The sequence below is a fragment of the Anas platyrhynchos genome, chromosome 2, assembly GCF_047663525.1.
Source record: "Anas platyrhynchos isolate ZD024472 breed Pekin duck chromosome 2, IASCAAS_PekinDuck_T2T, whole genome shotgun sequence".
In the NCBI taxonomy this organism is placed as follows: Eukaryota; Metazoa; Chordata; class Aves; order Anseriformes; family Anatidae; genus Anas; species Anas platyrhynchos.
Window position 1 is genome coordinate 150978102 of NC_092588.1, and position 64334 is coordinate 151042435.

The 64334-nt window shown below is 42.5% G+C and overlaps 1 protein-coding gene and 1 long non-coding RNA gene across 2 annotated transcripts; one reads left to right on the plus strand and one right to left on the minus strand.

The window, feature by feature from the left end:
* Positions 1-29114: 29114 nt before the first annotated feature.
* On the minus strand, positions 29115-49789 carry LOC106019114 (uncharacterized). The gene is made up of 3 exons (XR_011807113.1): positions 48953-49789; positions 35085-35228; positions 29115-33482 (listed from the first exon to the last, which is right to left on the minus strand). It is a non-coding gene; the product is annotated as an uncharacterized lncRNA (long non-coding RNA).
* Positions 48007-59006, plus strand: SHH (sonic hedgehog signaling molecule). Its single transcript, XM_038175308.2, has 3 exons — positions 48007-48712; positions 53316-53577; positions 57025-59006. Exons 1-3 carry the CDS (start codon positions 48404-48406, stop codon positions 57729-57731), a joined length of 1278 nt encoding a protein of 425 aa, XP_038031236.2. The 5' UTR covers positions 48007-48403; the 3' UTR covers positions 57732-59006.
* The last annotated feature ends 5328 nt before the right edge of the window (positions 59007-64334 follow it).

Here is a 64334-nt window from a genome sequence, read left to right on the forward strand (position 1 = left end):
TAGTCTGGTATTAAGGACAGGTGGGAAATTTTTCCTTACAGTCTTGATTCAGATACTGGCTGGGGTCCCTCATCTCTCTGTGTTTGTTAGTTTTGGCAGAAAGAGACAAGTAGCTACGTGTTGTGCTACCTGGTCCTGAAGTGCAAGGTCCAAGAGCAGTGGGCAAAGTTTTCCCATGAAGATGCACATACTTCACAGTCCTGTGTGAAGAGTTAGTATCCTATTGCTAGCATCTACACATTACCTCATGACTCAACATCCCTGTGAATAAGAAAACAGTCTTCATCCTATGCAGTCTGACTGTCTGAAATGCTGCAAATTAGTAGGCAGTTTGGGATTAGAAAATCCAGTGGTTTAATTGTAGCTGAGATAAGCAAGAGCATCCTCCATATCCTTTATCACTACATCTCATCAGCAACACAGTGATTGACAGGGGATTTTGAAGGTACAGATTCAAGAACAGAAGTTCAAGAGAGAAAGGGATATTTAATTTATAACATCATTTCAAAGAGGTATCACTTTCTGGTCCTCGTAAGCCCCAGCCAGTTGTTAAGTAAGATGTCACCATAACCAATCTACACGGACTAAGGCCCAATGTCCATGTGCAGCTGGCACTTTTCCCTGCAAGAGACAGCATCATCAACAGTGCTAGGAAAACACCTGGACTGTGGCTATGCTGTATATTCCCTGTCCTCCTGAAGCCCAGAACAAATAACCAAGACTCCATCAATGTTTTTAGCCAAGCCCAGAATTCCTTTAGACTAGAGGTGAAGTACAGCCTTTGATTCATTCCAAATGAGCTGCTGGAGACTCAAGAAAAGGCTAAGCGGCAAAGTCTCCAGTACCATCATCATCACTGTAGCCTGCTGAATCTGCCACAGCTTGTGGGGTCTCTCCATCAGTAGCACATACAAGAGGACACAGTCCTGCAGTTCACTTTCCTGCAGCCTGATACTGACAGTCCTCATGCCCAGAATGCAGAAGAAACCTAGGAAGGTTTCACTTCACACCCAAACAAAAACAGAAGAGAGAAAACAGCATTCTACACACACACAGAAGCTAATGCTTGGTCCCAGGTAGTCTCTGCAGTACTCCCCTCCCTTGTTCTTTGAAGAATTCTCTTTCTTTTCCTCCTGATCCATACCTCACACCCTCTTTCTTCCAGTTAATTTTTCTTCTGCACCATCATAAAGTGTCTGAGAAACAACGTACTGCTGTCTGGCATGTTTTTAGGAGGCCCCTTTCAACCCTATCTTGTTCTTATCACAAAGACACAGCCTATCTGGCAACAGTCCCTTTTCATGGATATTGCCTTTCCAGAACTGTTTCTCACTAAATGGTGTGGACCTGAAAACACTTTCCGTAGAAGGAAAAGCCTGTTGGGAGATGAAGAAGAACACAATTTGATTATAAAATGTATTTATTTCACAACTGAAAATAAAACAACCTTGGTTGGGCCAACAAACCAGAAATTCCAAACAAGCATGTAATACTTATACTAACAACAACAATAAATAAATAAATAAATAAAATAACACAAAGACCTAACGTCCAGCAAAAATACCTTCAGAGTGAGACAAGGAATCAGAAGTCCTACATGTCTTGCCTAATCCCCACTGGTGCAGTTGTCCATAAAGGATGGTTAGAAATCTAAGGTATTGGGGTATTGGGGAATCTGTAGTCAACAGCCTCTGCTGCCAGAGATCCTGGCTCATATCAGGGATTGGGGAAGCTACTGCATAAATAACGACTAGCTGAGACAAAGCTTGAGAAGAGTATTCATGAACTTCTGAGAGTCTCATCCTTTTCCCGGTGCCTCTCTTCTTCAAGATAACTAAAATGGAGAATGTCCATGATATCATCCTGCATGAGACACGAGCTTGGTGGAACAATGCCCAGTAATAGAGACCACGCTGAGATGTAGCTGGGGTTATTTTCTGGTCTTTCCAAGTTCCTCTGAAGGACTTGCTGAGCACTGTGCTTTTGTTCAGGTGTGAAGATCAGAGGTAGCTTGGGAGTACCCAAGTCTGAGATCTCCCTACTAAAAATGCCAGTTTGCCCCTACCTCTTGCATCCTAAGGCCAAACTTCACATGTGGATGGCCAAGTTAGACCCCAGATGTGAACTGAGTTGCCTGCAGTGTGGATTCTCAAGAGACCAAGAGACCACTGCAACAGCATATGGCTTTTTCTGTACTGCACTTAGATTCCTACTGTTTTCAGCAAGGTCCTTCACTAACACCATTTAGTGAAACTGAGCACAGGTGGATAAGGAAATGTTCATCTTGTATAGATGAATAACTATATATATAGAAAACTATAATAAACTATAATATATATAATATATATATATATATGTAATCTATTATATAACTGTAATAGAGAAAACAAGTGTAGGAATGGATGGACAGGTTTCACAATAGTAGAGATTATCACTGGAATTTCACAGGGATCTGTCCTGGGACCTATGCTATTCAAAATATTCATAAATCACCTGGAGAAGGAGATGAGCAGCAAGTTAACATTTTTATTTTTTTTATTTTTTCGTAAAAAAAAAAATAATCAACAAAAGCAATATAAAACAAAAAGCAAAAAGAACACCAAAAGCAAAAGTAAAAGTGAAAGATGACTGTGACATGCTGCAGAAGGATCTCATATTACTGACTGAGCAGCTGATAAAAACTGTCAGATGAATTTAGTGTTGATACGTGTAGGATAGTACATATGAAAACACCCTTAATATAAGAAAACAATAAAAGATTCAAAATTAGTGATTACTACTCAAGAAAGTGTGTATCAAGAGAGTGTATCAAATAAAGTTATCAAGCCACAGATTTAGAATGAAAAAAAAAAGATTTTTTTTTCACACAATGCATAATTAAACTGCGGAACTCATTGCCACAGGATGTTGTAGAGGCCAGAAGTATAAATGGGCTCAAAAAGCAATTAGAGAAATTCCTGGCTGAAAAATTCATCGAGCGTTACAAAACGCAAAGATGCAGATACAATCTCTGGCTCACAGTGCCCCAAAGGCACAGACTGCTGGGAGGGTGTGCCAGAATAAAGTATTGCTCTATGGCTGCTCTGCTTGCACACTCCTTCCCTAAATACCTGCTACTGGCCATTGTCAGAGACACAACAGTGAGCTGAAGGACTTCTGCAGTCGCCCTCATGGGAATATGCAGTTATGCACGGATATGGGAGTCTGTTTTAGAGTGCACCTCCGATCAAATGGATGTAGTTTGATCCTTAGACCACTCTTTGCAACCGCATGCAGTGCACAATAACCAGATTTCAAAGTTTTCCATTCAACACAGACTAAGAGACAAAATAAATGTGCAAACTGGATCCGTGTAGGTGCTGCAGTATCTATGATTGCTGGAAAATGAAATGAGAGGATTTGACAGCTGTAAAGTGAAAGGGGAAAGCTGTCATACTGAAAAGCAATAGAAGGAGAATATCAGTTTCAGCATACGAGCTGACCGGCATGAAATAAAAGGGTATCAGCAGTCTTGGGCTGCTGGGTGGAGAAGAGGCTATCTGCTAAATAGCTTGTTAGGATTAAGGAGCCATAAACCATGTTAACAAACAAATTTTTGACACAATTGGTCTCTAAGACAGTGTTTGGTGACAGACATCAAACAATTCTGTGGAGTTAGAAATGGCACTAATTATATAATTATTGAAACTTATTTTTCACCAGAATCCATAAGAAATCATTCACACATAAATGGCTGTAGAAATGATGAATTCTTTGATTTTTGGAGGTGAAAGAATGGCTTGCCCCAGTTTGCTACAGTGTTTACTAATTTTATCTGACCAGCCACATAAATTTGCTGGAGAAGCTCAGATAGCAGGAGGCTGGCTGGGCACTGGAATTCCAGCAGAAGCCCGAAGTTAAAGAACTTCCATCCATGCCCAGACACGCGGGGCGGGGAGAGGTCCAGCCAGCAGCACCCAGCTGGCTTCCTCTGAGCCAAGCATGCTGACTGCGTGACAAAGTGCCTCTGCACCCGTGGTCGCACCCCCGGGAGGTGCACAGGCTGGTAAGGAGCTGCCTATATCCATCCCTGTCTGAGCATGGTTCTGGAGGTTTTTCAGACCATCTCCCAAAGCATTATGACACTGGAAATGGTGTGGCATTTCTTCTTCCTGATGCAATCAATCCAAACTGAAAGCATTTGGTTAGTTCCTGGGTTTTAAAGCATCTCCTAGAGATTTTCAGCAACAAGGTATCTTCTTTTTACAGGTCACAAATCCATTACTCCCTTTACATTACTTAACTCTTCCCAAAGTTAGTAGATTTGAAGGCAGAAATACACCCTGAAGTGCTTGCCAATTCCGGTAAAACAGATAGTCTGTGCTCTGCAAATCAATGCATTAAAATCTGGTCAAACCTACAGCCAGACAGGCTGAGAAGAAAAAAAAAAATCCAGCAGAGGTTTGAAATTCTTTCATACATCTTAATAGGGATATTATGTTTAAACCCCTTTGGGGCCATTTAAGTGATGATACTATTAAAACAAGTAGCACAAACACTCCTCATCATTAAAATGTATTTCAAGTGAAAACGGATACAGTGTTAATGTTATCAACACCCTTGCACCAAAATTCACAAAATCAGAACAAAATGCATTGCAGGTTATAGCTCATTGTCTGGGGACAACGTATATGTATTGTTTTGTGTGTGTGTTTTTTTTTTTGTTTTTTTTTTTCCACGAGTTAGTTTTGATTAATGCAAAAACTTCTACACAGATAAGAATCTTGTGTTTACAGAGAAATGGAATATAACAGATTTTTTTTTTTTCCTTTTTCCTCCTGCGTATTTGGATTTCTCCTGCTCACAGACTATGATTTTCAGCTACAGGCTATGACTGATCCCTTGACAACTCTAGTCTCTGCGATAAATTGTTCAAAGTCAGACCTGGGGCTGTGTCAGTTCCTAGAATATCTGGGTTTTATATCTTCTCTAGCCTCATTTTAAATTTAAATGATAACAAATGCAGTCTGACCCCAGATGGAACAGAACATATTTTTACATCAGGTTGGTGTTTCTACTAATACCACTTTGGTAAGTTTCTGAAACCCCACAATCATTTAATCTGAACCCCTACATGCTTTCTAAAAGGAAAACAGACCATGTGCCATCCTGGAAATGATGCTCAATGCCAATTACAGGCTGGCATTGCCTTGCAGGGATGTGGTGGCATGGTCTTCTGGGCACATCTATTCCCACTTTTGTCCCCATTTCATCTGCTTCTTTCTAAGTCTGTTTTAGCAAATGATTTATTTGTTTCTTGTACAAAAGGGGTGGGGGGATGTTTAAATATTTTGTTTTGTTTTGTTTTTGTTTTCTTTTATTTGCAGATGTATCTGTTGAATTTACCTGTGCTTTTGGAAATTTACTGAATAACCTATGTTCTTCCTTGAATTGCACTGTAACAACCCAAAAGAAAAAGATAACCTAAAAAAGATAGGTTATTCCCCTTTCCTTCTCCTATATATATATATATATTTTTTTTTTCCCTTAATTCTCTAAAATACTTTATAACAGACTTGCCCCACACCTCTGTGTTTTGGAAGAGGTGGCTATGGACAGCCTGAGGCTGGAGAGGACAAGCCGTGCACTGAGAGAACAAACCTTACCATGTTGTCTCTCAGGGGTTCCTCTGGTTTTGTGGGCAAAAGGAAAAGGTTTGTGGCTTGGGTTTTTTGGTAGCTGAGCACAGAACAGATGGTCTGAACTCCCATGAGCACTTTTTCTTCCAATACTGGTTGAATTTCCAAACCCTTTGCCCTGTTCTCTAAGTCTAGTTCTCACCTGTCAGTAATCCCTTTCCTGTTTTCAACCAAAGGAAAAACTTGTGCCATGAACAAAGGGGAAGGAGATGCCACATATTAGCAGCCAAGATAAGGTACCAGTATTTAAACAACACCAAATGCTCAGTTCAGACAAAGTGGGATACCTCTGATGAGTCCAGTGCAAATACACGCCTCCACATCAACTGTGGTCACCTACAGCACCCATTTTGGTTAGATTTTTTTTTCCCTCTTTGACCCCTCATCACCTCTTTACTCAGCCTCCCCTTGGAGCATGATGTCTGAGTCAAGCTTTTGAACTCTCTACATGTAAGTAGGTTTCAAAGTAAGCAAACAAGCTCATACATCCCTTGCCTGTGTAGGTGTGTTCACATATTTTTATTTATTAAAAACAAAATAAAAACATAATCTGATACAATTAAAGATGTATTTCAGAGAGTGGTCTGTGCTGAGAAATGCTTGCACCTGGTATTGTAATTTATAATGTTTAAGAAACAAGTTGGCGTTAAAAAGAATCAAATGACAATACAGACGGTAGGATCCAAAAGTCCCTCCCAAGTTACCAAACCCTAGAGAATTGGATAACATCACTCATGCTATGTTTTCTAATATTTTAGAGTAGTGGTTGCTTGCTATATTCAGGCCTTTGATCTCATAACTTTGGCAGCTGACAGTGAGATAATAAGTGTTAAGGACAATCCAGCAAGAATAAAAATCAGAGCATTTTCTAGGGAGGCACTGAGATGTGACGTGATTGGAGAAGCAAAGTGTACGTGAAGGGCAAACTTTGCTCTCAATTGTCTGATGTAAATGCAGAGTTCTGAATATGGCCCCATTGCAGGAGGATCAGTTTGAAATGTTAATTCAGCAAATAAAGCAAAAAATATTTTTCAAGCTTTTTTTATTCCCTGAGCTGATAGGACATTTACTATGCACAGCCCCACACACCTCTTGATGTATCTGCTTGTTAATTGCATAATGCAGTTAATACTGCCAAAGGAGGACAGAAACTGTGTAACAAAGCAACTGAAAAACAGTCCCAGAAGAAAAAGTGTCAGAAACACTACACAGCCACAGCTGGAACAAATGTGAGTGGGCTTGTAGCAGGCCACAGAGAACTGGGTGGTCTCATCCTGAGAGGTTTGGTTGCCCTTTGCAGCACCTGGTGGAACAGGGATGTCCCCAGCTGTGGGGTGGAAAGGTCCCCATGTCATTGCACAGACAATACATGTAGCCTTTGCCTGCATCTGCTCTCAGTGCTTGCATGCAATTCAGAGGGAGAATTTGGATCACAACCTGTTTGTAGGCCTGAGAGGTGCAGAAATGCCAATAGTCAAGGTCACCCATCTGGTGCTGCCTGGACATGTTCCTGTCTCAAATGATGCCACATAGCAGAGAATGTGGATCTGCTGAGAGGGTATCCTTCCTTCTGCCCCTTCAGCTCTAGATCAAGGCAGAGATCATCTCACAAAGCCACTCAGTTCATCTGCTGCTCTTCTGTTGTTCAGGTCCACCAGACTTGTGTAGTGAAAAGAGAGATGCGAATCAGCAGGAAAAGAGCTGCTAAAACCAACTCTGCTCTCCTGCTTCACCGGTTGGTATACTAACTGGAGGCAACTGGCTAAATTAAATGGATAATATTGGACCCTTGATGTGATCTGTGGAGGAATATATTCTTCTGACCTACACCCTTAAACACGGACTCATCTTCTATACATAGTACTTTACAAGTTAAGATGAAATAGAATAGGCTGGAACAAATTCATGCATACATTTTCAGTTGTATTATAAGGAAAACAAACTTTCCTTTTTGTCCCACCAGACAAACATCACTGACATTCAATGACAATATCCAACCAGAGCAAAATGAGCTCCAAACACTGAAGTCCTAAGACCTCATTTTGCCACCTCTGTGGGATTTTCCAATGGTGTGTGATTGAACTTCAGCCTCAAACTTGGCTCTGGACCAAACCCAAGGCCAGCAGAGCCTGAGCTCGTAGTTTTTTGAAAGATCCAGTCCTGCCATATGTTTACCAGCGATATCCTAATTGTCTGTGCAATACTCAGTCTGCTATGGATTTTGCAGCAGCTGTCAATAGTGCTCATTCATCACAGGCCCAAGATAATTGAAGCGCTCCATCTGCTGCAGGGCCACTATTATCAACAGTGATACTTGTGTCAGTAACTTACTGAAGAAGGGCCTGAACTTGCTCCGAGTGAAAAATCAATGGGAGAATTCCTGTTGGCAGCAGTGGAAGCAGCCCTAACCCTTTCAGTACTGCTCAGCACCCATCTCCGCTGGGAGGAGGTGAGTGCAGGCACAGCTCTGCATCACCTGCCAGGATGGATGGTTCTGCTAATGGGTCCCACAAAGCATGCTGGAGCACAGATCCCCACCAAGGCAGAGCAGAAGCAGAAGAATTAGGACTGATCTGAAGAAAAAAGTGATGTCAGCTCACATAGACGAGAGGCAGAATTCAAGTTATGCGCCCAGTGTAAGGCCCCTGACTGTACAAACAGCCAGGCATGTTTACGGGAAAGTGCTAAAGGAATTAATCTGTTACTCAGCAACACTAATCAAGGCTCCTACCCCATGCAGTTCATAAAGTCCTACATCCATGCATACCTTTATGCTCATGTTCACAGTCCATTCCATCTTCTGTCTCCTGTACAAAGGAAAGGAAAAAAAAAAAAGAAAGAAAAAAAAAAAAAAGCAAGGTCTGTGCAGTAAAACTAGTTATTATAATAAAGCATTATTTTTTTCTCAGATAAAACATTTTTTTTTCTCATTTGCAGTTCACTTTCCTCCTATTTTTGTCTACTTAAAAATAAATAAATAAAAATAAACTTTCTTTTTACATTTTCTTCTAGAAAAAGAACAAACTTTTGAAAACCAAGGCAAGTTATGACCTCCTTAACAAAGAGGGGAAAACAGAAGTTGTTGTCCTGCTGTTGCGAGTGCAGATGAGATCAAGCCAGAACTTTAAATCAGAACACCCTTGAACTTTCAAGGTCAGGTTCACGTCTAAACTTTACTGCTAAGGCGAGTCAAAGCCTGTGCTCAGATGGATGTGGATAGCTCCTACTGAGTTCAGTCAGCATTCGTTGATTGTAGCGGTAATATTTTTGTTGCATTTGTTTACTTCAGTGCAGATTCTCAAGGATCTGACTCCATTTTCATTCTTTCTTGTTCCTACACTTTGTAAGAAAGGCTACTTGTTTGAATACATTTGGGTGCTCCTTATGCACTGAACTATGTGAGATTATGAAAACCAGAACTTTAGTGAGAGCAGCCGTCCTTGCAGTGTCACTTTGACAATGAAAAACAAAGAGTGCCGAAGGTTCACAGAAGATAACGCTGCGTGGTCTCAAAATACAAAGCAAAAGCATAATTCCACTTTTATTAGAGGGGGACAGAAAGCACGACACACTTGTACTGGGCAATGATTTAGATGCTTTTTAAAATATTTTGTTGCTTAGTATGTTGTAGATATGAATGATTTTAAGGAGTAGGTAACACCTTTTATTGGAGCAATAGGAATAGCTGGAATGGGCTGTACATGTTTGAATTCCGTCAGTGAGGGACTGATTCCCCCCAATTATCTGACAGCACAAGATGGAGGAAAGTCATGGGACACCTCTGGATTGAGGTGACAGGGAAAACTGCAAAGGGAGTTCCCCATGTTGTTGTCTTTACCTTCTGTGTAAACACAATACACAAGGAGTCAAGATAGCTTTTTTTAAAAATATGTGAATCAAATTGGTAAGGAGGAAAGGAAAAGAAGAGAAGGCAAGGGTGAGGCATGGTTTGAGTGAATGGCCAGAGTCAAAATAGAGATGACCCCAAGAGGCACAGATGTATGCCTACACTAAAGAGAAGCAGTTCATACCAGAAGGAAGAGATGAGTATTTTTTGATAAATTTTGATTTTTAGAGGGAATTAAATATCCTACCTAAAAAGATACATTTCTTTTCAATATTTAATGAGCCTTTACTTTTGTCCATCTACTTTTAGTACATGAAAACAAGCCTATAACACAGGAACACTCTCTCTAATCGTAGTGTAACAGATGTGCAAACCATTAGTATCTGCTACCCATTCCAAGTCATTAAATCTAAAACCCTGCAGGAGGAGTCAAAGGTGCCACCAGGGGACCTGTGTCAGTTATGGTGTTTCTACTTAGCTGATTTCACTAGGAGAGCCATTGCTTTACCTTGAGGCATACCGGAGAGAGAGATCTATATTAACTGTGGACAAAGTCGCTATGAAAATGTGCATGTTGAGTCATAAGATCTTTTTCCTGAGGCCTTCACCACAGTGATGGGGAAATTAATGGTGCCTCACTGACAAGGGAAGGTGTAAATAGAATCCATTGAACTTAAATATTGAGTTAAAACAGAGAAGATCCTTGGCTAAAATGCTTAAGTGTTTGGGGAAAAAGGCAACACCAGGATTTTGATTCATGAGAGGCCTGCTTCAATGGTGAGATAAAAAGCTCAGGTTAGGCACTTCAACAGAGCAACAATGGAAAGCAATACAGAAAGAGGTTAAGGTCCATGTAGGGTCTTCATCCCCAGCATGACAGGTGTGTAGATCCAGGACTTGGGAACTGCCTTGTCATTGCATTCAGTGCTCCTGAAATGACCAGCCCATCTCAAGATAATCAGAATTGCAAGGGGACAGTCCAAGGGCAGGAGAGAAACTTGAACCTTCGAATGAAGTCAATGAAAATATAGGCTGGGGAGATGAGGTGTCTTCTCCAGAAGTCCTCCTGCCCCCTGCCCACTGTGAACACAGGTGGCCCTGGTGGGGGCTGAAACTGGGCCTTGGCAGAATAGAACTGGCTGAACAAGAGCAGAAACCTTATGCATCTTCTAGAAACCCAGGCATCACGATGTGCCTCAGGCACACAGATTCCTCTTCCCTGTTCAAAAGATGCTGATCCTCCTAGGAGAGGATTTGAAGGCCTTATACGCCCCAGATTCACAGCATTTTTGTAGCCTGCATGGCATTCCAGCACCCAGCTGACTTTCTGATGTTGCATGTGGGTGAGCTTTTGCTCACTCTCTTGCCATCTCTCCATGAGCAGCACGAGCCGAAGCAGGGCAAGTGTCACGGGCAATACGCAGAAGCAGTTCCGGAAACTTTATTGCTCAGAAGTGGCACTCGGCCAGCAGAGCAGAAAGAGAAGAGCTCATAGTTGTGTGCTTGCACACACTGACAAAACTGCTACTGATGAATCAGAAAGAGAAATCTGGAGAGGTGACCTTGGGAGGTCATAGAAGACTAGTTTTTGCCAACAAATATGAACATTTGCAATCAGACTGTGGCCTGGTGCCAGTCACTGTTTTATGTGCTATCTCATCAAAACATATGAATTTTCAATAGCTGGTTTGGAGGCCTACTTGCTGCAGCATTATATCTCCCTAACTCCTACAGGTTTTGAATTGTACAGATACAAAAGCAGGGTATTGAGGAAAGCTGGCGCTTGGATTTTCATTGTTCTCAACGAACATTTTCCTGCATTCTGGAAATCGCCGAGTGGTCAAGTGCCGGAAGGTCACTAAGCAACGTGGCAAAACTGATGACAGAAGGGAGGCAAAAAAATCTCTAGAAAATGAAACTCCTCCATTGTCCGGTCTGGAAGGTCAAAAATTGCCATTTTAGATTGCTCGTGCTAATGGAGGCTCACCCACCCTAGGTGTCAGCCCTTCAGAGAGAACTACTGTAAATATCGCCATCTGTGATGTTCCTGGTGAAGGACTCTGCTGATGTAAAGGTTATTACTCATTTATAAACATATGGCTATTATAATCATTCAGTTCTCTATTCATAGTGGGATTTTTGATTTGATGGAGATCAGTTTCAAACCAAAAATATTTTGGTTTCTTTTTTCTACGATTCAGCACTAAGGGGACATTATCAATATGATTTATATTAATAAAACAACATCCCACTGTGGCAAATTCTTAAATCAATAGATGTGATTTGACATCCAAAAAAAATCCCATTGAAAGCAGTCAGTCTGAGTGAGCACCACCCAGTGCAGTCTGAAATCAAATTCTGCAGCAACCGTGAAAAAGAGTGTGAACAAAAAGAAACTGTCCCAGCTAAACAATAAACTAAATAATAAAACTGAATAATAAAAGTTAACAGAGAATGTATGTTTGCCTTTTTGGCATTATTTCCGTTTTGCAAATCTAGTGAGATAAAATACTGAAGTTTACAGTGCTTGAGCTGACAGCACCTTTTTAGCGATGTGAGATGGCTCTGAAAGTGGGTTTTTAAACTATGGATTTTATTGCCTGTGTGTGTGATGTGTGAATATTTGAGCATGTGCGTTTGTGCATATACATGCCTTTCAAGTGAGCCCTTTAGATCTAAGATCCCATTTCCTCCATATAGTCAACAAAGACCATAAAGCAATTTCTGTAGGAGCAAGAGTTCACCTAGAAGACCTGAAAGCTAAAAATTCCCACCAAACCAGTTCAGACACAATGCATAGCTTACCTGTTGTCTGTCTGCTTCCAGAAGCAAAGGGACCGGTTCATCGGACTTATTGTAAATGCCTAGCTCAGGCTGAGATGAATTGCTTCCTAAACTCCATTGACTTTGTTGAGAGTTTTTATTAGGCCCTTGATTAAGAGTTTTGATGACAGTAGAGCCCGTGTTTGTACGATTGTCCCTAATATTATGCAAACTCTGGGGAAAAAAAGTATTTTATCTTTTGCTCTATTGAGATATCTTGCAGTAAACCACACCCCCATCCACAAATAGGCATGGTTGGATTCCACATACAAAACCATCTCTCTCCCTACTTTTCACCAGCACATCAAATAAAGTAAGAATTACCAATACATCATCCTGTTTCCTGAGAAGCATTTTTCCTGGGAGGAGAATCTCATATGCCATATTTTAAATAATGTGGGAAAAAAAAAATTGTTACTGGTATTGCCTTGGATTACTCTAACAAAGTACTCTAACACCCAGCCCTCATTTCATCTCTAATAATGTTTACGTAATGCAGCTGCAAAGCCAAGCAGCATATTAGGTCATCTCAGCTGAATGAAGAGCAAGTTGCACTTTCTAGGTCTTATGCCAGACATAGCAGGCATAGTGCTGCAATGTTTGAATTACAAATGTTAAGACGCAGTAATGAAAAGAAAATATAAAGGTAAGAGCAAGGTTGGCTTTGGTATTTGTTAAATTAGGCTTGGGGAATGAAGATGATGTATCAGCTGAGTATTCAGTATCAGCTGCTGATTTTTTAAAAACTTTTCTTTGTGTTTAAATCAACCTTAAAATCCTTTAATTTCCTAGTAGTTATTTCTATATGCATATTTAAGGTAGAACTGCCATTATAGCCCCTGAAGAGAATCCACTGGAGAATACTCATGTTCATGAGAAACCTTCAAATAAGGAGATATGTTTTTTTGTGAAAGTGGGTGAATATCCCTGTTTTATGGCATATACCACAGAGGATTCTGAACACCGAACCACAATGGTTCTCCATAGTGAGCTGAGGCCAACGTTTGCTCTACTATAGAACTGCCTGCACTTTCTTTTAGCAAATCTAAACATAGTAGTGATGCAATTACACTTCAATTTCTAACAGAATGTGTATACATTCCAAGATCTGGATTTTATATTTTTAATGACAGAAACTAGCATGTTGGAAAACATCACCTGTACATGTTTAAATTTTCCTTCTAATACAAAACTATGAGTTCAGTCTCTGAGCAAATATTATGTTTTCACCTTTGCTACTAGCCTAGCAGATATATATTAATAATGTGTATTTGAATGAAAAGGAATAGAAGCACAGAGTGGATAAATGACTTGACAGAGCCAGAAATAGAATCAAAATTTCCTAAAATCCATTCTACTGCCTCTACCACAAGTCTGTTTCTGGGAAGAGACCAGGAAGTTTACCATACATTGTTTTTTTCCCCAATTTATTCCATTAGGTCACTGCAAAAGGTCTGTGGACATTCTTGCTACAGTTTAAATAGTAGCTTAATTAAGTTTATCTTGAACCTGTTCCCAATAGGCTTGAGATAAACTAAAGCATCTGTGCAATGCAGCTATAAGTTTTACTTTTAAGCCTATTGTTTAACTGTTGTTGGTGTTTCCTCATAGAGCATAGACTTGAGATATGAATCTGAACAGAAGAAATACTCTTCAGATTTTGTGAAATTCAGAAATAGTTGGATTTAGGCAATTTTGTTCAATTAATAGTTTCAAGCTAGTATATATATATAGTTACACTTGCTACAGATCTCCTTCCTTTCAAATTCTTAATTTTAAGTTTCTAGATCCAAATACTCTTCCAAAAGCCCAGAAAATTGTTTATTGCTTAAAAAAATGTTTAGAGTCATTGTTTAAGTTTTTACAAAACATTTCCAGAGGGAGTTTCACCATCCTTCAGTGCTGGTTCAGGGCACCATGACTGAGGGAAATACCTGCAGCACTTATTTTACTTTTCCCCAGAAAAATTCCATAATAAACACTACAAGTGAGTTTGCAGAGTCTGTACTTACAGGCGTAATCTCCTATTGACACATGTATAAACTACAAGGGGAGAAGCACTATCCAGTCACAGCGTAATGCTCTATCAGCCAGATTTCTGGGATTTTTGAGCAGTGTACTCTGTGTATGGCAACTGTGGGCTAGTGTTTGCCTATTCTTCACTGCTTAAAGCCTCTGGTTTTGTCTTGAGGGTCCACGTAAGGTCAACTTCCCACCCCCCAACAGTGGCATAGAAAACTGCACTGAAGGTGGAAGAAAATGCCTCTCCTTACTAAGCAGCCAGTGTTGATAAAACAGCTCTCTGTTAGAATAGCTTTAAGGGCAAACAGTGAGGAGGTTTACCCATTCAAACAAAGTTAAGAGCAAGCAAATTCTCTTAAAGATGTACCTATGTCTGAGATCTTTGTTTTGTTTTCAGTTACTTGATAGAAAATAAAGATAAGAGCAGGCTGCATTGAAAAATCCTCTGTGCTCCTGAAAATGTTTCTTTTGTGCTCAACTGAGAAACATAAGAGAAGGCCACTTTAGCCAAATGGGAATATTATTTTTAAAATTCTATATAAGAATAACCTCTTAAAGCATTTTATTTTTCTTTCTTTCTCTCTTCCTTTCCTTTCCTTTCCTTTCCTTTCCTTTCCTTTCCTTTCCTTTCCTTTCCTTTCCTTTCCTTTCCTTTCCTTTCCTTTCCTTTCCTTTCCTTTCCTTTCCTTTCCTTTCCTTTCCTTTCCTTTCCTTTCCTTTCCTTTCCTTTCCTTTCCTTTCCTTTCCTTTCCTTTCCTTTCCCTTCTTTTTGTTTTGAAACCCTTTTTAACTTCTGGTTTCTCATTCTTTCTGGAAAAGAAGAAGCATGGAGAATGCACATGTTTTGCCCTGTCTAATCGACTTGTTTTTATGTACTCAGGGCTTAAGAGAAAGCGATCAAAGGTGAGGCTGTGTGGTTTGTAAACACCAGGCTGTGGTTATATTGTGGAATTTGCGTATAATTCTGTCACTAACTTCCGCTTGCTCGTCCTCTCGTGGAGCTTCAGATGGCATCTTGACAAAGGCTTCCCTAAAAACTTGTTCATTAGTAAAGTAGGACTGTGGGGTTTTGCTACTGTTGTCTGGCTTGGGGATGGGATTTGAGTGGCTGGTCCAGTTTCAGATTTAGACAAGGGCTGAACTGGAAATTCAAGATGCTGTTAGGACAGGACCACAAACGAGGAAGGAATTCAGCCCGAAATGTGGGGGCAGCCCAGAACTCTCTTTGCCATGCTGACCAGGATCAAACAATGACTCAGAGCTCCCTGAAAGAGATGCAAGCTGGGAGCCTGCACCACACGAAACATACCTCCTCCTCCTTCCAGGGGCACATCCTTTGAAGTAGATGTCCTGAAAGAAATGCATATGTCATCAGGGATGCAGACAAGGGATTCACATGCAGATCCTGCTTAAAGGGACGAAAGAGGAAGAGAAATCTCATTTCTCCTTCAGGTGTAACTTCAGCTGTTTTCACCTTTCATGGTCCTTGGAAGTGGAGGGCTCTTCACAACTGCCCATATTATCACTTCCATAAGCCCTGTCTTTCCTGGAGGCTTTGCTCTCCTCCTGGGACAAAGCCTACCCTAAGCTAACACAGAGACAAGTGGTGCTCGGCAGGACCACACTGAAGACTCTTCATCCTGTTATCTGCTGGCTAAATGCTCAAACAGGTGGAGAGGTGGGATTTTCTGTGGTGTGGAGCTCCCAAGCACTGCCCTGCTCCATGAGAGCAGGATCACATCAGAAAAGGCAGCCCAGACAGAGAACTTCACCTTCTCAAGAGCTATGAGATCATCTGCACAGATAGAGCACTTAAAATGAATTAGTGTATTCCACCACAGCAAAAACTATAAATAGAGTGCTTATAAATAAACCAGTTTTGTCCCTCGCTCAGGCACCAATTCAGCATTCTCTCCTTCTGTGTCTAACACAGACTTCCACTTACATACCACTGATGATTTCCATGGAATACGGTTGCTTGCTTTCAGTTATGCCATGTTTTGCTGAATTTAAGCCATAGTGCTAAGTTAACCAAGGTATGAACCCCTCTTTTCTTCTAAATCAACGGTGTTTGGTAGCCTAAACCTCTCTGTGAATCCAGATCTTACATTTCAGGACCACTTTGAATGCTTTATGAATGAGAAGTTGGTATTTCCTCTTCCCAAAGCTTCTGTTCACCATTTTGAAGTGACTACTGCTCCTTGCATAAGGAAGCTACTGTTTGCATAGGACATCTTGCTTATTCCAACACATAAGCAGCCTCCTTATGTTGTGAAAGGGAAAACACCACAACTGTTACAAATTTTCTGAAACACAGTTTAATTTGAAAGGAAATGTGTGCAGTTATCGTGTGTAAGCAACGCTAAACAGACAGCATTATTATATCAAACACAGTTTGATTCACCAAGCCAAAACCCCTGAACCTTCCAGAGATGTGCATTTCTGGATTGGCTAAAAGAGCTAGATTATATGGTTCAAACACATCTGCTCAATCAAATGTCCTGAGGACAGTGGCGGTATAGTCAAGGGAGTGATCAAAAACTTGATATTACCATGGGCAACTTGATACAAGTTCATGCTGCCAGTTTGCACCAGGATGTGAAATCGCCACTGACCATGATGATGTTTAAGATTTCCATATTGATCTTTCTGAGCCTATAAGCAGGTTTGTTTGTTTGTTCGTTTGTTTGTTTGTTTCTACAGCTGACAAGACTGCAGTGACTCAAGCAGGGAGTGTAGCATAAGTGGACAGCATTTGTACAGTTTCTGTTCTAATATACCAGCTCTGCCAGCGGTGTCTGAGCTCACAGACTAAGCCTAGCTCAAACACTTACACTGACACACAGAAATACCTCAGGTAATAGATTAGCTTAAATGCAGCCTTTCTTTACCTGCAAATTGCAGCATGATTTTGCCCTTGCAGTGTTTGCTAGCTCAAGAAATGTCGTGTGGATATGTGAGATGCCGCTGTGTGCTTGCCACCAGGTCACCAGCCTCTCTGATGAGCCTCACTGCCTCTTTAACCATTTTCTCCTTGGATGATCTTTACATCTGAGTGCAAAGCTTCTTTCCTTGCAGAAGTGGTATATGTTCTTCTTATTACCCTGTATGCATTTCAGTTTATTCAAATTTAGCTGCTAGTTTATTTTCTTTGCTTATTTTTACATGTTTTCTGCACATGCACACAAGTGCTTTGTTTTGTTTTTAAATGCAGCATCTAGTTTCAGTATAAGTTGAAAAACATACCCCATTTACATCAGCAGGCCCAGAGACTGAAGAAAAAACGATACCCAATACCTAGATAAGATACCGGTTTATGAAATTTGAGTCTTTTTACTCGACCTTCAAAGTTAGCTCCTCTACTTGAACCATAGCACTGGGAAAATTCTGTTTCTTTAAGAATTCTGGCATAATTAATGCCATATATTAAGCTTAATGGAGGGGCTGACATTATGTATTACGAAGCCATGCATTTAAAAAAAATTCACTTCCTCTATTGAGATGCTAGAATATGTTGGTCTTTAGGATGAAGAGCAAGATTTTTGTCTCTTAACCTAGCCTCTAAGCACAGAAGACTTTGTGGAGCCCTTTTGTCTTCAGTATGATTTGAAGCAGCCATTAGGCCCAGCTGTGCACCCCACCATGGGAAACTGAGTACATCTCTTGTGATCGATGCTGAAGGTGGTTCCTATCCCTGATTAAAAACTGAGGCACGGCTGTGGTGTTCACATCTATGAGTCTTGTGAGATATATCCAGTCTGCAGCAGTGGTATAAAGTATTTCATGCACTTGGAGTCCTTGTTGATAGTGTCCCAGGATCTTGTTCTGTGCTCATATTCTTTCTGATAACACATAGTCTTCTAATTTCTCCTCAAAAGTTTGTTTTTTTTTTTTTTGTGTGTTAACTTCGGGGGGGGGGGAGGGGGGGGTTGTGATTTTGTTTGTTTATTTTTGTTTGTTTGTTTTTAAAGAAAAACAGTAAGAGTATTGAAAATAGTAAAACATTTCACTTGGTCTTAGTCAATATTAAAAATCTAATGCTTTAAAACAAATTTATATTTTCATCCAGCTGCTGTGTCTGGAGCTGCTAAAAGAATCTACCTGGACCTTAAGAACAATAAATACGCTCATCTTGAAAGAAGAGAGATTAAAATAAAGGGCCCACAGAAATTCATCCAACAGAAATATTTCTAAGGCACTGAACAAACCCTGCAGTGGCTGAGTCCTCAAATATTCTGTATTAAGTACTGTCTCTGGAGAGGTGCTTAAAAATTCATAATACGGTGTATCTATTGATGTATTTAACGGAACTCTGGAGTAAGAAAGTAGAACTCTCCAGCACTGTCAAGATAACACTGCCAAATTTTTCTTTGGATCTGTACACCTCCAGATGAAAACCTGAGCTCCCTTGGGGCCCAGATATTATAGTTGGAGCTGACAGCTTGGATCTCTATTGTGAGAAATTATTCATGATATTAGCAGTTCTTTCCTCTTAAGGTAAGCATGTGAAATATTACATCTTCACTCAGATTTCCTGCAATAACCTGATACATAACTCAATATTAGGGGATGTTCATCAGCAAGAACAAATGTGTAAGTGTCAGTGTGGCAGTATAATATAACAAAACTCAATACCAGGATGTAGCCGTTGAAGTGAACTTGCAAAGAATAGCAACTGTGTAGACAGTACATCAAGTTGGGAACCTTTTAGAGAAGGCAGCTAGACACACGCAGAGTGAGGCTTTCCCACTATATATCAAGCCTTTCTTCTGCGTGAGAGGAGTTCAGCTTCACAACAGAGCTACGCTCTCTACTGCATTGTGAAAATATTTACCCTTTTTATCTGCTACCCTAGCCTAACATTGTCAATAACCTATTTGTTGAATATATGGGAGTAAGCCATGTATTGCTATTGACATGCTCCATCTGAGAACTCTGATATCAAACATGCAAGAAAAGAGGGAGGTTAAGCCCTGCTATGGAACAGGGCAGAGCTTCCCAATGAGTGTAGCTCCTTGGTTCATGGTTTTTAGCTTATGTGACTCCCAGTTCAGGGTTACACCTTTAAGGAACATTGATATACAGGGAGAGGACACATGCAAGAGATGTACATTATGCATGTCATAATGAATCCAAATTTAAGTCACATCAACTTGCATTATTCTCTATAAATTGACCAAAAACTGACATTGCCTTAAATACTCTGAATCTTTCATTTTTTGTTTGTTTGTTTGTTTGTTTGTTTATAGTCAACTCCATGTTCTTGACATATAATCTCACTTTCTCCTGAGCAAATAAACAAGGATGTAGCTGATGATTTGATTACAAAACTTCTGTTTCAGGTTTCACTGTGTCATTAGCTTGCAGAGGGAAGGCTTTCTGCTCACTCAGAGCCAGGTTATGCAGACTATGAAACATAAAGACCAGAAACAACTAAGTGCAAAGCATTCTAAATTCAACACCCGAGTAACCTCTTTCTCCTTCTGATAATGAGGTGGAGGTACAAAAACAAATATTACCCTGTGGTCCATGTAATTTTAAGTAATCATAAGCACCTGTAATGAGCAGCTTTAAAATACTAACAATGAAGCATTATTTTGCACCCAAAGCTGAACAGTTCTATAGTGCTATTTAATTTATATTTATTTATTTATTTAATTTATATTTTTATTTTCTGGACAAGCTTGAAAATGGGAGTTATAGTCCATTGCTCATAGCTGAACTGGATAGCTTTATACCCCATCCATATCTCTGGAATGCATCAATCCTTCAAGCACTGGAGCAAGTCTAAGTCCTCAAGAGATCTACAAGTGCAAAAGAGTTTGACCAAAACCAATCCAAAGTTTCTCAGCACCATCTTCAAAATCAAGTATTGCCAGACAAAGGGTGAAGGGCAAGAGCATGAGAGGTTGGGATGTTTTTGCATGGGAAATAATTGTAGAGAAGAGGTGATGTACCAAAGATGGGAGAAGATCTGAGCTTGTTGATCTGCAGTGGTGGAAGGAGTTGGGGCAGTTGTGTCTGCTGCTTCTTGAGCAGGAAGGCTGTTACAGCCCAACCCCCTGTCCTGCCATCAGTAGTGGCAGCCAGCCTTTCCAGCACACTGGCACATGCAAAATGAGAAGTGAGGCCTTGGCAGTCCTGCTGTAGGCAAATGAATGCTTTGCTGACCCCAGATGAATTCACAATACAGTTCGGAAGAGAGTAACATTTTTTCTCTCTTTTTCACAAAATTACAAATGGAAAGATTAAAGAAATTGCTTATGATTTATCTTGTGGCAAGTGGCAAGAATAAAATGTGCACTTCCTGCCTGAAAGCCATGCCTTTACCCACAAGGCCACCCTTGCGTCCCACTGACATAGCTGAAGAATTACATTGAATGAGTCACCAGTAACTATTTATATTTGGGGGCTTGGAGTACATGGTGTGAACTAGAACACAAAAGTTACACTGGGCTGCTGCAAAGAACAACTTGCAGATGCCCAAGGAAGGTCTCACTTGCATTTCCAATCCATCCTCCCACACTATCTTTGTCATAGGGCAACAAGTAGCACAGTGGCATTTTTATGTTTGGTTTTTTTCCCAGCCCACTCTGATTTCCGCCTCCATTTTGACCTTTTGTCTGCTGCAGATGTCCACTGCAAAGCCAACTAGGTTGCCACATGGAATAAGACCAGCCCTGACCCATTTCAATGGGCAGAATCTAGTCATCTCCAGGACACTTTTCTGCATCTTTTCTACTACAGCTCATAGATACAAAGAGGAGAGCTGGAAGGTTTACATGGCCCATTTCATACAAAAATGTCCAATGGACTCATGCAACTTCATGGTCCACAAAGAATGAATTTGGCAGGTTTCTGTTCTTCATACAACATACAACTTCATTAAGTGGTTTAAACAAGAACATGAGAAGCAATATATACATGTATATAAATATATAAGCATTGGCAAGACCTTTGGGTGGTATAAACAAGCATAATGTTTTGAAATTCCCACCACTGGAAATCCAGCTCTCTCCCAGTGTGGAATTTAGTGTGGCCTATTCATATAAGGTTAAAAAGTCCAGATTCAGATGGAGAAAAAATAATTGAGCATTATGTTAAAAGCTATAATAAGGCTATGATCGATTATTAAGATATGTTTAATAAATGGTGATTCAGTTGTTAGAGTCCAACAGGTTTCTTGTAACCAGAGCTTACAAACATCTATTACATTTCCCTTTTGATGTGCTTATAACCATCTATAATAATTATGCATGTAGCATACTCATAAATCCAATGACTCTGTATTAAACCTCTCTGAACCCTTCCTAAGTGGAATCTTAATACAAAGAGTGAAAAAGGTACTCCATTATGAAAATAGAGCCAGAAAGCTAGAAATCTATCATTAACAATTTCAAGTACATGTGAGGGATACAGTAGTTTGATAGCTGCCTGCATAAAACATCGTAATCTTATCTGATAAAAAATAAGTTCAATAGTATTAGATATCTAAATGCTGCTCTATTAACATGTACCTCATTATCTATTCCTATTAATATATACCTCAGATTTGTTCATTTAAGGGAATGACATTTTCTCTTTCTCCTTCAAAGACCATATTGAAATCCTTAAATCCATAAAATGAAATGTGCATTTCTAAACGGAAATCAACAATTAGGCCAAATTCTTTACTGTAGTCTTTTTCCTGAAAATGAAATGTGAGTACATCATAGAAAAAATACAGTATCATTTTGTAGAGAAGTTAGCATGATAGTAGCCATGCAGCTTTAATAAAACACAAGTTTTGTCTCTCCCACATGCAAATTCATTCTTATCGACTTCAGTGGCCAGAAGCTGTATCACAAATTGAGTATGTTAAAAAGAAATGAATAGATGGATTAATGCAAAAGTGAAATGCTTAGACGCTGTTGCATGTGTGTTTTTTGTTTTTGTTTTTTACTGTACTGGACTGTCTACAGATGCATTTCACAATGTTTCTTAGTCCCTGACTGTTAGCAAGAAAGGAGACATTTTCATTTTTCAAAGATGCATTTATTCTGTGCAATCCTGTCCAAGATCACCTAAACTTGATTGTTTAATCATTTCTTTAAAACAATGCAAATGGAAGCCAAAGTTATTTTGATCACCACCACAGGCTGAAAGGCCTTGGCTGAGATTTCATACCAGACAATAGAAGAAAGACTGCAAAGAGATAACAAGGAAAACATGATTAAATCACAGAAGTGACATAAAATCAATAGAAGCAGGCAAGGATCAATAATTCTTTGCTCTGAGTAGCAGAGTAGCGCTTGTACTCATTTTCAGATTTTTCCAAGATTATTTCCTATTTGATTCGTGCAGAGACAGAGACTTTCTTTAGAATATTGCTCTTTTATCATTTTCATTAAGATTATTCTTTTGTAGGTATTTATTGTTTAATTCAATATTTAATTTAATATTGTTTAATTGGCTTCATTTGTGCTGGCTTATAGAGAAGCCTATGACTAATCATGAAATAACAGTGTACTGCAGCTATTTAAGAAAAGTTGATATGAATTCACAGCCATAGTAAAGAGGAATTGTCAGTTTTTCATATCTGCATAGTTGGTTTCATATAGTTCTTAATTTAGTGTGTCATTTCTCATGTATTTTTATTTGTTACTAAAAATCCAGATGCCAGCAACAAATTTTTAAACCAAGACATTCTAAAACAGAGTAGCAAAAGCAGAAAGATTCACTACCATGGAGTCAGAAGGATCTATTGCATTTATGCTGGGTCAAAAGAGGAAAAGCAGCAGACAAATTGCATTTTGCAAATTGCCTGAATTGTACTAACAAAATACAAATAAGTGTTTGAGTCTTTTTTTAAAGTTATCCTTAAAATGTCTATTACAAAGCAGCCCAACCCCATACAATACTCCAGAAGTAACCACAACATGGATACAGACCCATAACACAATTCTAAACCTCAGCCCCTGAGAAATGTTCATGTAGCTGACTGCCATTGGATCTAAGGGTGAAACTGCCACCTATATTATGCCCTGCACTGTGGGGACACTGCAAAGAAGTCTCAAGGTGGTTGTCTGACATTTGCAAACCCTAAACTGGGCTAGTTCTCCCAGTGATGTGTATTGTCACAACTATCCTTGGAGATATAGAATCATGGAATGGTTTGAGTTGGAAATTACCTTAAAGCCCATGTAATTCTAACCCCCCTGCCACAAGCAGGGACACTTCCACCTCCCACCAGACCAGGTTGTCCAAAACCTGGCCTTGAACACTTCCAGGGATGGGTCAATCATAGCTTCTCTGGGCAGCCTGTTCCAGAGCCTCATCACCTTCATAGTAAAGAATTTCTTCCTACTATCTAACCTAAATATACTCCTTATTAGTTTAAAGCCATTACTCCTTGTTCTATCACTGCATTCCCTGACAAAGAGTCCCTTCCTAGCTTTCCAGTAGCCCCCTTCAGGTACTGGAACTACAATCCTGCTGTATTAGCAGTTATGAGTGTTTAAAAAAAAATCACAGGTCAGGCTACAGAAAACATAACTCTGGCTAGTAATCCTCAGGAGGTTAAGAAAAAGTTCTTTTCTTATGCAATCTGATGTTTGTAATGGTAGGTTTCATTCCAGTTTTGTTCCTCTCTGCATCATCAAAGTTAATTATTTTTTCCTCTTAAAGGGAGGAAAAGATTAAGCTTTACGCTTTAATGAATCTCTTGTGGATGATATTTAAAATACCATCAAGCCCTGCTGTCACATGTTTCAGTATTTTAATCCCAGTGGGGTGAGGACTTTGTCCCAAACACTTTAGGCTTGGTAAAAATCATGAGAGCTGGCAACATCAGTCTGCTTTATATCTTAGGAGGATTTTGCCTCTTACATTTAAGACCAGTGAAGAACCCCCTCCATTCTTCTTGATAGCTCTTTCACATGACTGCAGAGTAATTGAGAGGGCTTCACGTCAGTTACAGCAGTATGAGGCTGGTATAGCACCATTGCAAAGAAGGTTCCCACAAAGGAACGTAGTGGGTACAGAGGTTTTACATCATACATCTATCTCCAGGCATACTCTGTCTGTACTAATCTACAGCTTTTAGTTCAGGTTTTTTTCCTCAGGTGTTTTGATTTTAACTACATCCAAATACACCTGATAGATTAGCAATAAACTTACTTGAATTGAAAATTAATAGAGCTCATGACAGTTTGGACTTGCTCTTCCAACCAGGTGAAACAGGTGCATGTTGCCTCTTGTCCTGACACTGGGCACCACAAAGAACCTTGTTCCACCTTCCTTGCAGCATCCCTTCAGGTATTTATAAACAATAATAAAATACCCCCCAGAGCTTTCTCTTCTCCATGTTGAAGAGGCCCAGCTCTCTCAGCCACTCCTCATAATAGAGATGCTCCAGACACCTTCATAGCCCTTCATTGGACTCCTTCAGTCTCCAGTATGTCCATAATTTTCTTTTACTGGAAAGGGAAGCCCAGAACTGGACACAGTTAGCATGGTAGCATACAAGCTGCACCTCCCATTTTTGTGTCATCTGCAGCCTTGCTGAAGGTATACTCTGCTCCATCATCCAGCTCATTATTTAAGATGTTAAACAGAACTGGAGAAAGAACTGACCCCTAGGATACACCATTAGTTACTGGCCTCCAACTAGGCTTTGCAACCCTGTTCACCACTCTCTGGGCTGTGCTGTTCAGAATGTTTTCAATCTACCTCACCGTCCACCCACCCAGTCGATACATCAACAGCTTATGGGAGACAATGTCCAAAGCCTTACTGAAGTCAAGGCAGGCAATATTCACTGCTCTCCTCTCATCTACCACACCAGTCATTTCACTACAAAACCTTGTCAAGTTGGTCGAGTGTGACTTCCGCTTGGTGAATCCATGCTGACTATTGATGATTTTCTTGTCCTTCATGTGCCTGGAAAAGGTTTCCAAAGTCAGCTGCGCCATCACCTTCCCAAGGATCACAATGAGGTTGACCATCCTGTAGTTCCTTGGGTCATCCTTCTTGAAGACAGAAGTGACATTTGCTTTCCTCCATTATTTGGGCACTTCTCCAAGCCACCATGATTGTTCAAAGATTATTTAGGTTAGCCTCACAATGACATCTGCCAACTCCCTCAGCACTCATGGATGCATCCCAGTAGGGTCCATAGACTTACAAATGTCCAGTTTGCTTAAGTCTTACCTGACCTAATCCTCCTCTACCAAGGATATGTTTTCTTTGCTCCAGTTTTCCCCCACTTTCTGGGACCTGGGATTCCTAACGACCAGTCTTGCTGGTAAACACCAAGGCAAAGAAGACTTTCAGTACCTCAGTCTTTTCCCTATCCTGTGTAACCAGATCACCCATCTAGTTCAGCAGTGGGCCCGTGTTTTACCCAGTCTTCCTTTTGTCATGGAAGTACATGTAGAAACCCTTCCTGTTTTCTTTGACATCCTTAGCCAAATTCAATTCTACCTGAAGTTTAGCTTTCCTAATTGATTCCTGGATGCACAGACAACGTCTCTGTATTCCTTCCACATTACGTGTACCTGTTTCCACCCTCTGCGTGCTTCCTTTTTGAGTTTGAGTTTTGCCAAGAGCTCCTTGTTTATCCACACAGATCTTTTGACATTTTTTCCTGATTTTCTGTTCACTGAGACGGACTGCTCTTGAGTGTCAAGAAGGTCATCTTTGAATATCAGCCACTTTTACTGATCTCCTCTTCCCTCCAGGGCTTTATTTCATAGGGTTCTTCCAAGCAGAATCTAGGAAAGGCCAAAGTCTACTCTGATGAAGTCCAGGTGAACTGGACTCATTTTTTACCCTCATCCATCCCTTCAGGTCCCTGAGTTCCACCAGAGTCACTGCAGCCAAGGCTGCCTTCCCAAGAAATCCCTTGTTGGTATGAGGTCCTGCAGAGTACCTCTCCTCATTGACTTTTCTGTCTCTTGGATAAAAATTTATCATCAATGTATTCCAGGAACCTCCAGGATTGCTTATGTCCTTCTGTGTTTTCTGTCCAGCAGAATCTGGGGGCTGAGTGTGGTGGTTGAAGTCCCCCACGAGGACCAGGGCCTGCCAATACACGAGTCTGCTTCTGTCTGTCTGTAGAGAAACTACTTCACTTGTTCTTCCTGGTCAGGTGGCCTTTAGCAGACCTCATACACTGACATACTCATATACCTTTATGTACTCATGAAGAAAACACGTGCTTAAATGGCATTCCTGGACTCTCTGCACCTGGTTGCACTGCAAAACTCAACACAAAATTGTTTATGTATTGGTCAATGCAATCACATAATAACATACTCAGAAGCATTTTGAAGGTAATATTTTTCATATACAGATGGTAACATCTCCAGCTAATGCCACACTGGGAAATACTACTAAAAGATAGAAATGAAAATATAGAGTTTAAAGAAACTAGCTTGGAGAACCCAAAAATAGAAGAAGACTGCTTCACTGTTTTCTTTTAAAAGATTTTCTTTCATTGCTTATTTAGCAAGGAACACACAGAGAAGGATTCTAGGTTCTTTTGTAGGTCCATGGTTCTTCTGAAAACAAAACAAAACAAAACAGAAAACCTTTCTTTTGGGCTGAGCACACACTGGGCTTGTAAATAATGAAAAAAAAGAAAAAAAATTGTAGCTGTTCAAGAGTAATAGGATATGTTTTTAAAATTCTCCTCCTGAAAAATCAGCTTAAAATATGGATTTCTGGAAGTTTCATTTGCCTTGTAGTATGAAAACAGGATAAACAAAGAACTATTTCTTCTTTTCTTTTTTTTTTTTCTTTTCAGAATGCCAAATTCAGTCCTTTGCATCTTGCTGTGATGAAGACATTACCTTCAAGATGAAAGTTTTCATTTAACTGCTTTTTAATTGCAATCTGAAGTTTATAGTCCAACTATATATAACCCTGTATATCACCATTAAAATGCCTCTACTCATGGAACAATGACACAAACAATAATCAACGTGTATATATCAAAAGTGAGAGATTTACACTCCACTGAGACAATAGCACAACAAAGCAAATGTTTGCAGTCTTCGAGAATATCAATGTCACTTATAAAGTATGAGTAATAAAATTAATACTGTTGATACTAATCAATATCTGGGTGGACCTTGCACTTGGACTTAAGACAGGTTTTCAGATAAGATAGTTAGCTATTCATATCCCTTTTTAGTAAATAATAATATATTTCCTTGAAGATACGACTTTTCAGCTGTAATAATATTCTGGTATGCTGATGATTTATAAACATAAAATACAGCAATACAACAGCTGTGGTAATACAATAATCAGCCTTCCACCTCTCTGTTACATTAGGTTGAACCTTTTATTTGCCTGTAATGACAATAAAGAATAAATAAATACCCCAGTACCTGATGAGGGGGGTGAGGCTGGCTATTCCCAAGTATGTGCTTTGCATTGCAATCAATGATGTGGAGGGAGGGAGCCAAACGACACATTTAACAACTCACTATTTATAGAAGATGTAGAGGATGTCTATTCCAGAGACTCTTACCTAAGCTGAACTAGAAAGGCACTTATAAAATTGAATCTGTTACCCAGAGCTTGGACTCTGCTGTAAATTACAAACTATAGCTCTGCCTGACTGCTGAGCCATGATGAGCTCACCAAGCTGCTTGAATCCTCGCTGAGGCTGTGGTTTCAGTTTGCATTTTATGCAACTATCCCTCTCTGCCAGATGCACACACATACAAGAAATAATATTCAGGAGGCAGAGGACTACGTCACCAGAAAAATAAAATAAAATAAAAAGTATTTTGCAAGAACAGCTTCTAAAAGGACATGTTACTTTGCCTTTACAACAGAGTCCTGTCTCAGCAGTCCTGCTGCAATCTTATAGTAATGCTGGTGGAATTAATCCAAACTGGTACCAGAGTTATGAAGAAAAGTGAGGAACTGTTCCTTTGCAGACCACAATCTTCCTCTCTGTTTTCCCTCTCATTTGTGCCTCTTTTATGGGGCTCTGTCACACTGTGGCATTTGCAGGTCACAGTAGCATTCACTGGGTGTAACACCTATTTAAGCTTATCTGCAGAAAAGAACCTGGCAATGATCTACCTGGAGCTCTTTTACTGCTGGAGAAGATCCAGGTTTTCCTTTCCTTCCTTACCCCCTCCCTTCTCATCGCACGAAGCAAATACTAACCCTGCCTTGCTGAGCCTGTATTTTACAGGAAGGGGATTGAAGGTCCAAGGTCAACAGAACATAACTTCCTTCGAGACAATGGAAATATTTGGGATTTTACTTTGAATTACAGAGAGCAAGTTTCATTCCCTTTGCTAGCACTGGAAATAAATCAGACTCATTCAGGTGTACAGCGAGAGACATAACAAAACAGGTAATTCAGCTGATTAGCAAGCTGCCGTGAATCACACAATGCGCGCCCCAAATCAAATTTGCATTTTTTGCTATTAAAATCTGTCAGAGAATGGTTTATTCAATTAAATTTGAAGTCTCATCGTGGTACTTGCATGCTTCCTACTTTCTGATTAAAGTAACTAAGAATTACCCACATTGTGTGGAGACTAGCTAAGCAAAACCAAAACATTAAAAACTGTTTTGTCTGCCAAGCACAAATAAGTGTTAAGTTGGCAGAGCTTGGAGCCTGCCAGAACCTCATGATTTCAGTGCTTCTGTTTGTCCAATAAAAAGGATTCTGAACATTTTAGATCTCAACACAGCAACACACAGCATAAAAATAGAATGTTTTGGGATATCAATTTTGCAGGCAGATATGCACTTTCACAGAAACCAGCTAGATCCAGCAGAGCTGGGACTGCTTGTGCAAAAAGTTCATGCTCATCTGAGTCCAGCGATCCAGAGCACATGCTTTGAAAGCAATAATCTCAGTAGCAAGCTTTTTGTCTTATCTCACCCCACTGAAATGGGAAATACTGAAAATAAAGAAAATTGCTGATTGAAAGTGTAAGTAGGCTGATTTAGAAAGAAGTGACACAGGTCAGACTTTTTTATTGATGTACACTTAGAAAAACATGATATGAGGTATGTGTATCTCTATACACATATGTACACACGCATGCGTAATGCTTCTTATAACCTTAAAGGTACATTACTGATCATATGTCCAAAGTCTTTTCGATACAGAACTGTCTTACAGCTAGCTAGATTTATTATTGTCGTTGTTATTCCTATGAAGACAAGTACATGCTTATCTTGTACTTCATTTTCCCTTATCCAGGAGAGATGATAAAAAATAGCGCTTAAGATCAAAAGGACAAGAAGTTATAAGCCAGGTGGAAAATTAGGTATGACAAATCCAGCACTATGTCCATGAGCTGGCAGGAAAGCGACCTCTGAGGATTTTCCACCACAATTACCTTCTCTTGAATAATTCTGCAGCATGAACTCCATTATCTCAGTGAGACGAACAGGTTTCTTCCTAGCTCCCCCTAGTGAACCCAGTGACTGGCTCCTGTTTTATCCCACAGAGACACCATCAGTGTAGGCCATGATTTTGATATTTTCCTTAAGTGTAGGTACTTCTTGCATGTAGACATGGATTATATCTTTTTTGCCTGACTCACTGAGGGAAGAAATTTAGGCTTTGGAAATTGAGGGTGGAATTGACTTATCTCTAACTATAGCTCATGAGAAGTCAGACATTTACTCTAAACCAGTTATCTGGGCTCCACCTATAGTCAGTGCAGAGAGACAAACACCTCCAGAAGGCTATTCATTGCACTTTATCTCTTTTCCCTGACAATAGCAGGACCCTAGACAACACATTTAGATTAGATTGCTAAGTGTCAAGTAGATAAATTTAGGTGAGATGAATCCCTTGTAATCTGACTTCTTAGCCTTGACAGTATCTTCAAGACCTATAAGTTTGGAAAATGTATATATTTAACTTGACATGTTGAAGACTGGCCTTCTGTTACTCTTCTTGTTAAAACATATTCTTCTGAACAAAGCTTATTCCTAGTGTCAGTCCAGAATCATGAACAATTTGATTGAACACAGCAGAAAGAGGGAAGCCCTCTCTGATGAGACCAGCACCATCACAAAGCAAGTGATAGGGTACCAGCATCTCTCTCTCTCACAGAATATAATTACTGGGTGAAAATACAGAATGGTTGAGTCCAGTGCACGTTCAGACAGACTCTGAACCATTGACGCAGAAGCGTGAATTGCCAAGAACTAAGCAAGCAGTTGCTGGGATGAGCTCATCCTTTTTTCTTCTGTGAAATAGCCATACAGAAACATTTTCTTGAATATCTTCTCGCTTTCAAAGATTGGGTTTCTACATGTACCTAATAGACTATTCATAAAAAAATTTCACTCCGAGAATTGAAACAAACCAACAAATTATTAAAGGCTGCAATGCAGCAGCACCCAAAGGCACTGACCGAAACCAAGGTACCACTGAGTGAGGAGGTGTGTAAGCACCTTGGGGCCAGACTCACGTACTTTTGCTCCCATTGGACAGTCTGACAGAAGCCAATGGGATTGCTCAAGGAGTATGTTACTCAATGGGAATAGATGTACCAAGATTTGGTTTACCCTCAGGATCCTGCAAGACTAAAGAATACGGATGAAATATTTGGTCCCATTAAAAAGAATGGCAAAGAAAACAAAACAAAACAATTAATTTCAAAGCGAAATATTTCACCCAAAGAATAAGCAGAAAGAGGACACATCATCTGCATGATGCAGTCAGAGTGGTAACAAGCATAGTTTAACTACCTGGTTTCCATTCCCAAGGAGATAAATACAGAAACATAAAAAAAATGTGTGGAGAAACAAGCAACCAAAATAGCTAATAATATTAATAATATTAATATACCATACATATGCACATTCATAACTCACATTATATACTTGTTTTGCTTGTTTTCTAATTTGAGAATATGGATTATGTTGGTTAATCAGGTTGCGTGGCATGGCCTTATTCCTTTTTCCCAACTGCATAAACCTACTCATAGTCAGAGGTGGTTTTGATCAAAATATTTTTCCATTGGAAATTTCCAGATAGTTGAAACCAGTACTTTTGAGGGAAACAAACAAACAAACAAACAATATAAAAAAACTTCATTTGGTGACAATTCAAGTCTGGAGCAGAAGTTCTAGTCAAAATAAAATGTTTATGTGCATGAGAAAGACAGAGGAATAATCTTAACTGACTAATGGCTAGGACATAATGATTATTTAAAGGATTATTTATTAAAAAAAAAGTGGGATATTATCATTATGGTGTTGAATTATTTATACAAATGATCAAGTTCTCACAAGAAAGACTGAGAAAATCTACTTCCAAAACAGCTAAAGGATTAGGACATACACTGGAAACATGGGAAAGCCATGTCTCTGCTCTCCAAAATGGAAAGCAAGGCTGTCCTGCAGTCTTCTATATCCTTGGTGCAAATGGAAACTACTATTGAGTGTGATTTTGTCTGTTTTTCATAAAAAATCTAGTGGCTCTTGCTTTCAACCTGGTGCAAAAAGAACAGAAGTTCTTGCCATGTTTTATGGTGAGAAAAATTCAGGTTGTATTCTGCCACTGAGGACTCACATCACTGAGGCAATTGGGCTGACATCTGTTTGGGAAGCCAGCAGAAAAGCAAAATGACTGAATCTGGGGAAGAAATTGTACCACTCTTAGTATCATACCTTTTAGAAAAAAAAAAAAAAAACAACCCTAAACTCAACCACATAATGGCTATTTCCTCATTTAAACTTTCATCGGGGCAGGTAGGAGCAGGGCCCGGGAGTGAGCAATACACACTCTGGGTCATAGGGTGGGGAAAGGACAGAGGTGCACTATTCCAGGAAATACCTGGAAATTATGGGGCTCCTTTGAATATGAGCACTGTCTGATTGCACCATTTCATCTGCCAAAAACCACCCTGGCTCTCAAACAGAGTGATGCAATTTTCTGTGTGAGTGCTACAAAGGTACCCTCAAATCCTTGCCTGGGTTAAGCACCTTCACATCAGGACTCTTAAAAGAATATCATCACCCTAACAGATTTCTGCCACATATAACATATTCCACTTACAGTGGAAGTTAGCATGGGTGGGAAGAACATAACTTTCTTCAACAATGCCTATATGAAATCCCGGTCCCTGAAAATCAACCAAATATTTGCAACTGAACATAAAAGGGACACACAGAACATAGCTGTTCTTACGCTTTGAATCTTGGTGTGTTGTTTTGGTTTTCAGCATTCACCCAAAGTCCCGCAGTTCATTAAGATGAAGGTGCTTGATCTCAATTTACCAAGCAGCCGGGAACACGTTGTGAATGAAATTGTCAGTTTCACCTCTGCGTGTGTCATGCAGCAAAATCTTCTGAACTTTTCAATATCTAGTTTTATTACAGAGAAATATTTTCTGTTAATGGTAGCATTAAAAATATATATCAGATTGCAGATTTTGATTCATAAACTGCAAAGCTAATGGAAACTTTAATCAGAAGCACAGTAAGGGAACACCTAGAAAGCTATTGTTTAATTAAAGATAGTTGACGTAACTACAGAGAAGTCACATGTAAGCAAATCAGAAATCTTGACTTTAGGATATATCACTGTGCAAAAGCACAACCTATTAAGTATTGGTTGGAGGGCATGCCACAATAAAGAATTGACCTGTAGATGTAGGATGCAATGCAGTCCATATACATATAAGGCAGGTCAGGATAGGAGTGCAAAATTCAAACAGCTTAGCATGCAGATGAGAGTTGTTCATATAGGTATGTCAGTGATCTTAAAGAATCAGTGAATCAGATAGTTAAATTATCCAGACCACGGCTGCTTTGGAAGATGTTCATTAGAGAGTGCTCCAGACCTGGGTTTCACTTTTTGAATTAATAACATGAGATTAATAAAACCAATTGTTATAAAATATTTATATGCTATGTAATAGAAACTAATACTAAGGACAAGAAAGAAGTATTAAATAGAAGTTACTAAGTTTTGAAAAATATTCCTGTTGGTCTAAGTCTTCCTTTTCAGCCCAGGGTGAATCTTACCACTACCTTCAGTGGCAGCAGCCATCAGTGCAATGCCACATTAGACAAAGCAGGACCAGACTGCTGTTGGTGGCTCCAGACTGAAGTTTAAAGACTGAGTTCTGCAGGAAATTGGACAAATGAAAAATAAGAAATAAAATCCACATAGCTCCAAGCCCTGAAGTCAAAGGATATAGGATTCAAGAAGAACAAAATGATCTATAGTAGAGGCCACAGAGATATATACAAGCTACAAAACCTTGCCAGCCTGGGACACAGTCACAGCAGTGACCACTAAAAGGGACAGTAAAGTCCCAAAGCAAAGGGAGTATCACCTCTACCATTGCACAAATCACTTCTGCACTTGAGTTGTGTTGACAGCCTTTTCCTGTTTTATATGTTTAAATAACTAGGTAGAGAGTTGTTTGTCATTTCACATTTAAACATAAGCTATAATTTCATTGATGGTTTGTGGTTGTAAGTGTAATAATAGTAATAATAATATTCATTTAGTTTTAAAATAATGTGGTAGAGGCAATCAAGGGCACTCATCAATAAGTTCATCTACATCACGCACTCAGAAGACAGAAAAAAAATGAGAAGAAATGCTGGAGACACCCTCACCTAGACTTCTTTTGACAGAGCAGTTGTAAACAGGAGCTATAACTCAGAAAGCATGGATCCAGATGGGTCCTTTGGCTTCCTTCCATACTAAAATCTTTAATTTTCCTAAAGAAAATAGTTACTTCATGAAGCTGCTGCTTACTTCAGAGCAAAACTTGGTTTACAAACTCAAGTAGTTTAAGGATTAAAAAGTTTAGTCTATTTCTGCAAATGAACTTTATCAAAGTGCAGGCAAAAATCGAGCCTTCAGGTAAACAGGAGCATTTGCCAAGTGGAAATCCCAGCTCTTTGTATATTTAGTAATGAGTGAAGATAAGATTTCTTTTTTTGACAGCATGATGGATACAATCATAAAAGGAATCATGCTGCTGTAACAGAGTATACTTGAAGAGTGAATTTGATGGCTACGGCTTTATTGCCAAACATGTCTTACCTTTCTTTTATTTAAAGTACATGAAAGCCAGTTTCTCTGGCATGTGAAAATGTTAAGGTTTTGGTGTGTCTCTTTTTTTTTTTTTTTCACCCTCTTTACATTCCCCTCTCCGTCCCCCAACATAGATGCATTACTTGTAGTTGTCAAACTCAAATCTGCTTCCCAGTTCAATATTCGCTGGCTCATTTAAGCATTTATATTTATATATTAATAAGTAAGCAAAGTAACACAAACTCTGGTGAGGACACTGGCCAAAATCATTGTATGTGCTTCTGCTGCAGTGGGTTAAAGGTGGGAGACAGCACTAATGTGAAGCCAGCCAGTTTGAACCCTGGTCTTTCAGTATAAATGCCAAGTTCAAATGTGCCATACATTAAAAATGAAATGAGTTTACTGGTCTCAGCCCGCTATGTTTGTGACGCCTAACCACATTTAAAAAAAAAAAAAAAAAGTCTCAAATCTGATGACCCCATTCTAGTGGAAAGCTCATGCAAAGATCAATTCCGATGTACCTCATTCTAGAAGTATATCATCAAGATCTTAAGCTATCTTTAATTAATTTTAGCATTCACCCAAAACTTGAAGGTGCTTGAAGCACTCAGACAGAGGAAGTAGCAAAGCATAGGTTCCAAAAGCACAGTGAACTTTTGTCATAAAGTATGCTTACTGATTTGTGTGAGACTCTCCTTCCCCTCAAACACATGCTGAAAGCCCAGGGCACATCACTTTGTAACACGAAGCTCACAAATTGCCCAGGTAACAGGGGCACCTTCCAGCCTCCTCCATGCAGCCTCAGCACATCGCGATGCCTCTGCAGAAGATAAAGCATGAGAACAGCTTACCCCCAATACAATCTCAGTAATAGTCTCTTGTTCCAAGGTTGTCCTCAAACTGAGGTGGTGAAGATGAAGCTAAAACTAGCTGATGCCAACAGGCTGAGAGCTCAACTTACCTACAAGCCTAATTTCCAGCACTTACTAGACACTGCAAGGATCAGCATCTGACCTTGTGTTCACCACATAACTTGCTTATGAGACAGACCACCACAAAAGTTTACACTTAGCAGTCTGATTATTTTTACTTAATTATTTGAGTAAGCTAGGAAAAGATCCCACGGGACACTGCCACCTGTGTCTTGTTCTCTGCTCACAGAGGGAAGGGAGCTTCTTCCAAGCCAAGCCATCCTTGTGTGGCACAAATTATGCCAAAGGCATGTTAAAGGTTGAACAGCTCTGTGTTTAACCTCTGACTAAAAGTAGTTCAGGGTCCCAATACAAAAATTAAGCCTATTGGCTTAATAGTACCAAACTCAGTCCCAGCTGAGGTCCCTCACAGCCTGGCAAATGATGGTTTTCAAATGAAAGAAGGGTTCTCATATAGCAGACAAAAATGACCCTTTCATTCTTCAGCAGAGAGGTAACAAGTAAAATTTTCTGTTGTGAAATGAAATACTGTGCGTGTCATATTTTACTATATTTTTTTTAAATATCTTGAGGTTCACATTCTGTGCATTTCTCAGTGAGAAAGACTGTAATAGAGTTCTCAGGCAAATGATCCACAGAGGAACCTGACACAAAGGCTGGTATCTACAAGCCTCTGTTGCTTCAGAAACAGTGGTGGAGGGCAGACTGGCATCAAAAGGAGCACTAGTAGCAGCACCCCAAGTACCAGGGAAGTTGGACTCTCCTCTCCTAGTAGGAACAACTCAGGAGATCCAGGGGAGAGAGAGAGAGAAAAAGATGAGTGCCCCAAAAGCCAGTTTAGAAGACATCCCTAATATTTTCTAGCCAAAAAATAATAATAATTAATTAAGTTTCTCAGCTTCTCTGCTGTCAACATATTGCTGTTGCCTCAATTGAGGATAGCAGCAACCTCCTCGTAAGAGAAAGTCCATGATGAGAGACCAAGCAGACACCTCCTGGTAGACACAGCTGATGGAAAGAAGCCAGAAGAGCTAGCAATTACCTAGTAACTAATTACAGCTACCATGAAGTCCTGATTGCCTATTTAAGCCAAGGGTGAGGTAACAACACCAGATGATTTTTGATGACTTCCTAGGGTGGTAGATTTGGTTAAACTGATCCATGTTGTGTATTATTTGAGAGGTTTTTGTATTTTGGGGAGGGGATGAAGTAGAGAAGATCTCAGATATTGCCTCTAGGAAGCAATAACACTGAGAGGATGGATTTGTCCTCATATATTAAACATTAATAAATATTTATTCCACTGACCACCTTATAATGCTGGCCTGAGCATGTGCACAAGACCTCAGAAGTGTAGCTTCTGCAAAATGCAGACCCCTCTGGCAATACAGGTGGAGCCAATTGACTAGCCTAAAATGCAGTGGCTCAGGAGATAAAAAATCATGAGGGGAAGGGTTGGAGATGAAGTTGTTAATTTATATATATATATATATATATTCTCTTCAGATCCATATGTCCTACTTTAAATGTTTATTTTAAACTGAGCAGTTAGAAATTCTGGATTTTTATATCATGAAAAAAAAAATGTAGATTTTGATTTTTGTTTTAAAAAAAAAAAAAAAGGTTATGCTTTTACTGTTTAGAAATAAGGCTTTTGAGTTGATGATCTCTCATAAACAATGTTAGTCTCCTGTAACATTCATGGGGGTATTCTGTGGGCTGTTCACATACAGAAAATTTGGTCTAACAGAGTCCTAAACAGGTACTTGTATAGAGAAGTTTCCATAAGTTTCAGTAGACATCTGTCCTACAGAGCACTTCCCTCACAGAGCATGAAGAAAACACTACGTTTTCTCTCCAGTCTGTAGAGAAACAGGTTCCCTGACAGTTTTTCATTCATCTCCCTTGATCTCAATCCCTAACACTTTTGTACATATTTTATAGAAAATCAAGAGTAAACATAACATGACACATCTAATATACCTTAACACAGCTCTTTGACACTACATATTTTTTAAGAGAACCTCTCCAAAGCCACTGTGATATATTACGGAAATACACAGCGTAGATAATTTGTCAAGAAGAACTCTGTCTTCCTAGAGCCTGTCAATGAATTACACTAACGTAATCAGAGGCAAACCTTTGAAATTATATATTATGTGAATATGCCAGGTTAGGATATTACTCTTCGAATTATTGACAGTGTATGAACTGAACATGAGTTCTAAAGAGTCATTCCCATGAACTCTGCCAAAGCAGATCAGGAATAGTGTTTGCAATGCATTCTTATGAAAAATATATGAATGTATAATCCTCAACTGGAGGTTGCATGGAAAAAAAAAAAAAACTCCTTAAATTCAAGGTGTGAAAACCGGTTCATTTATTCAAAGAGCTACTGTTAGAAGTAGCAACAGAGGGCATTCCACTATCCTAGCCAGCTGAACCTTGCTTTGCAGGTCTCAGACTGCACGAATCCCAGCAGAAGTACATAGGTATAAACAAAGAATTTAATTACAAGTGCATACTGTATTGCACAATACTCTCTCAAAAATACCTGCATGGTGTAGAAACTTGATGCTTAGTTTGATCATTTGTTCAAGGCTCTTTGTTGAACAGAATGAGTGCAGTGTAATACTCTGACATTTTATGGGTCTGACATTTACTAAGGTAATAAATTAAAGTAATTATGTTAATGCATAATAAATGCATTCAACAGGAAATAAAAAGTGTGCAGTACAAGAACAAAAAAATCTTGTTTTCTAAATGACTGTCATATAGAAGGCCAAGGTCTTAGTAAAGGGCTTTTGGAGGCTGATAATGTCTTATAAGCATAACTTGAAATAATCCTTAATTCTAGTAAAAATATAATTTCACGTATTGAACTTTATGATATCAGATTTGAAAATGCCATTATAATTTAAAGGTATCCATTCTCTGTTTGGTGTTTGGAAACAGAAGAAAACAAGCTGAGGGGTTCTTTTTTTTTCTTTCCTCTGTAGACTTGTCATCCACAGTCTGATTCCTGGTTTAATAAACAACTTGAACAACACTTTCATACCTAAGTGACATTTTCAAAACTGTTAAGACACCTGTGGATCTACAGGATTTGAAGAAGTACTCAGGTGACGAGGTTAAATTAGTAACCATGCTGAAGCTTACCTCACATAAATAACCACACATGCTCTCCCAACTACACCTACCAAGCACCATGAGCTTGCTTAGGCTGTCCCACAAACTCATTGAAGGCAAGCACCACAACCAAGAGTGCACCCTTGGATACTCACCATGACTTGTGAAACTGCTGTAATTGGACCTTGTTTGTGAGCCCACAGATGCACAATTCACTTCTTAAAAACAGCATCCGTGCTACTAAATCACCACGTGTCTTTAAAAACTTTTCCCCCTTGGCTCCAGCTAGGACTAGTGACTACTCTTGGCTGACCATTGGAATGGGTATTTACACAACAAGGTGTTTAAAGAGAGAGTTTCCTCTTGGCACCAGATAATTAATAGAACTTTCTGTCCAAACTTACTAAAGCTCCCACATCATTTAAAACTGTCTACTCAGCTTAGCTACTCTAATTATATAAGCATACAGTCCTTTCTGAAACACTCTGCAGAGATTTGTCTCAGCAATTTCTAGAGATGTGGTTGGCCAGAGAGCTTGGAAATGTATATATTAGACCCTCAGCCAAAGCAAACGAAGTATTTTTCACTCTGCATCCTATTAACAGCAGATAAGGACTTTTATGAAGTTTCATTTTGCTGCATCACTTTGGAAAAATTAATATGCCTCATTCTGTAAATTGCTCTATTACTTCAATGGGTCTTCACACGAATAAGGTGAAGTACACATAGTACAAATAAAAGGGTAGGTTCTTTGAAGAAGAGACCTTCTTGGATTTGTTTGGATAGAGCCAGGCAAAATGGTACTTGTTCTCTTCTGGCTTCTAAGCTCTGCCACAATAGACAGAAATGAATAAAAATAGAAATACCAAGCTGCACCAGTGTCTACAGCCTATTTGACTTGCCCCTGGATTTAACTGGATAATAATAGCTAAAAAATACTGATTAAGGCTGACTAATTTTGCCCCAAATTGAATTCATTTTAACAGTATAAAGGAAAGAGAAATATTATCCTGCTCTTTGCTCAGCAGATTTAGATATAATGACATAATATGAACGCATTCCAAAAATTGCCTGTCTTCAGGTAGTGCATTTTGGAGTGATTTCAAAATTCCCTTAGGTTATATCAGTGAAATGTTTTACCCTGTCTCAAAAATCACTAAGCTCTCAGTGCCCAATTGCCTGTGTCACTTACGTTGTTTACGTGCTGGGTTATTTTCTAGCCTACAGTCTGTGCCTTATTTTGTCAGGCTGCCCTTACACTACTTTGTAACTATTTTGATTTTCAAGCTTCCATGCATAAATTATGATTTATTTTGCTTTCTGAACGTAAGGCTGAGTGAAGTAATAGAGTGAGGTGGGTTTTTTTGTTTATTTATTTTTATTATGAATATTGTAAGAGTGTGGGTCTTTTTTCTTATGAAGAAAACTCCACGCTTAATTTTTCCTCCTAGAAAAACATACAGAGAAGAGTTGAAATAAACAGAAAAAATGTTATCTTTTCTTCAAACTATAAGAAATTCTACATTCTAATAGCTTCAGCATTGGAGAGAGATCATACTCCTCTAAGGCTGACGTTCTTGGTCACTAATGTTATTTTGCCTATAGGTGAGGGTACCTTGCCCTCATCAGTGTGCTGTCACTCCATGCTCGGAGAGAAGCCATGTGTAAGACACCACAGTTATATGGATAAAATATGCAACTGCATCACCACTGCCTGATTTTGAACATGAAGGTAGCAAGCCTTATTACTCTTCAAAACTTATTCAGATGTCTTTTTGATAGCGAGAGCCAAAAGATGAGGGCATAATTGAACTATTGCCCAAAGGCAATTACTGATTAAAATTGATTAATTCTACAAACAAATTTGACCAATAGATTAGTTGTCACGTTACAGCAGATTTGGGCAGTACTGCCACAATTGCTAAGGAGACATAACTGTCTAGCATGAATAGTTAATAGTTTGTTACACTGTAGAGTTTCTTGTGGAGTTACCCAAAGAAATCTCACCAGGGAGCTGAGCAGGGCATGCTACTTTGATGCTGTAAAACCATTGTGTTACCTCTCTGCTTTTATGTATGAATCTGAGGAATTGTTAACAGCACCAAGAGCAGTTTGCTCTGAGCAACACAAATGTAACGGACTTAACATCAAAGCGATTCAAAATCCACTGAAAACAACAGAAAGACTCCAGCTGAATCCAGAGGACTTTGAATCAAGGCCTACCAGGGTCAAGTCAGCTGTCCTAATGGGTTTTCTAAGGGGATCCTATGGGAAATTGGAAAAAGGATTCCAGTTTCTTGAACCCCGGGATTACTGAGGTTTGAAGCTACTGCTTTTTCAAATTCATTGGTTCAGCTTCAGCTTCTTTGCTGTCCCAGCCCAGGCCACACTGGCACAAGAGCAAAGGACCTCGTGCGCCCATGTACCCTCCCTCCCTCTGTTCCCCCAGGAAAGATGCTTCAGAAAGCAGTTTGAGGTAAAAATGATCAATGCTGTTACTGCGTGCCCAGAAAGAAGCAGCACTAAAGCAGCGCTCCATCATCAGCCAACAGAGGACTGTAATATTTAGATATGAATCTTTCTACAATAATCCAGACCTTCCATGCATGGAGATTAAGATGCTGAAATGGTCATTTTATTAATCTTAAAGCAATATAGAGGATGAAGATGGTCCAGAGTGTGGCAGCCTGCTTCTCGTCCTGGTTTCGCACTAACTTCACAACTGCTGTTGGTGACTCGCTTTGGTTTGCCTGGGTTTCTGCATAAATTCAGGCTTTGGTTTCTGCTTAGAAAGCCTCGTAAGGGTTGAGACCAGTGTCCAGAAGACTTGCTGAGCTGTCATACAATTTGGCTTCAGATGAGATTCATGAAAGATGCACGTCTGAGAACTTCTGGTATTGACACAAGTAACTTCAGTGGTTGACTCTGCAGGGATTGGGCCCTTCTCAGTTGGTGAGGATGTATTAGCCGATGGAGCATCCCCACAGAATTTACTGAGCTCTCACATCTGCTTCTTCTCTTGGAAAGGATGGTGTTTTGTTAAGCTTTCAGGAACATTTCAGAGCCCTTTTTTCCGCTATCAAGGTGTTTTAGAGGGAAAGGACATAAATGAGCAATATGATAGATATAGGGAGCTCTTATTTTGGTTGGGCAACTGACGAGGCATATGGGAAATTTATTGCACTATAATTGTGTTATGTGATATCGATGCTGCAGTATTAATGACTGCAAAGTGCCCAGATTGATTCAGATGGCCATTTACTGTCATTATTACAAATCTAAATAAATAAATAAGAGCAATTGAATTGATGTATCTAAGGAGTGTTTCAAAGTCACCCGGTGACATATATGTAGGCGCTTGTGAACAGAGAGCGACTCAAACAGTATCGGGGACATTTTTTATTGGGGTCAGAAAGAAATAGAACAATTAAGTCATTTTCAGTCATATACAATATATTAGGAACTGTTTTAACAAGCACATTGCTAAACTGACTGGCATGAACAAAGCGTTTTAAAAAGCTGGGGTGTAAATATGCCAGGAAAAAAGAAAGAAAACATGTAAACTATGCTCAAAAATAGTCTGCAAATGTAAGGAAACAAGAAAAACTAAGACAATCATGCACATACCTCTCCTGCTGCCATGGCCCAGTGAATACAGTGGTTACCATGGCTGGATCTGGCTATGAGGTGGACTTTAGAGGGCAAGCTTTGTTTCTGATCTCTGCCCAAACAGAAAGCCTTGATCCAGTCTGTTGGTTTGTGTACTTTGGGCAAGCCAACCTCACACTGCAAGAGCCAGCAAGTTAAGTTTGAATTTATCTCATGCCTTCAGGTTTCTCTTAGCATCCCCTGTCTGGCTGTCATATCACACGAACTGGGAGATGTATTAATATTTGGTATTCTGAAATATGACTCGGCACTTTTTCCTAAACTGCAGTAGCAGTACAAGGCAGACAGCTAGCATTACTTGCATTTTGCAATGCTATTCATGTATCAGCCTTTTTTTTTTCCCCTAAACAGAAATCAATATCTTAAGATGTAGGTCTTACTAAAAAAAGTATGTCTTCCATTAGCCTTTTGTGGACAATAATTATATATATCAAGCATAGACTCCCTTTTTATGTTAAACTTACACAATTTATTAGCAGATAGTATCCTCAGAAGAGAAAGCCATGAGAGCAAACCTACTATATATAAAATAAATAGCTTCTTCAAACTCAGAGATACATTAGAGAATAGGTGGGACCCCAAGACAGCCAAGTAAGAACCTGCTAGTATTGATCTGCATGGAAAAAATCTATTTTGGCTCTTCATACACCCACATCCTCTAATGATCATTGACTCAGTTGCCCAGATAAATTCCACAGATAAACAGCCAACACCCAAATTAACATACTAACCATTAATACTCCAGTTAACAATTTTTATAACAACAAATATATAGAGATAGATAATTTCCTTTGAAGGTTTATTCCTAGCAATGTTTATATGATGCAAATATTGGTTCTAAGTAACTTGCCAATGACCAAGAAAGCAAGTCAACATAACAAGTGGGACTAAAAATTAAATATTCTTGTACTCATGGGTGGTGTTTAAGAAGCTATATTTCAATATCTCTTATTTATATGGGTCACCAGGAACTTAAGAAGTATGTGCCATGATAACTTCTCACCCCTGTGCACTTGATTATGTTCACACCCACACATATATGCACACACACCAATTCAAGGTATACAGAGGGACAAAAAGAAAAAAGGCTTTCAAATACTTGGTTATAAAATTATGTGCTATTAAAAAAAAAAAAAAAAAAAAAAAAAAAAAAAAAAAAAAAAAGGCAACAAACTAAACGAACAAGTTTTGGAGCTTATTACTTTTTTTTTTTTTTTTTTTTTTTTTTTTTTTAACTTAACACCTGCTTTCCAGCTGCCTCTGCTGGGGACTGCAGAAAGCTGTGCAAGCCGTGAGGAAGATGCTCGGAGGTTGCTCCCAACGTCGAGCTCCCCTAGCGGCTGCTTCCCTCCCACCGGTACTGCATAGATTAAAATGCCCTGTTTGGGGTTTTCCCCCACTCATGACCAGAAGGAAGTGGCTGAAAAGTGATGTGGATAACAAACCAGGAAGGGAAAAAGAAACGATAACAATTCCTAACTGGGGCTTTCGTATGGAAAAAAAGGCTGAGTTACTTAAAGAGAAAAGACCCGGAAGAGAAATCTAAGGATTTCACTGTATATGTATAATTAGACAGCATGTATTGCCCTGACAAGCGCGTAAGAAATTCTGTGGGAAACTCTGCTTCAAGAATTGGGTTAACAGAAAATACACACACACACACACAATATATATATATATATATATATATAAAATCCTTATGAATAATGCTGTCTATATTCTTTTTAGAAGGCTTTATTGACCAAATTCAAGCTGATGCATTAATATACAAGCAGATATATATAAAAACTGCAAAGTCAATGTCTGTAGATACAATTATTCTGAAAAACTTGGTTTTGTCTCTCTGTATACTCATAATGTTTTCTCCTGTGGCAGAAATGCCTACAGACTATTGCCAGACTAGGGGTGTATTGGAGCAGATACCAAGCTTTGGCTGTATGACTCCCCGACTTTTGCTGACAAACTAAAATGGGTGGTAAAGTATGAGCTTAATTTGTCTCTTTGGTGCCAGGGTTTTGGCTTTGCTGGGGTTTTGTTGTTGTTCTTGTTGGGTTTGAGTTTTGTAGGATTTTTTTTTTTTGGAGGGAAATTCCTAAGAATAAGACCTCTTCTGCTTTTCACTATAAAGGAATAGTTGCCAGCTAGCCTGTAACTCTAAGGTGAAATTTTTAAGTTGATTTTAAAGAGAGATATTGCAATACCACCAGGATAGGCAAACAGGGATGAACAACTCCTTTAAATAAACTAGTTTAGCATCTTTATGAAGGAGGGTGGGGTATATAAAAGAAACAAACAAAGTTTAAGATGAAAAGCCTGCCTGATTCTCCTGCCACTTACACCAGTTTTACTCTATCGTAACCTCTGTTTTCACTGAAGTTATTCAGATTTTCTTCTCTGTAGATGGGCATTCAGGTCCCATATTTCTTGGGAAACATCACAGGTGCAAAAAAAAGGCTATCAGAATGAAGCTTTAGCACTGTAATAAGTGGTAGTTGATTTCATAAGTCATATATTAAAGGTGAGCTCTAAAGATGGCTGTTAAGGGTGATAAGTAATTGAGACCCATTTAAAATCTGCAAAGATCTGCCTCTCCAGTTTTCTGAAGGGAACTTCCTGTACTTTGGAATTAATCAAGAAAAAAAAAATACATCAGTGCAAGAAAACTCAGAGAGTTTGGCCAACGAGCAACATCACTTGTGAGGTCTGAGCCCTTCCCTGGTTTAATGCAAAGTGAACAGCAGACAAGTCCAGATTTCAAAATAAATAAGTAAATAAATAAATAATAACTGAGATTCTCAAATGGAGATATTGCTGGATGGCAGCAAGGGCTAATGACGTGAAGTGCACATGGGGCACTTGAGTAGACATATCCCCAGGCCAGCACAATCCCATGGCCCCGTGTATGGCCCCATGGGCAGGGGGGAAGCCTCTGAGATGTGGTGGGTTGGGCAGAGCCACTGGAAGAGTCCAGAAGGAAGTGAGGAAAGCTAGGCCATGTGGTTGTGGCACACAAGAGCAAGAGAAAGAGGACTCTATGGGATTAAGGTTGGATGTGCCCATGGTTCCAGTGCCTGCTGCACCCAGGAGGACCAGGGTTCAAGATGACCCAAGGGGCTCCCCACCACCCACCAGGGTGTTGGAGGCCCAACGGGGAGCCCAGTGGCACCTCCAAGAGGGACCCAGCCAGGAACATCATCAACCTGGGCAGCCACAGGGAGGCTCTGGGGGCCTCTTTGTGAGGACTTTGGTGTGGAAGGGCATGGGAAAGGGGTGCAGAGCATCTCACTGCCCCCCCTAAGGGCCTGGACAGGCCCTGACCTCCCTCCTCAGAGAGCAAAAAAAGCGGCCTGCAGGTTTTGGGGACAACAGGACAAAGCATTGATTTTTACAATCCAAACTGAGGCATTAATTCCTCTAAAGAAGGCATCAGTGCCCGACCTGGTGGCTGGTTTTGTTGCCCGGTTTGGCGTTGCTTGCCAAGAGGTGCAGGCAGAGATGTGTGCGGCGATGCTCCCCGCAGCATCCCCCTGCAGCAGGGGCAGGAGGCAGGTCGGAGGGCTGTGTGCACGATGCTGGGAGTCTCTTGGCGATTGCGAAGCCCCCCACAACCCCCTCCAGAAGCGGGGGAGCTCGTCAAAGCCGGGAGAAGGCGAGGAGGAGAAGCGGGGCGCATCCCGGGGGCCCGGCCCCGCTCCTGCTCCCGGCCCCGGCAGCCGCAGCCTGCGCTGAAACTGAGCAGAGCCACCCCCAGCTCTGCTTTCTTTCACATCTAATTTGATAGGAGGGTGATTTCGAGCTTCCCCCAGTTCCAACTTTTCCCGATTTCTCCCTTTCCCCCCCTCCCCGTGCATTTATTGCTCGCATTTAATTAATTCCTTCTTTGCGTTTCCTTCCCTGTTAATCTTTGGGTGACTGCTTTGTACATATGGCAATCTGATAATGAGGGAGTTTATCCTTATTCTCAATACTTCTTCGCTGCAAAGCCTCCCTTTCCAGCGGCCGGCATATCGATCATCTTTCCTTGGGGAGGGGGACAAGGTAAGAGGGGTGATAAAAGATTTGCAGGATCCCACACCATTAGGAGTAGCTTTTATTCCTTGGCACTGTTTAATCAACTGTTATATCAAGTCATGCTGTTTAAGCAACCACATCAAAAGAACATACCCTCTTTTGTATAAATTATATATTCCTTGTATCTGTCTTCTCACATGCACGCAGACGGGGAGATAAAACTTCAGTTTGTTTTTTAATAGCATGAAGCAGGTATTTAGCTGTTATACAACTTGTTTCTGCAGCTCAGCTGGTTGATAAAAACCTAGAAGACAAGCTACTGGCTTTCTAACTTTTACCCATTCCCAAGTTAAAACGACCAAGTTTAAAGTTGGGAATGATAAATCAATGATTCACTCAGGCTCTACAAAGAAGCATAAATAACAGAAGAAAAGAATACGCTGCACAAGGGGGAAGAGCACCAGTCAGAGTCGCTTTGAGAGTTTCAGACCACTTCTTTCGGCTTTTTCCTGAAGTTTACGTAAAAAGATCACTTTGTCCCTTGAAAGTCCGTGTTGTCCTGCCCGTTGCAGTTTGCGGATATACAACTTTTTTGTACTTCTTAAAAACTAATTTTAAAGTCCATTTGCACGTGGTTTAAGTTGATTACGACTCAGCTCTATATCACAGACCGGAAAACTCCCATATAATTGCTTGCCCCAAAGAGCTGCATTTTTTTTTCCTTAAATAAAGTAGATTTTTTATTTTTTTTTTCTGAAAGAGTGGACTTTGAATTACTTCAGCATGTCATCTTGGTAATTTTAAGAACTCTTTAAAAACTTGGAGTTTCTATAAATTGTATGTCCTTTGGAGCAAAGGCAAATGAGCCCTTTACAGGAACAGAAGTGTTTGTTCATAAGGGACTCTGCTTTTCTGTCTAACCTGCTCTATCAGCCCCATCTCTGCAATTTTGTTCGTCTTTCAACACCTTTGTCTGATTAGTAGCTTTTGGAGATCGGGATAAAGACATCACTTGCCACGCTGCATGAGATAACAATTAATTTAACATTAAACTTATCCCCCTTCCATTCACTTTGCTTGGATCGATCTCTGTTAATTGTGTTTGCGGATGCTTTCAACACTACGCTTTTCTTAAAAACTTAATGACACCCCGCGAGGAGGTGTAGGAGTCTAAAACGCTCCTCTTCGACTTCGAGCAAAGAAACAAAGAATACAGCCCCAGCGTGCTCAGGAGACCATCTATTTTTAATCAGCTGACTTTTCCTGCACTTCCCAAGGTACTACCTTATTTTAAACCGGGTGGTAGCTCTGGTCTTTGAAGAAAATGCTGCTTGGGTCCCTCCACTTTGCAGTTGTGGAATACAAAGTCAGACACGCCAACTTCACAAAGCTGCCGTCTCCTATCAGACTTGCTTGTTTCTCCCCCCAAAGTAGCCATTTATCAGCTAAAAGGGGAGTGTGTTTTAAAAATGCGTGGCTTTATGAGGGAGAGCAACGTCTCCTTGCAGGGGGCAGAAACCTGTTACAAAGCCACTTAGGTGGGATCACCCCTAAATGGCATTATGCCTCCCCTGGGCTTTATTAGTTCCCCAGTACGTTTCTATTTGCACTGTTCCCCGATAATTCGGCATTTTATCTCCCTGAAACTGCCCTTAGAAACTTGCCTTGCACCGAGACAGCTCGCTAATCTTATTTATTTCTTTATTATTTTTTTTTATTTCACAGAGGCATCTGTTCCTCTTGCTGACAAATGTACCATTCTGCCAAGAAAGTTTTTTTTTTTTTTAAGAAAAAAAAAAAAAAACAGCGTGTAATTGATGTTATCCCAAGAAAGCGCAATCTCCACCCCTTTCAGCTCCAAGCCCTTCAGGTAAAAGGAAAAAAAAAAAAAATCTTTCAAGAATTTGTTGCCTTTTTGAGGGTTAAAACATCAGAAGACAAGCTTGTCTCGCCTTGGCCAATCAGCTCTCGGCCCTGGCAGCTATAATATAGAACTAAAGGCAGACTCCTCTCACAAGCGTCTTGCTTTGCTACCATTAAAATCAGACCCTTTTTGTCTCTCGCTTGCTGTCTCCCGACCAAACTCCGATGTGTTCCGTTATCAGCGACCTAAAGCCTGCCATTCCAGCACCTGTCTTGCTAGGGATCGGTGGATAGTATACGATTCAGAAAGCAGACAAGGACATAGGAGGAGAGAGAGCTCTAGAGAGACAGCCAGGGATAGGCACAGAGAGCTTTGAAGTAATTGGATTCAATGGACGAAATGCTGCTGTTGACAAGAATTCTCTTGGTGGGCTTCATCTGCGCTCTTTTAGTCTCCTCTGGGCTGACTTGTGGACCAGGCAGGGGCATTGGAAAAAGGAGACACCCCAAAAAGCTGACCCCTTTAGCCTATAAGCAGTTTATTCCCAATGTGGCAGAGAAGACCCTAGGGGCCAGTGGAAGATATGAAGGGAAGATCACAAGAAACTCCGAGAGATTTAAAGAACTAACCCCAAATTACAACCCTGACATTATTTTTAAGGATGAAGAGAACACGGGAGCTGACAGACTGATGACTCAGGTAGAGCCACAGAGATACCTGTATTTGTGTTTGTTAACCTCTCTGAGCAATCCTAAAGGACGCATCTGTCTTAGTATTTTTGAAAGCCCCCCCTTTCCCTCTCCCCCTCCTCCCCCCGCCCCTCCAAACTCGGCTAGTTTCCCCCATTGAATGTAAACCCCATCTATCCAGGACAAGTTAGCAGGGGCTGGAGCTGGAGCTGGCTAGATATATTTGGTGGGGGATCTGTGTGATACTTACAGTCATTACCGTGCCATGGCGTTGCCTGTAACTTGGTTTAGCGATTGCTGTTTGCATTTGTCCCCAAGGATGCACTTTGATCAAACGAATTGCATACAGCTCAGAGGACCCCAAGTGTATAGTGACCGCCAGGCCACTCACTCATTATTACAAGCGTAGTCCTCGGTTGGTGCGCCTGCTGACTTGATCTTTTTATTTGATTTATTTCTTTTTTTTTTTTCTTTCATTTCATTTTATCCTTCTTCTTCTTCTTTTTTTTTTCTTCCTCGCGAGCATATTCTAAATTTAGTAGGCATGCAGTCGTGCACTCACAAAAGGCAGCTGAAGCCGGATCGACCATTCCTCTCCTGATTCCGTATTATATAGCTCGTATTGCAATACCATCATTTGCAATTGTGCCCATCAGAGCGTAAATATATTGATATTTCTTTAAGGATGCTCGCCGCCAATGCTCTGGTACTTCCATAGGGGAGGGACTTGCAACTTATCAGCATTGCATCACCTTCTGTTTTAAAAAATCTGATGGCACAAGGTTTACAACTGGGTAAATATTGGATCTCGGGTGGAATCAGATTGCGGAACCATTTTATGCAAAAAGAGAGAGAGAAAGAGAGAGAGAAAACCTCTCAAAGAGTCACCTCATAATTATTATTCATGCTCACCAGAGAGCTCGGTGAAGTCAATTGCTCTGCCAATCCCGGAGTTTCTGAAACTACATGCAATCTAGGCACTGGAAATGGGTTTCCTCCAAATATAGGTCAACAGCGCTTTTTTAATATTAATACATTTAAGCCCCACCTTCAGCGCTGGAACAGGACTCGCCTGGAAGGACTAGGCGGGGAGTGGACGGCGAGGGGGTGTGCGTGTGTGTGTGTGTGCCGGGGCGGGGGGGTCTGGGGGGGTGGGGGGGAATTTCCCAAACTCTCCCCGCTCCTCGGGCCTGATTTTCCGCACGTTTGCCGGCTCTCCGGGGGGCGAGGGACCGGCGGCGCTGGGCACCATCTCGTGCCGACCACCTTAAATCGGCCGGTCCCCGGGAGCGCGGCGGCGCGCCTCGGCCACGGCGCCACCGCCCGCCCCGCTGCGCTGCGCGCTGCGCGGCTGCGGAGGAGCGCGGAGCCGGGTGCGCGGTGCTGGGGGCTCGGGGTGCGCGGTGCTGAGGGCTCGGGGTGCTCTGCTGGGAGCTGGGAGCACGGCTCTCGGCGCTCGCTGCTCGGCTCTGGGTGCTCTCCGCGCGGATCCCGGTGCTCGCTGCGCGCATGGCGCTGCGCGGAGCATCCCCTCCCCGGCGCTGCGCGCCCCGCTGCGCGCTCCTCCGCCCCCCCTGTGCGAGCCGTGCGGGCGCATCTCCCGCATTTTCAGCTCCACTGAACTCCTCTCGCCCATCGATCGCGCCGCCTCGGCTTTTCCCCCTTCCCTCCGCAGGGAGGCTCCGCGGGAGTCGGGCGCCCGCCGGGGCACGGCGCATCCCTGCGCGGCCGCGCCGGTTCGTGTGTGCGGGTGGCGGAGCCGGGTAGGGGCTGTAGGGCCGGGAAAGTGGGCTATAGGGCCGGGAAGGTGGGTTATACGGCCGGGGGGGGGGGGGTGGGCAGCGGGGCTGACCCCGGCCCCGCGGCTCTCCCCGGCTCCGCGGCTGGCCGCTCTCGGCTGCATTAGCTGGCAGCGGCTGAACTCCTGACCTTCTGTCAACTTCCCTCAGACGAACGAAACGAAAACAAATACTTTTTTTTTTTTTTCCTTCAGTGCCCGTGCCTTAGACACAAAGGGGGAGGCGGGCTGGGGAGGTGAGGCTGGAGGGGGGAGAAGGGATGGGGGTACCCCGGAAGGGTCGGAGGCGCAGCCGGGCCCCGGGTCCCCAAGACGGTGCTGGCAGGGACTGGGGAGGGGTCTGGGGACAGCCCCCGAGGTGCCGTGTCCCCTTTCCCTCTCGTTAAACCCCAGCCCTGCACCGCCCGCTTGGCCAGCCCTTCAAGCATGGAGAGATCTTCCCCGAATAGAATCGTTAAACTTGGAGAATAGCTGCCGAATGCATTAGCCGCTGGTTAATATTAACTCCGGAGGAGGGGGGGGGTGTGGGGGAAGGAAAAAGAAACGCAAACAGAGCTTGGGAAGTCAGGTTCTCAACTTTGCAGGTGACAACAGCAGTTTGCTGAAGGCTCCCCCTTCCTCCCCCCCACCCCAGCCATTGGCTGGATCCGGCCAAGAGATAAGGAGGCCGGGGCAGTATGATAAAGCTGGAATTTGTATGAAATAAACTCGCAATCTCGCGTAATGCAGGCACACAACCGGTGCGTGATGTGAGGAATTTAGAGATCAACTTGGCATTTAGGAAGCCCACCAGGTTGTTTACACTGACAGGTACCTGTTAAGTGTTTCCTTCAAGCAATTCATTTGTGAAGAGATTAGGAGCTGGCAGGAGAGGGCTTGTTGAACAACTTTGCCTCCACACAAAGCGTTAGTGGAGGCAGCCCTGCTGAGCTTCACGGTGGCTGAACAGAATTGGGCTTGATTTGTGGCACACGACCCAATGAATTAATAAATAGTCTGGGCTTCACGGCTTTTGACTCCGACAATCCAGCTCAGGCGGTATGAAAGGGAGGAAAAGTCCTTTAGGAGCTCCTTTCTGCCTCTTCATCCCTCCCGACTCCGGGTCCTTCGCCCCTAAACAAACCAGCGGAGGAGCCCAGCCATCCTCCAGGTGTGCGAGGGTGGGGGGTAAAAAAAAAAAAAATAAGGGGGGTAAAAAAAGAAAGTCCAACTCAACTTCCTCGTCCTGTTGGGCTTTGCTGCCGGGAATTGGGTTGAAAATCCCCAAACGCCCGGCTCTTTGCGTCAAGAGCCAGGCCGGAGAGTCCAAAGTGAAGCAGCGATTGCGCTCGGTATCTCGGCGGGAGACGCGTATTGCTGGCATGGCTTTTTTTTTTTTTTTTCTTTTTTTATGGCCGTGATATATACACACGGCAACTTTCTTGTTGAGCAACCTTGTCACGTCCCTAAAAGCAGTGTCGCCGGAATAATGGCCGGGCCCGGCCTCCTTTGTGGTGCTCGGCGGGCCGGGGGGGCTGCGGGAGCCCGGGGGGGAGCTGCTGGGGCCAGGCCGGGGACACCCGTGGGTTGTTTTCCTCTCAAATAAAAAGGAGAAGGAGTTGGGGGGAGTTGGCCACGCGTGATATTTTTTTTTTTCTGATGTTGTACCTGTAGCCGAGCGCTTTTCAGAGCTTTGGGTGCTGATTTCCCGTGTCTTGGGGCTGCCAGCCCCTTCCCCTGCAGAGAGCTGCCCTGTCCCCCCTCTTGGCCAAGGCACGAATCCCCCTAACTTTTAGGGTCCCATTTAGAGCTCACCCCCTCCACTTCTGCATCACCTCCCTCCCTTCCCCCTCCCCATCTTCCCCCACCCTTTTCCACCCCCAAACCTCCCGGCCCCCCAGGGTCCCCCACGCACGGTGCAGCCCCGGGGAGGCAGGCGGCTCAGGAGGGGCGAAGGAAAAACCCTGCGGTGCTTCCCCATGGGGCCCGAAACCTTTCCCTTCCACACAAAGGCTCTCGCAGCCCTCGTAGCATCCCTGCCTCGCCTAACTTCGCTGCTTGGCCCTCCCTTGCTTTCCATCTTCCCTCTATGAGCTGGTTTCTTTCTGCCGTGGGTTTGCTCCTATTTCGAGGTGAGCTCGGATGTGTGTTAAAGTGGGGTGAAGGCTCCCAGCCCATGCTGCTTTGGGGGCTCTAACGAGTGATGGCAGAAGGGAGAGAAAGAAAAAATAAAAATAATATATATATATATAAATAAAAGCACGTCTCCCTTCAACGCATAATGACTGTTAACGTGTACTGAGACCCCTTTCAACACAGAATTAAGCTGAAAAGACCAGGGGAGACGTTCCGGGGGGACTTCGAGGTGGCGAGTGTTTGCTCTCGGCAGAAACTTTGCTCTCGGGAAGGGGACAGGGGGACAGGGCAGTCGGTGGCAGGAATCTGCTCCCTGCGGGTGGCTCTGAATCCACGCACCCACGGCCCGGAGCCAGCCGTGGGGCGGGGGGAGCCCCCGGCAGGTGCCGGGGAGGGGTCGGCTCCATCCCGGCCCCCGCTCCTGGCTTTTCACCCCCTCTTCCTCCCGTGCCCCCAAGTCTCACCCTCCTCTTCCTCACCTGTCTCCCTGGTAGCGGGGGAGGAGATGCTCAGCCCGCTCTGCGGTGTTTTTTTTTTTGGGGGGGGGGGGGTTGCGGCCGATTTTGGCTAGGGAGGGAGTTCAGGATGTGGCCTTGGGGTGCAAAGAGGGTTGTTTTTTTTTTTGAGGGGTGTGGGGGGATCCGGGCTTGGCTGCAGCAGTGCCCCCGCAACCTTTCCCTGTGTGCCCGTGTCCCCGCAGCGCTGCAAGGACAAGCTGAACGCCCTGGCGATCTCGGTGATGAACCAGTGGCCCGGGGTGAAGCTGCGGGTGACCGAGGGCTGGGACGAGGACGGCCACCACTCCGAGGAGTCGCTGCACTACGAGGGGCGCGCCGTGGACATCACCACGTCGGATCGGGACCGCAGCAAGTACGGCATGCTGGCCCGCCTCGCCGTCGAGGCCGGCTTCGACTGGGTGTACTACGAGTCCAAGGCGCACATCCACTGCTCCGTCAAAGCAGGTAAGAGGTGGGGGGGACACCCCCGGACCTTTCTCTGTGCCTCCAGGTCCCCCATTCCCCCATCGCCATCAGTGCTGCCCGCCCCGTCGAGGTCTTTTGGGGGTGCGGAGCGGAGGTTCAGCGCCAGCACCTGCCTGCTCCCGCCTCCGAGCCCCCCTGGTATAAAAGAAAGGGGGAAAGGAAAAAAAAAAAAAAAAAAAAAAAAAAAAAGCCCAGCCAGCTGCAGCACTTTTTGACAGCGTTTTCTTTCGCTTGTTTGTTTGGCCAGCCTTCCCACGAGCAGCCACACACCCTTCTCCTCCCACCGTGGGATTTTGTGCTTTCCCCATCCAAAGAGCGCGTTCGGCGCAAACAGCCGGTGGCCGTCTCCAGCTGCCCCGCTGGCTGCACGCCTTCCTCGCGATCGCTAATCTCGGAGCGAGAGCCGGCCAGGAAAATAAATACATAACGTGGTCCCCTGCCTTCGCCGGTAGCCGCTAGGAAATTCCCAGATGCAGATACAAACACTTTTTTTTTTTTTTTTTTTTTTTTTCCCTCCCCTGTGCTTACAACGCCACACGCTGTCTCAACCCGGGAACAGCTCTCAAGAAATCCCCAGCTCGCCGAGTTGCATTTTCTCTGCGCAGTTTGGCACCTTTTTATTTATCTATTTATTTACTTTTATTTATTTGGGCGAACCGGTTGGTGAGTGCCAGCCACCGTCGCCACCTCCTGCAGCTGGAGTGCGTTGTGACAGCATCCTCTGGCCCAACAGAGCGCTGCAAGTGCCAAGAAACACTTGGGCGCAAATGAATATAATGGGCTTTCTCTAAATATATCCATTTACCTTAAAATCTGTAGCCCCCATGTAAGGGAAACCTGGCTGGCCTCACCATACCTGTCTGTAAGTGGGGCTCATCCTCTCGGTGCAGCCTGAAGCTGCCCAAACCAAAGCGGGACCTCTCCAGGCCCATAAGGGCTTTGTCCCCAGAGCCTGACACAGCTTTTGTTCATCTCCCCACTCCTTTCTAGCTCAAAGGGGTCCCCTCAAAGGCGTCAGGGTTGTGGTGGTATGAAACGTCCCTTTCAATAGCGAGGATGGGCTTTATAGCTCAAGGTGTCTGATTGTGGCGCACAAAATCCTTCTTGCAGGCGGCCACCCTAATCCACCTCCATGTATATTTCATAGGAGAGGAGCAACCCCGAGCTGCTCATTGAGATTCCGCACACGCGGACTTTGGGGTAACATTTAGTGCGTGTCAGGCAGGGTCGTGTGACTGTACCACGCGGGTTGCGAGGGAGCAGGCTTGAATTCCACCCGCTTGGTCTGGTTTCACACTGTGGAAACCTCGTTTCATGACAGAGCATCTTATGAGAAGATTAAACCCCCATAATGGCAGGCAGGAAGATTCTTTATCTAGATCTCTGTTTGCAAAAAGTATGATCCCGGAGACTGGAATGCAAAGAAGAGTTCCCCCAAGGCCTGAATTATTGTCACCAGGACAGAGGAGGGAGAGGCAGGGGTGGTAAAAAGGACATTGATAATGCGCTACAGCAAGTATTTAGAGCAAGCTTCTACATTTAAAATTCAAATACACATCTTGAGTGCCTTGGAAAAGTGGCTCTGCTGTGCAAATAGTGCTTGGAAGGTCCTGGGTTTTTTGGAGAGTATGTGTGTGAATTGGCACATAGGGTTTCTGCACCTGAACAAATAGGGAGGGGGAGAAAAGGGGGGGAAGAAGCTGGGAAAAAAATGGAAGTGTCCTCTCTTCCAAGAGTGTCTGCATTTATTACATGAATCAGAATGACAATGCTGATCCTTTATTGGATTTTAATTAGAGAACCCAAACAAGCGCTGCTCAAAGAAGCAGATTTTCACACCTCTGCCAATTCACTGGCATGTTTGTAGAGCTGCTACACTACTAGATCTATTCATCAAGTCCCTGAATATGCAAACAAAGCTCAAGCCAGACCTTTGCTGCGGGCTTGTACGAAGGTGTAGTTTGCTAGTGGAGGACTCAGCATAAAGCACATAGCTTGTTTGTTGCCATGTCCTCCCTGAAGAGGCCTTGGAGATCTCGCTGCTTCATTTCTGAAGGAGAAGTGATAAAGTCGTTAGCAAATCAATAACATTCTAATTTTCGCCCTTCCTGTCCTTCCTGAGAAAGTCATTAGGAGACACTCCAAGTGTTTATTTAAATCATAATAGCTTCAGCAACAGCCACAGAGGCAAAATATAAAATCCGACTGCCTTTAGGAGATAAATTACCAGGACTCTGAACTGGCATAGTGAGTAACTGGGAGAAACCAAGTGAAGGCAAGGGAAGGATCAGGAATGTTGATGACTGTAGCAAAGGCACTTGCCGCAGTGACATACCATGGGCTACAGCCCAATGTGGAGAAAATGAGACCCCTCAGTCCCTAGGCTAAGTCTGGAAAACAGGAATGGTCCTTTCCAACCATACCACACAAAGCTACTTTCATAAGGGAATTTGCTGGAGACACTTTAAACCCTTGTCACTCTTCCTGATTTGTTTAAACCTACAGTTATTTCTCCTGCTAACACTCAAAATCAGCAGTGGTGGCTATGGCATTTAGTGTCAAAACTAAAACTAGTAGTGTCAAACTACTACCTCTGAGTAGTTCCAGCAACAGCTGAGCATGTGAAGGAGGTGCTTGTGTTGGGCGTAGGCATGGGGATGCCCTGGAACCACTGCTCCAGGACAGGACCTTGCTTTTGGTGGGGTGGGAAGGTGAGGGAGAGGCTTCTGTTTGGGGAGAGGAGTGAACCAAAGTCTTGGGGACTGCAGGGAAGGGGTGTTACCAGCGATGGGGTGTGGACCCCAGAAACTGCTGTGCTGAGGGGGAAGGCAGAGAGAGCTGGGGCAGCGTGGTCTAGAGGCAGAATGATGAGGTATGCCGGCCATAGGAGGAGGGTTCAGCAAATCTGGGGGGTCTCTGGGGGGTCTCTCCCTGCTGCTTTCCATGGGAATAAAGCACAAACCTGTCCAAGCCACCTTCCTGCCCCGTGGTGTTCACTGCCTAGGAGATGGGCTCCTTTAGTATGAGCTCCCCGAGGGCACTGAGCATGGGGAACGGCCCCCTGGAGGAGGAGCGACCTCCTTCCAGCAGAGCCGCTCTGCTTTGCAGGCCCATGTGTTACCTGGCAGCAGCTGTCAGGTGCAGGGCAAACAGCACCCACGTGAAAAGCTCCTCCTGGAAAAATATTTATTCCGGAACAGCTTTTTCAGCCAAGGTGTTTGGGCCAGTTTGCCCAAGGAGGCGAACGCGACTGACGGGCTCCAAAGGGAGGCCCACCCGGACGGCCGTGGCATTGTGCTGGTGGAAGGGGACTTCTGGGGCTGGCTGAGCTTCTGGAGATGTTTGGGGTGGGTGGAACCCATGGGTGGGACCCACGGGTGGGACCCGTGCCCACTCTAACCCCGCTGTGCCTCTCTCCTTGTGCAGAAAACTCGGTGGCGGCCAAATCCGGGGGCTGCTTCCCCGGCTCGGCCACGGTGCACCTGGAGCACGGCGGCACCAAGCTGGTGAAGGACCTGAGCCCCGGGGACCGCGTGCTGGCTGCCGACGCTGATGGCCGGCTGCTCTACAGCGACTTCCTCGCCTTCCTCGACCGCGAGGACAGCTCCCGCAAGCTCTTCTACGTCATCGAGACGCGGCAGCCACGGGCCCGGCTGCTGCTGACAGCGGCCCACCTGCTCTTCGTGGCCCCCCAGCACAACCAGTCGCAGGTTTTGGGGCCCGCCGGAGGCCGTGCCCTCTATGCCAGCCGCGTGAGGCCGGGCCAGCGCGTCTACGTGCTGGGTGAAGGAGGGCGGCAGCTGCTGCCGGCGGCCGTGCACCGCGTCACGCTGAGGGAGGAGGCGTCGGGGGCTTACGCCCCGCTCACAGCCCAGGGCACCATCCTCATCAACCGGGTGCTGGCCTCCTGCTACGCCGTCATTGAGGAGCACGGCTGGGCCCACTGGGCCTTCGCGCCTTTCCGCTTGCTCCAGGGGCTGCTGGCCGCCATCTGCCCCGGCGGCGACGCCCCCGTCACCGCCACCGCCACCACCGGCGTGCACTGGTACTCGCGGCTCCTCTACCGCATCGGCAGCTGGGTGCTGGATGGCGACGCGCTGCACCCGCTGGGCATGGTGGCATCGGCCAGCTGAGAGCGGCCGGAGAGGGACAGAGACGGAGCGGGTGGAAAAAAGAGAGAGAAAATGGGGCTGGGGTGTTTTGGTTGGGGGAGGGCGGGAGGGGAAGGAGGAAAAAAGAAAAAAAAAGAAAAAAGGAAAAAAAAAAGAGGAAGAAGAAGAAGAAAAAAAAAGGAAATAACCCAAATGAAATGGAAAAAAAAAAAAAAGGAAAAAAAATGCATATTTTTAAAAAAGAGCACGGATTAAGACTTAAAAATAATAATAATAAAATAATAATAATAAAGTAGGACAGTCCAAAGTAGACTTTAAGGGAAACAAAGACCCCGGGAAGTTCTGTTCCGTTTAGTTTATAAATATATATATATTTTTATTTGTGTTTTTTGTTGTTGTTTTTGTTTTGTTCATTGTTTTGTTGTTGTTGTTGTTGTTTTTTTCTTCCTCTCCTGGATATTTATTTCTTTGGTATGTTGAATAGATGTTTTAAATGATATGAACCGGACCTTCAAGAGCCTTAAATAGTTTCTTTGATAATTTATTATCATGTGAACTGTACTCACAGGGGAAAAAAAATTATTTTGTGAGGCCGAGCAAAACTGCGCAGAGTCTATTTTTCTACATGTCACGTGTGTCCTGACTTTCAGAAAGCAAAATTCTGTACTTTCCCATCTCTCCATTACATTGCTCCTTCATTTCAGTGAGTCTAGAGTAACAAGCAAGCAAAAACAAAAAGAAAAAAAAAAGAAAAAAAAAAAAGAGAAAAACTTCATGGGGGTCCGTAAATTATATTTTTATACACAGAATTGTAAATTAGATTTTTTTGAGAGATCAATACTTAACTGAATCACATTTCATTTTTTGAAATAGTGTAAAATATGAGAATATATTATTTTAATTTAAATAGTTTCAAATGTAACGTCATTTCCTGTATTGTTTTCCATGTCTCTTAAATATTTTGCTTTGTAAAAAAAACACCATTTGGCCACGTTCATGGAAGTCAAGACTGTTACACAAACTTTTTATTTGCAAAAACCGTAAGAAACTTTGTTATTTTTAACTTCAAGAAAAGTTTATTAGAAAATAATATTTTTTAAAAAGCGCACATGGCGGCAATTCTGTGACGATGGAGACGGTAGTTTGTACAGAGGGGAGAAAAGGATGTTTTGCATTAATAAATTGAGAAATAACTGCTGTAAATTTACTAAAATGTATTTTTGAATATTTTGTAATAGTTTTAATAGTTTTATAGAAATAAAATGTGCCATGCACAGTCTGGTTAGTATATAATAACTAAGAGTTCCTGGTGCATCCCATTTTTTTCTTTTTTTTTTATTTTTTCTTTCATTTTTTTTTCTTTTCTTTCCTTTTTTTTTTTTTTTTGGCTTATTGGTTTTGGAAACATAATGCCTACAGGAGTGCCCATTATTTTGTTTAGATATATTGCTTATAACTTTTAATTTTGGTACATTGAATAAGGAAAGAGATCCATCACATCGGCTCGTAACCTGGAACCTGTTGTACTAACAGTAGAACCTCACTCATTCGCACTAACAACTGGGCAAATTTTTCCCTTTTCCCTCACCAGCACCCAGTCTCCCCGTCCTTGCTCAGGCAATGCTTCCCCTCTTCCAGTTTCAGTGCTGGGTCCTCCTCCTCCTCCCGGTCTGATCTGGATGCTGTGGGCATCTCTTGATGGATTTCCAAGGGCGCTAAACCCATTGAAGCAAATAACCTGAAGGCAGGCAGCTGCATTCACATTGCAGCACCTCCGTGGGTTTGATTAGCTTTGATTTGCATCCCCTGAAGATGCCTACCTGGGGAGCTGGCACTGGTTTTGGTGAATTAACTGGAATTTATGTTGCTGATGCTGAAAGAAGGATCTGGCCACCGGATTTCAGTGGCCACCTTGCCTGAGTAAAGATGCAGGGCTTGGGGCCACCAGGAGAAGAGCAAAATGTCCTTGGTCAAATAAAATTAAAAAAAAAAAAAAAAAAGGAATAAAAAATTCTCGTTTATACTGAGAGCCATGCCTTAGCTGTAATGCACCCCTGTCAACCCTCAGCCATGGATTAGTGAATGCATTGGAGACATATTTTAGGAGGAGGGCGAGGAGGCCACCCCCGTGCCCTCCTACTGGGGCACAGCTCCAAGCCTCCCCAGGAGCTCAGTTTAGGGGTGCTGATCAGTGAGGTTCTGCTGCGCTGTGTGTGACCCTCTCTCCTCCATGGAGGCTTTTCAGGATCCCTTGAAAAAATTTGCAAAACATTTTGTGTGTGCATCTGAGACAAGACCATGCTGGAAGGGAGCTTTCCTTGAATGTCTTCTCACCATTTCTTCAGTTTCCATTACTCGACCGGTTTAGGATGTTCACCCTTCGGGCAGCACTGTGCTCCAGAGACGTGGCCGTGTCCTCCACCAGGATGGAAGGCAGCTCCGTGGTGTCCAGATGTCCTCCTGGGATGATGCGTGGAGGAGCAGTGTGCTCTTCTGTGCTCAAAGCCTGGGAGTTTCTGGAGCAGTGAAGGGAGGTGGTAGCCAAGCCTGGATGCGCAAGCAGCCTCCAACAGATGGATGAAAAGAGGTGGTCTCTCTTGTTCCTGGCAGCCTCTAGCTGAGGGCCACATCCTCCCTTGGAGCATCTGGGATGGTTCTTGATGGTGGCCAGACGTCGGTGTGCATGCTGGTGATGCTCACAGCACAGCAGTGCTGTGCCAGGATGTGGACTGCTGGGATGAGAGCAGAGCTGTGGCCTCAGGCAGGGTACAGAAGCTCTGCACTGGGACACAGCTCCTGCTGAAGGTCAGAGGAACCTCTTCAACTTTAGAGGGAGCTGGATTTGTCCCTTGGGCAGGAGTGCTTGCAAGTGAGAAGTGATTTGGGAGCCTGAAGACTCTCTGACTGCAGACTGCAGCTGCAATCAGCTACTCCATCTCAGTAAATGCCATCCTCTGCAGTGCTCCAGCTGTCCCTGGGGTCACCACCACAGTGGTGGCAGTGGTGTCACCTCTCACTGGCATGGGGACTGCGCACTGCAGGTACCAGGGCTGGGACTCTGCCACTTCTGGGTTTTCAGGGGCTGCTGGTGCATTGGGGGCTGCAAGCACAGATGTAAAAATACGGACATGGAACAAATAAGTCTCTGCTTTTTTAAGAGTTTGTCCTTCCTATGGCAGTGTCAGGGCTTCTCAGCTCTCTGACCCCTGTCTCTGAACAGCGGCCATCATTTTGTAAGGCCTTTGCTCTCAGAAAATGGCAATGTGGAAGCCTACCTCCTCCAGGGGTTGTGCAGTGGAAGCATTCAGGGATTGAATGTCAGTGACAGAACGCAGTCCAACTGAGGTGAAAAAGACCTGCCAGAGCAGAGCCCACGTCAGGGTAGGGTACGTGCCCCAGAAGAGAAGATATCAGATCCCACCACATTTAATCTCCACCGAAAGGCAGAGCTTTGCAGTGTGAGAGCAGCTTGGATGCCGCCGTATGCCAGGATCAACCCGTTGCAACAAGTAACGAAACGCAGCGCTGTGCTCCATCGCACGCATTTCTGGTGACTGTACGCCTCCCTCTCACCGTATATTTATTACATCTCTCCCCAAAACCTTCGGCGCGTCACGTCTGGATCACATCTCCGTGGCACGCGTTAGAAGTGCTTTGTTAGATGGACCAATGCAACCTCTAGCTACAGCTCTCGTATGAAGGATGTACTGTCGTAACCTTGTGCAAAACGTCTAGGAGATGTCACCGTCCATTTTCAGGGTCTGAGTATGGCAATAGTTTGTATAAAATGTACACATAGTGGTGGCTACAGAATAGTTTATGACTAAATACATATCTATTACTGTTAAAAATAATGTATCAGAATGTACTTGAAGCTATTATCCTTGTGCTCTGTTGTCTGAATAATTAAAGAAATTACAGAGACTTCCTGAAATGTCTGTTATGTGACATTCAGCTCTCCAGCTCTTCCCCTGGTGACACCGAGATGGGAGCTGGGGCACGGGGTGCTGGTCCTGTGGAGCTGCGGGGCTTGGCATGGGAGGAGCTTCCACGGCAGGAATTCTGCTTGGGCTGTTCTGTGTGATGGTCTGGTTGGTATTTACCTGCCAAATACCATGTGGGTGTGCAAAGACAGCTCATTTGGCAGGGATTTTTGGGGAAAAAAGGACTCCCTGAGTGCTAGCCCTGGGAGGATGTGTGAGATTCCCAGCCTGCCCTGTGAAACCAGCATGAGAAGTGACCCTAAAGAGACAGGGGCTATTTTATATTATTTTAATGTGGTCGGTCTTTCACATAGTGCCACACGCTCATATGCCAGGCAAACCAACTGAGGGGAAGCAGGGATGTGGCAGTAAAGGAGGATCATGACAACTCTGCAATTAAAATCCAAGCTGTGCACAAAAACGAGCCAGCTCCTGCACATCCAGGTAGCTCTCTGTGTTGTCACACACAAGAGTTTGCTTAGCTGTATCTTTATATATACATATATGTACACACACACATATATATAACATTATTACCCACATGTTAAGAGCTCAGCATATCCTACTGGGCTATAAATATGTTTACAGTGGCCCTCCTGAGCATTTCGCATCAAGCTGAAGTTGGACGGATGATTTAAATCAGCTGAGTTTGGCGATAATTGGGCAGCAGCTTTGCAGCTCCAGTATCACATATATTTCAATTACAGGGGGAAGGAAATCAGAATTAGCATTTGGTTTTACTCATTACTGCAGGCCATCAGGGACTACTAGGTTTCCTAAGCTTTTGAAATTCTCTCTTCAGCAGTTTCTGCTTTAAAACTAGTGCAAACTTCACCTAAAAAAAAAAAAAAAGGTCAATTTTCCATTTACAGAACACTTCATAGCTTTCAATAGAGCTGTGTTAATGTGATCCTTGGCCCATGCAGGTTAAAATGGGAAAAAAATAAATAAAAAAATAAATCGTTCTTAAAAAGTGAACCTTTACAGAAGACGGGATTTTCTCATATTTTGGTGGAAGCAGGCACTGTTTGAGCCAAGAACGTTTAATGTCATTTTTAATGCTTTGCCTTTGAGGTGTTTAGTCTTTGCATTTAAATAATTTTGGTTTTCAGGACTGATTGATGAAAAAAGTGAGCAAATGTAGGAAATATGGGTTTAATAATCCTGTCCTGGTTGCAGAAGAATCAAGCGTGGCATTCAGAGCAGGTCTGGGAGCACAGGGAGCTGTGCTGTCACCCTAAAGCCCAGTGCAGGGCCCTGTGTAACTTTTTTGTTCCCATTTTTTGCAAGCCAACTCTCTGGACAAATATTGTTGCAAATCAAGAGTGAAACCACAAGGTCAAGAAATCTGTTTGGGGTAAAAAAACAAACAAACAAAAAAAAAAAACATTTGTTTTGATGGACCGTGACCTAAATGTGAAATAAATATTAGATTTGCTCAGTTTGGTGTAAAGAAATGTCTGTTCCTATTACCGAGGAGAAGAGGTGACAAGGGATGCTCTGTGTGGCGTGACCGCGGAGGGTTCCCCGGCCGCCAAACTCGTGCCTGGCTTTCAGGGAAGATATCACTGAGCTGTTCCAAGTCTGGAGTCTTTTGATGACATTCGCTGCAAGGGAGCGGATGATAAATCTGTATGCAATTACAGCAACATCCTTTCGGTATCATCCACACACAGTCACTGTGTCACAGACCTGTCACAGGGTTTTGCTGTGTGCAGGAAGCTCATTTTACAAGCAAGGGACAGCTCAAGCTTTGGCCAGTTCGGAACATTAAAATATTTCATGAGGTTTTTTGGAACTGTTTAGGCTGGAACGGGCCTGTGGTGGTCCCATGTCCAACCCCATCCTGTATGGGGCCAGCTTAGGGCAGGCTGCTGGGGGTCATCTCCTGGTGAATCTCCAAGGATGGAGAGCCACCACCCCTCTGGGTAGCAGATATTGTTCTCTATGATAACATTTTGCCTGAATACTCTGTGCCGTGTTCTATCTACCAAGAATCTTTCTTTATATTCTCTTCTGGGGGTAAGAAACCCAAGAGTTAAAACGATATCACGTTTAAGAAATGCCAGGTTTAAAATCCGGGACGTTCAGAGGTCTGCTGAACTGTACTGTTCCCACAGCCTGCACCTAGCAAAGAGAGCAGAAGCATTTGCTGGGGAGAGCACAGCATGCCCAGCCAGCCTCCTCTCTGTAAGCCAGTCCTGCTTTCTACAGCAGTAAGCACTGCTTTTAATTATTAGGCTGTGATGAATGCAAATAAATATTAGTCTCGGGATTGCTAATGAACAGTTCTCTTGGAATAGTCACCGGTTTGGTGCAAGCTTTGTTAGCTCTGCCAAATGATGCCCTTTCTACCCTGTAAAGCTTCAAGAAACAGGAGTGTAATAAATGTGCAGTATCAAACAAGTCTGTTCTGGCATAGTATTTGTATGAATAACTATTTTGTGCGAACACCGGTGGAAGCTACGGGGTTCACAGGCATCAGAAAGTCCAACTGACATTCAAATATTTGCAAATAATGAATCATGTGATCCCACAAATAACAACAAACCAGCCTGCTTGCTTTCATTGAGGAAAATGATTATGAATCACTGTGTACCGTGGGACCAATCCAACAACCACCAGCGTCAAAGGGAGTCTT

Coding starts and splice junctions, on each gene's coding strand:
- SHH (XM_038175308.2), top strand. CDS start 48,404: ATGGACGAAATGCTGCTGTTGACAAGAATTCTCTTGGTGGGCTTCATC. Junction 48,713..53,315: donor CTGACAGACTGATGACTCAG/GTAGAGCCACAG, acceptor GTGTCCCCGCAG/CGCTGCAAGGACAAGCTGAA. Junction 53,578..57,024: donor CCACTGCTCCGTCAAAGCAG/GTAAGAGGTGGG, acceptor CTCCTTGTGCAG/AAAACTCGGTGGCGGCCAAA.